The sequence below is a fragment of the Protopterus annectens genome, chromosome 1.part0 (genome assembly GCF_019279795.1).
Source record: "Protopterus annectens isolate FY-2018-M chromosome 1.part0, PAN1.0, whole genome shotgun sequence".
NCBI classification, from domain to species: Eukaryota; Metazoa; Chordata; order Ceratodontiformes; family Protopteridae; genus Protopterus; species Protopterus annectens.
In genome coordinates, this window is record NC_056725.1 from 796,474,275 (window position 1) to 796,546,363 (window position 72,089).

Sequence of the window (72,089 nt, forward strand, 5' to 3'; positions counted from 1 at the left end):
CCTGCCTCTGGGTAACCTGGGTGAATCTGTACAGCTGAAAGGTATGGCCACAGCAGGATATGGCCATTCTGTTAAGTCAATATATGTACAAGAAGGGAATCCTCAGACACCATACTACCAAGGTGCTGGACCATTTACACATCCCCATCAGCAAGTGTCTGTAGCTACCCCTCCAGAATGGCAGGAGTGTGCAAGAATGTGCAGGCCATGGACCACAATACTGGACTCAGCTTCATTCATCTTGTATTTCCCAGTAAATAACTGTGAGCAAATAATTACATCTGTCAATAGTTGATGACATAATACATCACAGGGTAAAACAGTACATATGTCTGAATATCTCTGCTAACATCAACCATGTAACACAAGCAGCACAGACAGCAATAGTTACAATATCCCCCTATCTGTCACCCATTGTGACTCCATATTTTCAACCTATCTACAGATATCCTGCAGAAACAGGTTGCTAACTATAGGTTGAGAACACCAAACCCTGGAGTGGAGTACAAGCCTACCTGAAATGGATTCACACACTCAATACAGAAGGTCATACTGGGCATGCTCCTACACTTAAATAAATGAAGCCCATGTCTGACAACACAGTGGACTATACATATCTGTCATTTGCAGATGTCTGTGTACACACATCAAATTGTACACCATTTATGCTTCACACACACATTGGATAGGAATACTCAGACGTGTGTGTGTGTGTGTGTGTGTGTGTGTGTGTGTGTGTGTGTGTGTGTGTGTGTGTGTGTGTGTGTGTGATGAATGATTTTGAGACCATTCACACTCACTACACCTCACATTCACCTACTTTAGCACACCTGCTGATGTCAGTCACCTTGAAATAACCCTTCAGCCAAGTCTCAGCCCTATAAGCTCCATGGTGTTTGCAATAACTGCATAATACTGTGCTAGTAACAAACTAGCTAGGTAGGAGTTCTAATCCTGGTCCTAGCAATTGTGATAATGTTTGTGAGAGTGTGTCTGTCTTTGTTGACACCTGATTTTGTGGTCATTCACACTTACTACACTTCTCTTACCCCCTTCTTTAGCTCGGCAGCTGATGTCACTCACATTCAAAGATACCTTTGTGCAGCTCTCCAACATATAAGTGGCACTTGCAATAATTGTGTAATACCATAGTGTAGCAAACTAGTTAGGTAGGAGTTCTAATCCTTATACTGGCAACTGTGGTAATGCGTGTGAGAGTGTCTGATTCTTTGTTAACACCTGATTTTGTGGCCATTCACACTTATTACTTCCCTTACCCCTCCTTTAGCTCTGCAGCTGATGTCATTCACCTTCAAAGATACCTTTGGAAAGCTCTCCAACATATAAGCTTCATGGTGCTTGTGATAACTGTGTAATACCATAGTGCAGCAAACTAGTTAAGTAGGAGCTCTAATCCTGGTCCTGGCAACTGTGATTTTGTGAGTGTGCATGTGTGTCTTTGTTGACACCTGATTTTGTGGTCATTCACGCTTACTACACTTCCCTTACACCTCATTTAGCTCTGCAGCTGATGTCACTAACCTTCAGAGATACCTTTGGACAGCTCTTCAACATATAAGCTCCATGGTGCTTGCTATAACTGCATAATACCATAGTGTAGCAAACTAGTTAGGTAGGAATTATAATCTGGGTCCTGGCAACTGTAAACATGTGTGTGAGACTTTGTTGACACCTGATTTTGTGGTCATTCTCACTTATTGCACTTCTCTTACCCCTCCTTTAGCACTGCAGCTGGTGTCACTCACCTTCAAAGATACCTTTTGACAACTCTCCAGTATATAAGCTCCGTGGTGCTCGTGATAACTGCATAACACTATAGTATCAATACATAGCTAGGTAGGGGTTTATAACTCAGTACTGGCAACTGTGTGTATGTCATCAGTATCCTTTGTGGGTGTTGGTGGGATTGTGTAAATGTCACATTACAAGGCCAACAGTTGTCAAACACCATAGAAGTTGTTGTAGACAATCCACAGCCATACATTTATATATAGGCAACCATTATAATACCCAGCAATGTCTCTCCACCCATGGATCATACACAAACACATTTGGCTATTTCTTCCTTTCTTTCTTTCCATTTATCTCTCTCTCTCTCTCCCCCTCTCTGGTAGATGTGGAAAAATGCATCTGTTTTGCATAGGCAGCAGCTTGACTTTGGTAGGTAATGCTCATGATCAGCTGATGGCCTGTGCATGAATTGGAGTCCTCCACTTGCTAATTGCATGTGGAACACCTGTGGTATCATTCCTATAGCCAATTGCATGGAAACACACTCCTATAAGTAAGCACTGCAAGTGGGTGTTGGCCCTTCTCCTTCACTGTGAGCAGGACTTCATGTGGGTGTGTGACAAACATCATCACAGAGGGTAGTTGGAAATATCTCTTACAACGAACACTGTGGAGACAGGCCAACAAACTGGAGGGGGATGTTACAGACATGGGGACAGAATGTAAGTATTGCTGTTCTACATTTGAAGTAATGTTGGCTTAACAGGGTTTGTCTAGATATGGCTGTTCTGCATGATTTAAAGGCTGACATGGCAGTGTTATGTGGTTGAGAAAACTGTCACCTGTAGGGCTATCTGCAGACTTGCCACAGTTTGGAGTCTTAGATTTGGTGTATTACTCAATGATTTTTGTCTTTATAAATGCAGTAGCATAATCTGATTATTGTACTCAGTAAATGGTAACATCCATGTGTGTTACTGACTTCATATCCCTCAGAAGAGATATGTCACAATGAACCCTGTTACACCATCAATGTTTTCAGTTTATAACTGCAATATGTCAATACTAGCCCTGTGTTTGTGCCTCTGTCCCCCAAGTCTGTCACCCTTTGTTCATATGTCATGCAGTAAGAGGTGGATATGTACAGTATACCATTATTTACTGACATAATTCCTGATATCAAGCCATTGATATATCAGACTGCCAGACATGTAATGTATAGGAGGCCTAATAGTTGAGGACAAAACCTTGACATTCTGTTGTAGTCTGTACAGTAGTAAGGTCTGTGTACTTATGGTGATTGTTGACAGAGTGTCTGTATTATGTAGCAGTGTATTGTGATCATGTTATCTGGCCTGTGTACAGACTGGGGTAGATGTCAGTGTTCTTGGACCTGTTCTATCTGATGTTGCATGCTGCTCCAGTTTCTTATACCCTATCAGCCTATATGTTTGTAGGGCCAGACTGAGACAAGTCCCATACCACAGTCAGGCATCAGACTACACTATAAATTGGGCCAGTATATGTAGGGTTAGTGTGTTAGTGGCAAACATGATGGTGTCTTTTGTTCACACAGACCATAGCCTGTACTATTACATAGGCTTACCATTATGTGACTGTGTTTGGATCAGTTGTGGGTATGCACTTTCACACTGGTGTCTGTTACTCAGTGTTGTTACATGCCTGTAGTGCCTGCTATATTTGCAATTATGTGTGTATTCCCCCATAGGTAAATTGGGTTAGTGTTGTGGCAGTCTGCCTGTAGTGTAGACAGTGCTTGGTGACATGCTTAGCAGCTCAAGTGTATTTACCCTAGTGTGATGTTATGTCCAAATATTTGTCAGATGTACTGTTGCCTGGCCACCATACGTGTTGTGTATTTCTGACCAAGCAGTGAGCTAGTGTGAAGATTTGTGTCACTAACTAGTGTGAAGTATGTGGCTTGGGATCTCTGCTCCTCTAGTTAATATGTGTTAGGACAGACAGGAGGGTGTGAATGCATCAACTGTGTGAGCTTATCTAGTCCAGTATTTCTGATATATCCCCATTTTCATGGCTTTAAACATCCCCTTTGTCAGGCTTGTTCCACATTTCTTGCACTAACACGTCCTGTGTATACCTCCTGACTGACCAGATTATTTCAGACTGTCCATGCGTATTGCTCATATTTCTTCTGTATTCCACAGGATCATTACTGTGATTTGTATAGTACTTCACTATGATGATTATATGATGTATGTCAGTAACTGATGGCATACATGTTAGATTCAGAAGAGCCTTCCTTCACAACATGTATGTTGACACAACCCCATGTCACTGTAGCAACAGTCTACATTTATAACTGCAATACATACATTACGTTCCCTTTCACTAAGAGGTTGAGAGTTATGGTGCTGAGGCATGACTTCACTACATGTCATGGGCATATGTCATGTGTTGTATATACCTGCTTAGATATATCCCACCATATTAATCTGATATGTCTATATTTACATATAAGAACATGACTGATTCAATACTATTTTCACTTACAAGTACTAAACAATTGTAGTAGTCAAAGCAGTTCACTACTATTCAGTATGTGTACTGAATGATATATTTGAAAAAAAAAACAGATATCTTCACAGCTGAGATGGATTAGTGGTTAACTGCTGTGACTGTCGTGTACAGGGTCCTGGGTTCAAGTCAGGAAAGCACTGTTTATTTTGTTGATAGGCAGAACAACAACTGTTGGATACAGAGTTGTTAATGCAGTTTTGAGCAGGTTTGCACAACAGTAAGTTATGCTAATGTACTGTTAAACAAAAAGGCACTTACACCATGTAGGCTTCACTTACCAGTGCACAAATCTGCATAGCATTTACATTTAAGCAATGCTTACACCTGCTAAGCATAGCTCAGCCCTGGTAACCAGTGATCACATTCCAGTATGATAAAATAGCAGAGTAATGACATCTTTAATTAGTGTATTTAATTCCATGTACATAACATGCTTCTATGTGCTGTCATTACAGTAGCAATGGGTGTGAGTATACTGTATGGGACACCTGAGTATACATGGGTAGTACCACACTCTTTTCGCTTTGTATGTATGTCATACGTGGGTAGTATCCCAGGTTATATGCAGTCACACATGCATGTATAGATCATTACATTACTACTTTTAACAGTGCTTTTCCAAGTAAGAGTAGATTGCAGATTGTAGTACTGGAGCCATATGCCTCTGCATGCAAAGCTAGACTCTGAGTACTGACTATCATGTTCTTGGACTGGGAACATTACTCAAGCCCAAACTTTCTAGCCCAAAGGTTCCTGGAGTTCATAAATTCAAATGCCATGGAGCAACTAGTCACCGTCCCCACAAGACTAGAAAATATACTAGATCTCATCATCACGAACATGGGGACAAAATGCTCCACAACGGAAGTATATCCCTCATTGGTGAGATCAGATCATAAACTAATCTCACTAGAAATCCACATACCGCCCCCACCCCAAACAAAAAAGACCACAGTGAAGAACTTCTCTAAAGCAAACTTCACACTACTCAAGACAGGTGTGGTATCCTTCAAGGCCCCCGAGCCAATGGAAACCACAACCCAAGCTGCGGAAGCCCTTACAAATGCCTTCTATGAACACCTTCAGGACTGCATGGATCAGGCAATCCCAAATAAAACCAAGACTCTTTCCACCAAGGGCAAACATCCAGTCTGGTGGACCCCAGCCATAAACAAACTTTACAATAAGAGGAGAAAGCTATTACATGATAGAGCAAAATCCCAAAGGAAGGCATCTTTTATCAGCACTAGCAAGAAACTACGATCCCTCATAAAATCATCCAAGGCCAACTTTGAGAGAAAAATTGCCATAGATTCAAAAGACAATCATAAGGCCTTCTTCATCTATGTCAGAAACCTGGGTGGAAACTCCCAGATATGCTCAGAATTAGTCCCAAATGATACAAAAATCACTGAACCCACAGACATTGCCAACATACTGACAGACAGGTTCAGCGCAAACTTCACCCCTCTCCCCCAAAAGGAGAGATAACTATCCCAACTGAGTAGCCTCCCAGACATCTCAAATGCACAGGTGAAAGCTGCTCTCTAAAGCTAAAAACACAGCATCAATGGGACCGGATGGGGTCCCCGGCTGTGTGCTACATGAACTCAATGAAGAACTAAACCCGCACATAAGGCAGCTGTTTAATATTAGCCTCACCACAGGATATGTGCCCAAGGAGTGGCTTACGGCAACTGTGGTCCCACTCCACAAAGGCGGTGCCTCTACGGACCCTGGTAATTACCACCCCATAAGCTTAACAAGCCTGGTCTGCAAAGCTATGGAGAGGATCATAATAGAACTCATAAACAAGGACATATGGGATTTGCAGACCTTGGACCCAACCCAGTTTGGCTTTGTCAAGGGCAGATCTTGCCTTCTGAACTTGGTCGACTTCTTCGAAACAGTCACCAAGGCCATTGATGAGGGAAAGGCAGTCCATACAGCCTACCTTGACCTTGCAAAAGCTTTCGACACAATACCCCACTCGGTATTATAGAAACTTACCAGCTTAAATGTAAACCCATATGTCACAAGATGGGTTGCAAACTGGCTAAAGGACAGAACCCACAGGGTTAGAGTTGCTGGAGCCATGTCAGACTCCAAGCCGGTTACAAGTGGAGTCCCAAAGAGCACAGTCATTGGCACACTATTGTTCGGCATCTACTTCTCAGAAGTACAGGCAAACATAGGAGGACTATGGTTGACAAAGTTTGCGGATGACTGCAAACTGGGTGCCATAGTGGATAGTACATCGGACACAGACATCCTTCAGAGGGGTCTCACGGAAACTGATAGCTGGTGCCAGAGCCATGGCCTGAAGTTAAACGCAAAAGTGTATAGTCATACCCTTCGGGAAAAACAAGCTAACCCCAAGCTACCATATAGGTGGCAACCCACTAAGCACAGAAGAGGTTATCAGGGACCTGGGGACCCAGGTTGACAGTGTCCTCTCGTTTGACGCTCACGTTGCTAAAGTGGTTGAAAGACCTTCTACATTGCCCACCTGATCATGAAGGATTCACATCCAGATCAAGTGAGGTCATTGTTCCCCTGTACTCTTCACTTATCAGACCAATGATCGAGTACAATGCCCCATTTGGGATGTATCTCACCCGACACCTGTAGCAATTGGAGAGACCCAAAAGTTCCTCACCAAAAGGATAAAGGGACTCCAAAACCTGTCATATGCTGCCAGACTGAAGAAACTCCAACTCTATTCAGTTGCATACCGTCTGCTCAGAGGTGACCTGTGCCTGACATACAAGGCCATGACCAACCCGGAATTAATGGACATGGTCCACCTCAAAAAATCCAAATCCACCAAAACCACTAGAGCAAGAGACTTAAACCTTAGCACGGATATAAATAGGACGTGCTGGAGGGATAGATTTATCACCCAGAGACTCCCCATGCTGTGGAATAAAATCCCAGTCCATGTGAGGCAGAGCACCTCACTGGCTCTGTTCAAGAGAAATCTTGACCGGTGGATGGGAGATCATAGGTTTACCCTGGGAATCATCTCTGTGTCACTACTGGACAGAGGCACAACAAACTAATGGGCACAGTATTTCTAACATAAATCCCACATAACTTTGGGCTAGGCTTATAAATGCCCTAGGGCAGTTAGCCTAGTATAAACCTATGAACCTATGAACCTATGGTGTTTGACCTGTATGTTTTTATGCATCTCCTATTAGATATTGATCTGATATGTTGATATTAACTGTAGACTACTATGTTTTTAGGACATGTCATTGAGGACTGCTGTCATGTAGTAATGGCATACCTATCAGTTTCAGACGTCTATCTGTCAAAACATTCATCCTAATGCATAACCTGTTGGCTAGTTACTTTCTGTTTGTCCTCTGTACAGATGTGCAGATGTCAGGTATTCATTTTGGCTGCTTACAGGCAATCTCTGACTGACGGACACGTACATGTTTGCCCAGCTGTCTTATGAATGCCACAGCTAGGAAACACCACTCTGTATGCACCACATGCCATGGATACCTCAACCAGACTACCACAGTCAACATAACATGTTTGGGTACAGGTCCCTAACCCAGACACTGGCCATGTTATGCAATATATGTTGCATACATGTCAATTGTAGCACATCACTGGCCTTCTTTAAGAGAAAACAAGATGAGTGGATGTTGAATTTAACTGTCACCCTGGGGATCACTCAAGTGGCATCAGTTGATAGATGGCCTGCTGACAAATGTCAGGTGGCATGAAACCAGTGTAATCAAATGCCCTGCACTTCTCATCTCTCCATGGACATTAGCCTGGCGCACACCTAGGAACACCTGCACCTATGGACCTCAGTACTGACAAATGTGTATGTGCATTATTGAGTATAACAGTGTCTGTATGTTTGTAAACTTGTAGCTGAAAATCCTCTGAGGGCCATCTCACCCATTACACCCCCCATTGCTATACTTACAAAAGGGATGCTGCTGTTATTCACGTTAAATGTACCTTGTGACACTCTTCCCCCTATGGGCTACCTGGAGTTTGCATTACCAGCATAACACTGTTCTACAAATGAGTAGATAGCCATGGGTTACCCTCTGAATCCTTGCAAATGTATGTGTGTGTGTGTGTGTGTGTGTGTGTGTGTGTGTGTGTGTGTGTGTGTGTGTGTGAGACAGCATTCTGAGGCCACATTCTCCAAATAAACTAAACCTTGCCATACATTATAAGGGATGGTGATGTTGCTGACATTAGGAGAACCATGACAAAACCTCACCCTACTATCCCTGTGGCATGTGCAATAAATGCATATCCCTGTAGTAGCACTGATTAGATCGACAAAGGTTTGTATTGCAGTCCTGATCAATGTGTGATTGTGAGTATGTCAGAGCATTAGTATGGGTTTCAGTGAGTACAATATCCAATGTGGGGTGTGGGTGCTGGGTATACTGTCTTTACACCATGGTACCCCCAGTACATGTCCCAAGGTCCACTGTATGAGTACCGCTGTCACATTCAACCATACAGGTAACTGATTACACTATCCATGTGCTTTGTGCAAAAACTCTGTAACAGTATGGACTCACTGACAAGGTAGTTAGCACTGCTAAACCCAAGTCTGTCAAATGTGTCTATGACTGTATGTGTTTGTCAATGTGTATATGACAGTATGTCATACTATGTATTGTTCATTAATACCCAGTACATCCCCCATTACCATACTGTACAAGGCCTGGTGATGTTCTTCACTTAACAGGAAACTCGGGACACACCTCACCCTAAAAGCTCTGTGGTGTGTGAAATTAAGGCCAAACACATTAGTAGCAATAAGTACCTAGGTAGAGGTTCTACTCTCGTGTTGCCAAGTAAGTGTGTATGTATGTGAAAAGATCTACTTCAATTTGCAGAAGATATATGTCCTATAAGATAATTTGTCTGAGAACTAACTGGCAAAGAGTAACATTTCAAAGCAATCATCTGGTGGAAATTCATTCCATCAAAACTAGTAGTGGATGTGTAAATGCCCTCTTCCCCACTGTACAGCTGTACAGTGATACTGAAGTTGGTATATACAGTTGGATGTGGTTGTTGTAGGCACAGCCACCCACATTGTGGTTATTGTTGTGTGTATCCCCCCACTTAGTGTGCTGTTATACTGTACAGTATATGCTAACAGGTTAAGTAGTTGTTAAGCACACTGTTTGTGGTTTTATGCCACACCACACCCTCCAAAGTGGGGGGCTGTCCACCCACTCCAGCACACCTATGTTTACCAACTCCAGGATTACACTACATTGGGGAAGAGGATATATACCCTGCCAGTACCATTGTCAATGACATTAAACTGGAGGACTGATTATTTACTGATGTGATGTTTTGGCAATTTGGTCTTTATGGAATTACATAGGCCAAAATGAGTTCACTGCAAAATAAAGTACATCCATGTGAACAGTATTCTATGTGTATTGCATCAACACCAAAGCCTCTGTGTGTGTGTTATTCACAAACATTTGGTGTGTGCCACCCAGTACACTTACCATTGTTCACTGTAGAAGAGCTGCTTACATCAGCCACCGTGGACTCACCTGTATATGCCCGTCAGACCTATCAGCCATGTGGCACATGCAGTAACTGTTATGCAGACCTGTTACTTGTGTTCAGCTGTACCCAAGATATGACACAGTCAATGTGTCACCACAGTGCCACACCCCTTGAAGGAAAAGAAAAGCAGACCAACATCCTGCTGACACATAGGCACCTAGAACACAAACAGAATACATTATGGAGACCACAATCAGTCAGCGTTAATGACAGCTATAATGCATTATGGCTGGACAGCTACATACCCTGACATGTAAGCTTTAATCATTCCAGCTGAAAACACGTTAAACAGCATTATATTACTAAACCTTAGTACATTCACCCTGTGCATCAGGACCATATTAGCATGTCCCTGCATCAATGGTATGGATGACAAGGATGTGGCACAGGTATCATCATATGCACAGGGTGTGTTGTGGGTTTGCCAGAGGCCTAGGCTAAGCCATTTGGTTGACATCATGTGTGTGGGTTAGGGGGTTCTTTATTAAATGGGCTGTGCAGACATGGTGTATGTAGGTATTGAGGTGCCCTAGCTGTGTTGGTAATGTGTGTGTGTGTGTGTGTATGTATGCACACATTTCTGCCATGTGGCTGCCCTATACAGGAGTTTGTTGGACAGCTGCAGACCATACATGGCATGGTGTACAGTTCACTGTGTACAGCCATGAACACGGGAACTGTGCCTGCCAGGGGTTGCACGGGCATTACCAAGTAGAACCCCAGATATGTTACTCTCCCCTGATGATGACAATTGTCCACTGGATCCGCGTTCCTGTTGGGGCTGGCCAGGACCATGTGCACATGGCCTGCTGAGTTGTTGTGTGGACAGCACCCCCCCTGCAGTGCTGGTGCTGGTACTGCCACTACTGGAGCAGCTGTGAGCTGTTGCATATCCATGTAGATCTCCTCCTGTTGGTGTTGCTGACCTATGTCCATGTGACCGATGCCCTACTCCCACCGCATGCTCTACCACAGACACCACACGGTCAAGGATTCCCACCATCTCACACAACCGTCTATCCATGACCTCTGCAAAATAACCGTGGGCACCTGCAAGATCACGAATGTTGTCATGTACAGCAGGAAGAGTAGCCCACTGGAACCTCAGACTATCTCTGGTGTAATGTTCCATATATGCTTGTGCCTCCATAATTGCCCAAAGCATGCGTCTGGTGGCACCTGCTGTGGCACTTCTGCCAGGAGCATGATGGCCAGCAGCCCTCCTATGAGCACACCTGTACATCTGCCTGTGTGATACCTCACTGGTCATCCAGCTATGGCTGCTGTGTACAGACACACTTGCCATAGTCACCACACTTTACTGTCCCATGCCACCACCCACCAACTGTCACTCATCTATGGCCATTGGTGATGGGGTATGTATGGACATTGTCACTGTGTGTGGGAATGGGGTGGATAAAAGTGGGATGTCAACCAATGGCACAGATTCAGCCCCTGACAACCCTGCCTGTGCCTCACTATGCCTATCATCATTGTCAGTGTCTGTATGGACACTAACATCAGTTTGCCTGCATGCGGGACCCAGACCCACCTCACCACCTGTGAGGGTCAGACAACAAATATAAATTAAGACTTGTACATTATGATTTACTTCTAGACACATACACACTTACAGGTGAGGTGGCATAAACGTATTACACAGACCTCAGTACCCAACAATTGACATGCATGACATATGGCACTCAATATCAGGCAGTGCAGCCATTCTAAATCCTGGTTACAAACAATATACATATGTGGGATGCATGAGTCATGTTAGTAGCTGATGGCCCTTCCCCTCGGACACACTGCCCCCATGTACACATTAATGCTGTGCCTGTACAGCACATTGGCATGCACTGCACACCATACCTCACAACTATACAAATTATGGCTGAATGTGTTAGATGTGTAGCAGTTATGTTTACTCTGTTCTTCACAACCCCTAAGTGTTTGTCTGACACATGACTGGGATGATATGAGGACAGATGTCACTAATGAATGACTGACATTTGATTCCCAGATCTCATCATCATCAGCTGATGTATGTGCAATAACATCTTTGTACACTAACGACCTTCCAAGCCTCATGTGGATTTCAAGAGTGTACACACCCCTGTTGACATGGCAGCCTCTTCTATGGTATGCAATGGGGCCACATTACTGCAGTCAAAAGATATTACACACACCTGATATGTGACATATGGCCTATGCAATCCAATCCTGAGTCAGATGACTTCAGTCATAAAGATGCTGACTAAGATGCACACCATATTGGGAGTGCATAACTGTGCACACCCTTAAACCAATGGTTTGTTGAAGCACCTGCTAACTGAAATACAGCAGTCACTATTCCTGGAAGGGGCACAGTAGCATGGCACATCCTTGTCTTTGTATAATTAGGTCTGTCTTCCCTACAAAGGTAATACAACTCTGCCAGATTGCAAGACCAACTTATGTGCACAGCCCATGGAAGTCACACAGGGACTTCAGTATTGCTGTGGAGTGTGTGTTATGTGTGTGCCAATTCATAACCTTGAATGTGTTAAGATACGGCCATTCTTAGCTAGCTTTGGATGTATGCTTCAGTTCACTGTTGTATTTGAAGATGACACCCCTCCCCATCCTCAGCCTTATTGCAGATGCCTGAAAACTTTGGCCCACACATGAGTGTTAGTTTGCAGTGTTCCACATTCACTCCTCCATGTCTACATGCTTACTTTTAGGTAATGAACAGCAACCATAAAGGTGTACACTGTCACCTGCAACCTTCAAGTTGGGGATGGTGACCCTGATGTGATGTGAGCTGCTGCTAGTGCACCACACATAACTTTAGGACTACTGGCTGTAGGTTTGAGCCTTGGTCTCATGATACCATTACACATTGCAACACATGCCTTTGGAAGACCTGGGGTCATGCTTTTACTACCTGTACAGAGACCTGGATGATGTTTCTTGTGGGATAAATTGCCCATCTGCTTACCCTAACCCATAGGGCACACCTATGCAGACTCCATGTGATTGTTGACACAGGTAATACACAGGCAGGACTTGCTAGACATTTGTGCAATTGCCTCAGTGTTGCTGCATGTATCTGGGTAGCCTCCCTGACCAGTTTGCACTATGCATTGTCATCTGTATTGGATGGCCATCTGTGTCTTGTCAACATCACTGTCGTCTCATATTTAATACACCTCTAGATGACTGTCTGCACTATTTGCCATGGAATATACAATGGTGAGATAATGCTATTTTACCCTACTCCTGACCACTTCCTTTCAGATATGGGATCCATGTCATGCCTTGGAAGATGTCTGCAAGCCATGACTGCCTGTGTTGCAGGCAGCTGGCCAGTTGTCATGGACATATTTCTTGTACAGCAGACCATTTCATGGCGTGACATAGAGGCCTGTGCTTGATGGCAGGTGTGTACTGTAGAAGAGTGAATGCTGTCAGTACATCACAAGCTGCCTCCACAATATGTTAAATGGAGTGTATGCACACATATATTTCCAGTTTAGTGTAAGGTTTGCAAACCCCATATTTGTTGTCCTAACATAGGATTCCATTTTATACATTAATTGCACATATTAGGTGCACATTACGGGTTGTAAAAGGTGTGGAATGTGTTATTGTGCTCTGTCATTGTATATATCAGGAACAGTTGACACCATCATAGGGGTGTATACGCTGTTGTATCGACTGTATGAGGGTTATGTTTAATACATGTTCCTACTGTAGGCCATTTGTCCCACCATTTAGCTTGCCTCTGTCCACACATCTTGCACTGATGAGTTGTGAGATATACTGCAGGACTCCTACCTACCCTTCACCATGGTGACCACTGTGATGCTGTGCAGTTAACACCAACAAAACTGAACATGTACATCATGCATTATAGGTAGGTGTGATAAATGTGTACATGGCATATAGCATGGCCTTAACATGACTGGTGTATTGGCAAACATGAACAAAATAACCCCATACTCACCAGCCAAAGGCTGCTGCCCCAGTTGTATACCTGAGGGACCTACATAGTTGTGGGAGAGAGGTAATTTCAGTAGCCACTCATGTCGCATTGCTACAGAATGGAAGCAGCATTTCAGAACATTAACAGAACAAATGGCAATACTACAGAATATGCAGCCCAACACCATAAATGTGCACATCTGTGCATTACTAAACTCCAGCTACAGACTATCTTCTCTGATATATGCATGCAAATTCTCTAGAGATAGAAATGTAGAATCAACACTTTTCTAGTTATGTGCACTGTGACCTTACCTGCATGCCCCTCAGACATTGGTTGGGTGACACCCACCTCAACAATGCTGGGTTCTGCTTCATGGTGAGTGTGCCAGGTGGGTGCACCAAGGCTGGCAAGGAGCTGTGCCATATGTGCCAGTGGGGGCTGGATGACTGCACCCCCACCTGTGGCTAGCCGCTCCCTTGCTACAGCAGCTGCTCGGTTCCATGCATGATGCAAAATGTTACTGGCATGATGATGGACCTGGTCATAATGCTGGTTTTGTTGTCCAGCATCATTCACCCTGTGGACCAGTTCTTCCCACAGGGATGTTCAGTCATGTAGGGTTTCTGTGCTATGTCCAAACAAGACACCATAGTGCTGTATGAGATACTGAATGATTACATCATTCTCCAATGAAGCAAAGGCTGGCAGCCTTCCTCATGGCATGGTAGCTGGAAGACATAAACAGGAGAAAAGGTTACACAACCTCATACAGTTGCCTACTTGCACATCAACACACAATATTACTTGACAATATTCCAAACTACAACCTAACCATATAATCAGCTGTCATTACACTCCTGACCCTGACCTATCTTATGTCACCCAATGTTACACAGTTAACTGCATAATCCCCTATTCTCCATTTATTTCTGTGTAAGGGATGACAGTGGCTATTGTCCATGTGGATGGTGTGTGGATGGTGGCAAGTCTGTGTTTGACTGTAGTGTGTGATGGAGCTGTGAGCACATGCCTTAGTTCAGGTAAGAGGCAGACAGTGATGTTCTCATGGCCCAGGGAGACTTGCTGTTGTTGCCTTCAGTAGGCATTATGTACATGTTCACCATTGATGAGGGGGGGTAGTGTATTTGATGTGCATATCCCACTATAGAATTTGTGTGGACAGGGTGGCACTGTTCCCACCATACCTGTGTGATGCATGTTGCCTATATCCATAGCATGTGTGTATGAGGTGTGCTTTACTCCCAGTACAGGTTGAATTGTGTTGTTGCCTCTGAGACTGACTACATATGTGGAGACACTCTGTTGCAATTGTCCTTGGTGATGTGGATATGTCTGATTTATAGTCATAATCAGCCTTACACAACGTCAGCTGTGAACATGCATGCTTGCTGAGATAGAGATGGACTTGTCTCCAAGTTGCTGACTGCACCTGTGTGTCCCTGTACAGCCAATATAGCGTCCTATTATGTGCTTTGTGTATCACTGCTGTCCACCAAGGGGGGTTACTTTCGCCTTGGTGGAGGCTACTTTTACAGGTCAGGTACTGCTGTTTGCATATAACTACAGTGGATATGAAGTGTACACACCCTGCTACAATTCCTGGTATTTGTGCAATTGGAACATGACACCACAAAAACTCATTTCAAATAAATTCACACCTATAATGTGACCTCTATCCTTTACAATTCGATGTAAAACATGACAACCAGGTCTGTGAAAACATATGTGAAATAATCAGTTCAATAAGCCAGTTGAATGAGTGCACACACCCTTAAAGTGATATGTTGTGTGAACACTTGTTGAGATAACTACAGCATACATTTGTCTTGGTTTGCACACTCAATAGAATTGTACAGGTTATGGGTCACATTTGGGGTGTGGAACATTTTTGAAAGATTATCTGTGGTCTAAGTGTCATACAACACATAAACCTGGCATTCCAAAAGGGGTGCATATGCTTTTGATATCCACTGTATATAGTTGTTGCTTTAGCTGTTAGTGTTAGGCATGGGCAATGGGTTATAACACAGATGAACACTTCACTTATTACTACATGATAATCATGCCGACTGTAGTACCCATATCAGTGTCAGGGCAATGCAGCAAGCAGTAGCTGTACACATTTATTTCTGTTGTATGCACTGACACTAATATTACACACGTGTAACTGAGTAGGTATATATATATATATATATATATATATATATATATATATATATCTTTATATTTATATATGTGTGTGTATATATCTTATTTGAATGTTTACTGCTTCCACAATACGCATTCCTTATAGTACAGTGATTGTCCTGCAGGATATGTTCAGGAAATCATCCTGCACTCTTAGGGCTTAATGGCTACATGCTGTGACTATGGTGTACAGGTTGCTGGGTTCAAAACTGGCAAAGACTGTTTATTTATTTGCTGGGTAGAACAAGGGCTCATGGAGAGAGGGTGATTAAGGCACTTTAAAGCGGCTTTAAGCGGGTTTGCACAGGTTTGCTTGAAGCTAAGCAGAGCTAACACATGGTTAAATGTACTAGCGTTTAAACTTTGTGGGCTTGTCTTAGCGGCACTTACCAATGTGCAAATCTGGTTAGGTGTGATAACTACTGTTTACCTATTCTGTGTTTGAGCATATGTCAACTGGTTTGCCTGCCGCTTAGTGGTGGTAATACATGGTTAAACGTATAGGTGATCTATTGAATATTATGTTTGACTAAACAAGCATAGACTATACAGGTCAGGTGATGTAGTGATATGGTCTCTGACTCCAGTGTACAGGGTCCTGGGTTCAAGACCTGTGGCTGTTAGCTTTTTCATTAATGTTAAATGACCAGACTGCATGATGTTAGGCAAAGCAAGAGCAGCTTGTCGAATTCAGATGGTGCAGTGGTATGGTTGCTCACTGTAGTGTGAAGGGTTCTGGGTTCGAGCCTTGGCAGGGCTGATTAATTTTGTTGCTGACCAGAACAATGGTTGATGGTGAGAGGGTGATTAAGGCACTTTAAAGTGGCTTTAAGTGGGTTTGTGTGGGTTTGCATGAAGCTAAGCATTGCTAAAATACAGTTACTCCATTTTAGCTTCACTTAGCGGCGCTTACTCCCACTAACTTAGCGTTAATTTCTTTGAAATAAAAGAAAAAGGGGTGATAGGAAAATGGTGAAAAATAGGGGCACACAGAGGGAAAAACAAGGTGAAAGATGGATAGGGATGTGCAGGACGGGAGTAGGGAAGGTCCATAGCTGTCCATTTCTCCTACAGCAACAGCTGTGCATATGTATTGAATTTGGAGGTGAATTTGGATAGTCATGCCCCTGAGAGAGGGGTGAGGACAACAGTAATGTGTTGTTTAGGCAATTGGACAATATTACATGTGTCCAGTGGACACATCTGCAAAATGGACAGCTATGTATAGGGCATAATTTTTTTGTGGGAACAGATTGCCATTTTTTTAAGGTGAGAGTGGGTTGTTGGGGAAGGATAGCAGGTATATGTGGGGAGGGAGGTTGCATAGGAAAACAGACAAGACAGCAGACAGGTGCGGGGTATGGCACATGTGGGGGGTGAACACCTTCATGGGGATGGTGGTTGGGAATCAGAGACACATGAGCCCACAAATGGATACAGTGAGACTGAGGTCCCCACCCATGGGCAGTCACCACTGCACATTCACGGCCCCAAAAGTGGCTGTGCTGGGGGCTGAGCAGGAGGAGCAGGCTGGCCATCAAGATGCACCATGTGGCCCTCAAGCTGGCGTAGCTGAGCTGCAAACTCCTTTTGCATCTCCCTATGCACCAGAACCCAGACCTGACATTGGGTGATGGGCTCCTGTCCACACCTGCTCCCAAGGGAAGGGATGAGCCCCATTCCCTGAAGCAGCTCCACCCATGGGTGGTGCAGGACCAGTGGGTGAGGAAGATCCGGGGTGGGTCCCAAACATGCTGGGGTCCAGTGCCATGGTCAGATAAAGCAAGACAGGTGGATCTGCCGGGATCATCCTTCCCAGATGAGCTAGGGTGTGTTTACAACATATGTTGGTTAGTTATGAACAATACAATGCCAGGATTATTTATAACAACATACATGGGTTTTCCAATAGACACCATAACACAATTTTCAATCAGCTGCATAGCAAACAGAACACATGCAGATATAGAACCACAGTGGATATTACAGCAGCATGCAGCTTACATTGATAGCAACAGGTCACCAATGATTTCATTTCAACAGGGAACAGCAATAAATAGACATTGAAATATTGGTATAACAATGTGGAACATGTCCCAACAGTAAGTTTGTTAAAAACATTATTATTGTTGCATATAGGGTGGGGGTGAGACAGAGAAATGAACAACTATTTGTTATTACATTGCTCACAACTGTTCTGTTCATTATAGTCTACTCAGTACTCTCCAGATATGACCTGAAATTACAGCTACCTATGTGCTTGGGGTTGGCTAGTGGGTGTTGTACACAGTTATCAGTTCAAACTTCGTACACCTAATATAGAGCTGTACTTACCTGTCGGACCTGTGGAAAAAATTGGGTTAGCACTACCTGACTGTTTCTGCACATTAACAGGGTTCGGCTTTGATATGTGCAATCATACTGCATGTGTGTGTGCTAATGTCATAGTCCACCTTCATTTTTGTACAGCACCATGGGTGCTGGGGACAGTGACCAATAGCTGTGATGGCATGACACTTGAGGGACATTTTGTGGGAAAACTAAGTGGTGTATGTACTTCTCTTGCTGTCATCTCCAGCCTTGGGGCTGGCCAGTGTGTGTTCTACACAGTGTATAAAATACACATCCTGTGGTTAATATCCAGCCTGCCTTACCTGCCGAAGCTGTGGGCAAATGTGTGTTTACACTACCTGAGTGTTTGTAGCAATACTCACATATTCTTGTGTGAAAATATACAGAGCGCTTAGTACCACTCCCAGGATTCAAACCCTGCCAGTTTGTTCAAAATGTAGTCACAATGCTGATGTTTAGCAGAACAAGCTATCAAGGAATTGCTATTTTTTTGGGTGATTGTTTTCTACCTATTAGTCTGAGATTTGGCCAATCTGACCTTGTACTTCTGACATTCCTGCATGGCAGACAGTTGTTCTACTATGTACTCACACTTTCAGATATTACATTACAAGAAACAAGGGTTAGCAAGCATTTTTAATATTCAGCTATCAGATCATAATGCAGTGGAACTTAGTTATGCTTAATCTGTTGTACAAGACTTGACTGTTTGCCACATGAACCTCAGATACATAATGCTATCAGAGCCATATTTGCTGTGCAAAAGCTATACACATTTCCATTTCCTATTAACACATTGCAAATAAAACACAACAGTCCAGAGTTGCATAGTTTTATTGACAGGTTATCACTGTTTTATGTATATCACTAGCATTATCTGTGGTAATTTCAGTTTTATTCAGTCCAAACAATATACAGATTACAGCATTGACAGGTGATATTCTACTACTTTCGATTATACTACCAGCAAGATCAGTACTAACCAGCCTCGCGGCGCAGCCTTTACAACCTGCTTCCATGTGTTTCCATGTTCGACGCCATCTCAGCTGCAGCTGTACAGGAGACAGAGAAACATTTATGACTACCTATCCATCACATACACAAACTGGACTATCTTAAACAGCAATTGATACTGATACTTACACACTACTGGGGCATTCTCTGCCCGAGCCTCTTGTTCCCGCTGGTTCAGAAGGTCCCTCTTTCTCCACTTGAGATCAGCATAGTGATGCCAAATCTGCTCACTAGTCCGAGGGATCCCAGTAGCACTGATGAGTTCATTGGTGAGACAGTCTCAGGCCACCGCTTTATATTCTGAACCCTGGCACTGGCCCTGCAGCAGTCTCAAATCATGGTTTTCAGCAAGGAGTCCATTCATGACCCTGGAATCCAGAATGTCCCAGCATTGCACACGAAAGTGAACACTTTCTCCTACTCCAGCCATGGTGCCTGCAGTGATGAGCTCCAACTGGTTATGGGCTGTATTCCTGCCTAAAGGGTTTAAATAGGGCTGATTTCCCCTCACTTTGCCGCGATTAGTTACTTTTGAAAATGCTGAGCTCAACTAAGCTACGGGAAAACCTGTTTAGCCAAGGTTGGCAGTGCTTAAAGGGGCAGGTACAGCATTGCTTATCACTGGGCAAATCCGCTTAGCCGGGCTATTCATTGCTTAGTATTCATATGTACACAGTGCTTACACCCGGTCAACATAGGTGTGCAATGCTTAGCATTACTTATGTTTTATTATATTGGTCTACCGCCTGTATGGGATTGATTCACCATTCATTACATAATATAGATTTATTTACCTTCCCTGACATCCCGCAATGTACTGTGATTAATTTATTCTTGTGTGACTATACTGTTTGGGGTACTTGTGTTTATATGGGGGTTTCAATACTTTATTAAACTGACACCTCACATCTGGGCCTAATACACTACTCTGGTTGAGAAAAATCTGTTACTTCTTACATAAATATACAAAAAACTGAAATTTTAATGTTTATACATACAAAATGGAAATGGCTTTGGTGAGGCTCGAACTGTGAATGACTACATACAAGGAGTATGCTGCAGCCACTACACTATTGCACTTATGCTTATACTGGATTTCTATTGTTTTTTTAACTTATTGTGCCATTTCATCTGGGCTAAGCGTAGCTAAGCAACAGGCCATCCACGCAGTTACGCTTAAACTTTATTGCATATATAAAAAAAAATAATTTGTTGTGTTTTTTTATTTGTACCCTTCAGAATGTCCATGCTACTGCTGAGCCTGTTATTCTATCAACCTTCTGCTTTGTAGGGACAATTGTCCCTTATGGCTTTGTCCACATTCCTTACTCTGACGGGTTGGGAGGGGTGCCCTATGTGCTTATGCTAAATCTGTTATTCTATCAACTTTTGGCTTGGTTGGGATGATTGTCCCTTATTGCTTTGCCCAGATTTCTTACCCTGACGGGTTGGGGGTGTTACGAATGTTCTCACTCATTTTAAATTGCCAAACGGCAATTCTGGAGTGCAGGGGGCATGTGTATTGTGAAACCTCTGCTCTCAGACACATCCCCTGCGCTTGTACACATTTCCATGTACATATTACAGCACAGAAGTGCACCTTCATGCATATGCATGACATACTGCCGTGCTGAGCAGGAACGGTCCCTGCCATGCAGGAATAACTTATTCCTGCCTGCTTGCTGAATCCAGGGGAGCATCTATTTTTATTTTTTTTTTTATTATTAATTTCTAGATTTGAAAGATACACATCTTGACTGAAAGCTGTGTTGCTTTAACTTATTTGCATAGCTACAATGGTGACAATTTAATGGTAGCATCTGTTCATATACATGCAAGCATCAAGCTTCTTAATTCCCTGATAAGAAAAAAAGGTTAACAGACATTCAAATGATGTCACAGCAGCAGAAACTGCTTCATTAGTTAAAAGGAAGAAAATCTGCCGTGACTGTATAAAAGTAGAAGTGCAAATCATTACTTGTGCTTGTATCAGATATTTCAGTTACATGGCAAATTATTGCTTTCATCATGTCCTTTACCTGGCCACTGGATCTTTTTACCCTGAAGCAAATTTCGAGGTTCATATGTTAAAAGGTAAATATTAGGTCATCTGCCTTGTGGGCCATTTTAAGCATAGCCAAGTTCCCTTTTTTGCTGGAATTAACCTATCTCATTTGGTTAGATATTAGCCTTATCTATCCCATGACTGGTAATTATATATTATCCCTAATGAGAATAACTGGGATTATGCCATAAATAACGTGAGGGGACCCATACATGGGATAAAGCATTAGTAGTACAGGGGGTAGTCCTGGTGTAAATTTTCTTTTTCCCATTTATAGATCTAAGTTGTGTATGAATATGGAAAGAATAAGTTTTGTTTTACATGGATGGAAAGTCTGTTCCAGAGCAGCAGCATCCTCTATGAGATATAGTTGTCCCTCCAAACCATTCTGCTGATGTTGCAGAAGAGGTTTAGATCCATAGACAGTGTATTTCCAATGTTATTTAACTTACTGATGTGCAGTAAATCCATTAGCATTGGGTAAGAGGATGCTATGTATGCCAGAAATGTCACCTCTTAGCTGTCTGTATGATACTGAATATAATGACAGGGTTTTGAGTCAGTCCATGTTGCACATATTGTTTAGGTTGTGTATCATTTTAGTAAGGTACCTCAGTGAACATTCCAGTTGTTGCATATGTCTGAACAGATATATGACAAACAGGGCATTTTACTCAATGACTGACCTAATGAGGGCTGAGTAAAGGGGGTCAATAACATCCCTAGATATAGACACTAAGCTGTGCAATAGAAGGACTTTCTTACAACAATTGACACATACTGGTCAAAAGATAGATCACTGCCCACATAAATTTCCAAATCCCAGACAATTGGGTTAACTCTTAGAGGCCTATTTTCAATGTGGTAGTTCCCTGGGGTAAATTACTTCACAAATGATAGAGTAATGTGTTTTTGGCATTTAGTTTCCATTCATGATTTTGGGCACCAGTTATTTATTTGAGACAAACCTTCATGCAGGACAACTAAGTCATTTGGGGATTCAATGACTGTTCCTAGCTCGCAGTCATCTGTAAACTTAGTCAGCCAGAGACATTTGTTATCAGCTTTTACTTCAGAAAATTAGATACCAAACAGAAGATGTCCCAGCACAGAACTCTGGGGACTCCACTTGCGACTGGTCTCTGTGGACATAACTTCCCCTACTTTTATTTCCCGAGTCCTGTCAGTGAGACAGTTACAATTATGTAACCAAGACAGGTGGCCTTTTCAACCCTAAACAGCATACAGACCAAATGATACAGGCCATGAAGCATGAGCAATAGTTTTCCATTATAAATCAAATATACACCATGGGAATTCAGTCTTTTTATATTACTTAAGCACATTGATCCCATTGTTCAGCTATGGTGAACTCAAACAATATGATGGTCCTTATTTTTTTTTCAAATATGGTTTCAGGTAATTGGAAAAACATATATGCTTGCTCTGGAGGAATTGCTGGTAATTTTCCAACAGTACATGTGTCGTTGCTGCAGACGTATTCTATGGCAAGGTTAAATTGAAATAAAGTCTCACAGTATCTTCTAAACTCATGTTAATAAAAGAACCAATGAAATACAATGCTGTTATGGGAATTGTTCCTTAAAGTATTATAGTGAATTCATACAGCCTATATGACAATTTTAGAATGTACACAATCATTTATGATTGCACAAGTTAGTCACATTTGTACAACATTTGATTCATTTACTTAGAGCTGCTCAATGCATGGTGCTCATGCCAATGGCTATACATTAATCTGGTCACACTATAAGCCTAAAAAACTTCTGATAATTGTATATTGCATTTATTTTGTATTTATTCTGCATTGTTAAAGTATAAACCTGTGAAATCTGCACATATTATTTGGCTTTTTTGTGATCTATATTTGGGAAAGCTTTAGTTTTACACTCTAGTTGGAGTAGTGAAAAACCAAGAAATTTCTGAGCTTTTGATTTCCAAAAGAACATGACGGTGTGCTCTTCTGCTATTGGCCTGAAGGCTATTTGAATATTTTTGAATTTCTCTGCCTGTATAAGCCAGTCGTGCTTGTGTGATGCTGCTCACCATGCAATGGCATTTAAATTGACACTGTATATATGCAGGGACATAGAGTTTTAGCTTTCCTATTCAACCTTTTCCATTAATTCCTAATGTTCAAAAATAGCCCATAATTGTGTAGAGAGCTGTTTTGCACTGAGAGACAGGTTTTGCACGTGTTAACTTATTAGTTTTAGAGAGGTAGAGCTCTAGAAAATCAGCTGTAACCCCAACAATGCCACTTCCTGTACAGCTCACAGTAGTAAACTTGTGGAAACATGTATCTATACTTTCCAACTGTCTGTGCAGCCAGCTTGGTTGAAATAATGCAGCAATCGTCTCATGGTTACTGCCAACTACCTAATACTTAAACAAACTGACACAATGTGTGAGAGATATAATTGTACAATGTTATCAGAGAGCTCTTACATACAGCCACTACAAACAGCAAACAATTTGTCAGTAACACATAGCACCACACTGGACCTATTTCAAAAGACTCTGGATTGTAATACTCCTACAGAACCTTTCTTAGTCCTCAATTAGGTAAACCCCTTATTTTATGAGTTATGTTGGGTTAACAGGTCTGTAGATACTTCTAAATAGTGTATTTGGTCCTGTAGTTTTACCACTCACTTGTTATCAAGACTGTACTACTTTGACTAAGATTAAAAACATGTTCAGTACTGAATATAAAATGAATGATTTTAATAACTGGCTTAAATTCTGGTGTCAGTCCAGGGGTGATAAAATATCTGTCAGCATGAGTGGACATGGTCAGTAGACCATATTGCTTTGTCAAGCTGGATTGTACCTGCCCCCCAGGCTTTCAGATATTGGCTAAAATTTTATACACTTCTTATAACATTTTAGGCAATACCAAAAAGACAAAATACCAACATAGTGAAAAAGTCACCATGCAACCTTAAAGTGTCACTGCTCAGTGCGAGGAACCTAAACAAGAAAAATCCACACTCTTCAAGCTTTTCTCATTCTAGGGAATGTAGACATCTGTGCTATGACTGAGACTTGTTTTAAAGCCATAGAAAGTGCGCTGGCAGTGCAAGACTACAGTGCCATATACAGGCACTCACCATCTAACCAAACACTCTCTTCATGGGTGACGTTAACTACCCCTCCCTGATCTAGAAAATTACACTGCCTTAAACTCACAGGCACAACACTTACTGGCCTTTATCAACACAAACACCCTTAAACAGATGCTGCACACTCCAAACAGAGGATAAAAATACTGAATCTGGTACTTGCCAACATGGGAAAGCATTGTCCACCCCCCATCCAACATCCTCACTAGTGAGGCTAGATCACAAAGCCACAAAGTTTTCTCCTTTGAAGCAAAAATCAACCCTAAAAACTTAGCTAAACTAGTAGCAGTTAGGATCTATTCTAAAGCAAACTGTATCCTATTAAGTGACAGTTTGTCAAAATTCAAGGCTCCCCCTAACTCCAAGACTACAACTACATATACAGAATTATTCACAGAGTCCCTATACAAACATTTGAATGGCTACATAGAGGCTGCTGTACCTACCAGAAGTAAACCCAAAACAAACAGAACACCAAAAGCAACCTTACTGGCAGAATTCCCACCTAAACAGGGTATACAATAAAAGAAAAAAAATCATGGCAAAAATCAGGAAGGGAAACTCACTTAAAGACAAATGCTCTTTTGTACCAACTAAACAAGAAACTAATTAATTCCAACAAGTGCAATCTTGAAGGCCATCCTTGAGGTCAAGGTATTATTGCAGCTTAAGGACAATCACAAGGCCTTCTTCCCCTATATCAGAAACCTTAAAGATAACTCACAGTAGTCTGCTAAACTGGTGGTGAATGGTACCACCTTCACCAATCAGGGTGACACAGGAAATCTACTGCTTGATAAATTTAGCTCAAACTTCACCCCCCCAACTCTCATCCAGCTCTTTCAGGTGAAATCCCCTCCAACACTCTTCCTCAACTGTTAGCAGGGACCAGGTGCTGTCAACACTTACTAAAGCCAAGAACATCGCCACTATGGGTCCTGACAACCTCCCCAGTTGCCTCCTGAACAGTCTAAAACATGACCTATTAGGACAGTTTGAGGTACTCTTCAACTACATCCTTGAAAAAGGCTATGTTCCAAGCGAAAGGAGGACCACAACAGTCATTCCCCTTCACATGGCTGGACCACCAATCAACCCAGGGAACTACAGACCCATTATTCTAATGAGCCTAATATGCAAAACCATGCAACAAATTATCATGGAAATGATGATAAAGGACATCGGCAACATACAGACAATGTACCCATTCCTACTTAACCTGATAGACTTCTTTGAATGGCTCACCAAGGCAATCAATGAAGGTAAAACAGAGTATACTGCCTACCTTGACCAAGGCATTTAATACAGTTTTCCACTCAGGCATTGCTGACAAGTTCTCTGAGCTAGGCTAAATCCCTACATAACTTACTGGATTGCTGGCTGGCTCACAGACAGGACCCAAGAATTCAGGATTGGTGAGACCACCTCCATCGAGAGACCAGTCACAAGTGGAGTACCCCAGGGCACTGTGCTGGGCCCACTCCTGTTTGGCATCTCTTTCTTGGAAGTCAAGGCTAACATTCAAGGCCTCTGGCTCACCAACTTTGCAAATGACTGTAAATTGGGAGTTACAGATAGCCCAAGACACCAACATCTTGCAAGAGGGTTTAACACAGACAAATGACTGGTGCCAAAGTCGTGGCTTAAAACTCAATGCTAAAAATGCATTATAATGCTCTTTAAGAAACTGTCAAGCTAAGTTAATTTCTCCATTGATAAAAAACCCTAAGAGTTCACCCAGTAGTAAGGGATCTGGAAACATATGTAGACAGCAAGCTAGCCTTTGACCAACAAGTACTGAAGACAGTAAGAAAATCATTCTATGTCACCCAACTTATAGGTAAGGGGATGGCATCCGGGTCCAATAACATTATAGTATCACTCTGCTCAGCCCTTATTAGACCCATGATTGAGTACAATGTCTTGACATGTCCCTAACTAGACACTTGCAACAGTTGGAACACTCACAAATATTTCTCATCAGGAGAATTCAGGGCATGAACACCCTGTCCTACACAGATCGCCCAAGGCTCGGTCTCTTTATTTAGTCTCCTACAAGCTGCTGAGAGGGTATCCTTGCCTGGGATACTTGGCTTCCTCAGACCAAACTCTGACAGACCTAATGCATATGCACAAAAACAAACACCAGCAGAAATACTAGATCCAGAGATCTGAATAGGCCCCCAATCCATGTAAAACAGAGTTCATCCCTGACCCAATTTAAACAGGACCTTGACAATTGAATGGGAAATTGTAAATTTACCCCTGGTCTGGCTCCTATGCCCCTAATGGTCAGAGGTTATAAATAAGAAAATTATTATCCTAACACCCTCCCTACAAATCCCTTATTTATCTCCCTTCTAACATGCCCCCTCATATAAATACCTATGATATTCAGGATCCAAATAAGTTTGGGGTGTGCAGCTAGGTTTGTAAGGGCCCTACTGGTTGTTAGCCTTGTAACAACCTATAAACTATGACCTTCCTTACTTCATGTTACAGTTATTAATAAATAAATATGTACCATACACAGTCAACATAAATTTTTGAAAGACATGCATGCCTAAATGGGCATGCCTTCGTTGAAGGTTGGGCGTTGAGCTAGCACCTCGGCGTTTCAAAAAAATCTACTGCCAATCATTAGCAGACCAGAGTTCTGCTGTGGCAACCCCTTACTGGTAAAAAGCTGAAAGACAAACAACAACACAGTGAACATAAATATTTCTAAAACAATTAACAGATCTGGTGATAGTAAGTAATTTGCACCTTTTAATCAGCATTTTCTTTTATTCCAAGTAATCAAACTGTACCAGCAGCATAGCATGGACCTCTCAACTATCCATAATTTGGAGGAACATTCCTGTTTTCTGTCTTGATTTATCCTTACACATGATGTACCTTCTTTGGAGGAATCCCCCTATTTTCAGACATGATTTACCCCTTCACACATGTTTCTGAATCCCCTCTGATCATACATGATTTTTGAAGTAGTTTAATACACAGAAAACCACATTACATCACCAACATGCTAGTGCTACCATTAATTTAAAGAAAGATGATGCGCAACTCACATCTCATTTTGCAGAAGCAGAAATAAATTACCTTGTGTGGTAGAATTTTGCAATAATGTTCATTAAAGCCTACAGATGTCATCTTGTTTCTTTGATAATAATGTACTTATATTTTGCCATCATTTTTGTCAATTTCATTTTTTTAATATGTACTTCTCAGAGTATTCCCCATGCCTACTGGAAGCAGGAAGAGATATGTGCTATTTGGTAATCAAATTTTATGGTAATTAGATGTCCAGATTTTTGATTGGATGTAATTACTATTCGGGGGCTTTTATATCCATTTTCAGTGTCTGCAGGTTGAGAGGTAGGTCATGAAAACAATCTAGCTTCATTGTGATGGCATACATAGTATTTTAAAGGGTCAGTCTATTGCATACATCTGCACACTAGCTTTTTTGAAGTGGCACTATTTTGACATTAAGAAAGTAGCTGTTAAATGCTTAAAATCTAATTCCAACGAAGAACATTTTTATGTCAGATAATAGTACCCTTTAATGTACAATATTATTATAATGTAAAGCTACATCATCGTCATCATCATCATCAGCCCCCCCCTTTTCCCAGTTTTTCTACGTGGGGTTGGGGTATCGTGTAAACTGTTGCCAACTCTCTCTATTTAATGACACACTCCTGACTTCTTCAACACTCATGCCTGACTGTCGCAGATCTTTTCTCACACAATCCATCCACCTCTTTGCTGGATACTCTCATTTCCTCTTGCCTTCTTCCTGCCTAACCCAAATCTTCCTCACCAGATTGTCTTCTGCTTTTCTCCACATGTGCCCAAACCACTGTACTCTGTTTTCTGTGATCTTTTCTGTAGTCGGAGCTACTTTGGCTTATGTCCTCAATTCTTCATCTGTCCTACAGTGCACATCCTACCATCTACCTCAGGCACTTCGTCTCCATTGCCTCAAACATCCTCATCTTCTCTTCTTGGAGTGCTAGAGCCCTGAGTAACTCCTTGAACTGTTGTGCTTTCTCTCTAGTCAACTTCATGGCCTCCAGCCTTGTCTCTGTTGACCTTAGAGCCTTCTCTGAGCACTGCCTGCAGTTGATTGTGGAAACCAGTGGTTTATGCTGTGGGCCAACTGTTTCACTGGGAATGACTTCTCAATCATTGATTCTAACCCAGTGCCCTTTCCTTACTAGCAAGACGTTTACTTGAGTTGCATGTTGGCCACTCTTGTATGTGATCCTGTGACCGTCTGTCTTGTTGAACCTTATGCTGGCTATCGAGTCATTTGTCAGACAGAAGATGCGTAAGACATTAGAGCTATAAGAGCAGCAGTGATGCCTAATACAAACCTATTAATGAGAAACAATGCTGTCATTCTGACTCTCACTGTCATTACTTTTCTCTGCTCTGCAAATAATATGCTTCCTCTCATCTTCTCTCTTATAGCCTTTTGACAGTGGAAGACCATTACAGCAAGTCTTATTTGCATTTAAATTGAGAGCAACATTTGGCTCAATAGACAGGTTTATACACAGTCCACGAGAAATATGCATTCTGTCAAAATCATATTATAAGACGTTAAATTATTTCTCAAAGTGTTTGTCATTATTCGGTATTAAGTTGTACAGTTGCAATATTAAAACAGCTGCTGGGATCATTTTTCTTTGTATATCTAGCTGTTAGCTCTACTCCTCATAGAAATATTATTACGCTTGTGTAGGGAATCTAACTTGTCACCCCTTAATATCACATTCCTAACTGCATGCCACCCAACAAATACAGAAAGGAGTAAGTTGTATTATGTTTGAACTATCAGCAAAGGAACCAAGACTAAAATTGTTAGTCATGAAGTCAGTGTGTTGTGTGAGACCAATGCCATATGTCCCTAACCTCCTTTCACTGTTGAGGCCCTGTAATTCAGCAGTGATCAGATTTATGACATCATTCCTCAGGGTAAATGTTTTACCTTGACAAGGGGACTGTGTGGCTGTAGTACCTCCAGCCAATAGCAGCAGTTCAACCTGCAGTAGCTTATCATTTCCCATGGAAGAAGCCATTAGGCCTAGAGTATTTAGCCTTCCGTAATCTAAGTGTTCTCCTCAAACCTAGGCAGTTGTTTGACCTTGGGCTGCTAGCATCACAAAGTCTTCTTTACACTAACAGCACAGCACTTGTGGAACTTATGAAATCTTTCAGTCTGCCAGAGAAACTACTTCTTGCATTTATTTTGAGGAAAGCAGTAGTCAAGATCATTATGAATAAATATCCGCATCGCATGATTAATTTCAAAATGCTCAGAAACAATACTTTTGGGCTGGGCTTGCCAGATTAAACACTGAATCACAGTTTTGGTGATTTATATTTTAGTTCCAAATGTCTGTCACTCTTTGGCATTCAGGTTGCATGGCAAAGATAGAAAGATGAGGAGACAGTCATCAGAAACCATCCGTAACAGATGCCAGCAACACCCTGCTTACCAGATATCAAAGGCAAATGAAAGGAACATTTCCAGCAGCTTCTGACTTTAAAAAAAGTACATAGAAGCTGTATTGCCCATGTAGAGCCTATGATGACAGAGGAAGAAGAGGTCGAAGAGCGCACCCTAGAAGAAGTAGGAACAGCACTACAACAAATGAAGTCAGGGAGAGCAGCAGCCTCTGATGAGGTCATGGCAGGTATGAGTTAGGGGACTAATGGCTTTTGAGGGGACTTATAGCAGTATGGGAGAAGATTGTATCATAGATGACTAGAAAATAAGCACTTATAGCAGTATGGGAGAAGATTGTATCATAGATGACTAGAAAATAAGCATTCCAGCGCCAGTGTGCAAGAACAAAAGGGACTTCATGAAATGCTGTTACAGCCTACTCTCTAATGTTTCTATGTGTGTGTGGCCGGGATACTTTGAGACATCCGGTTGAGGGTGTAAGCTTTCCTTTCTCCACTTGCACCTTTTACAGCATTACCAGAAATAATAGTTTCAGATTCATAGGGCATATCTATTCCCCTACTATACCTATTCCCCTTGCAATAGTTTCCAAGGAAAAACGGGGATTGTAGGAAAATTGGTATGTCCATATTATTTGTAGTTATCCTCTAAAAGATAGAATAAGAGACCATCTTCACTTCAAAGATGTATTCTGTCAGTTTTACAGTCTACTTCACTCTTATTTTCCGTTTCATAAACAGACAGCAATCTGCATACCTCTGTCCTTAAAAGTAGCCACCAAACCTAAACCTGCAGACACCATCTGTAAATGAAATCACTAATACCGATGTACCCTTTTCATTTTCATACCAGTAGAATACAATAGACAGAAGGCAACAAAGTGGGCATTTTCAAATGGATGCATACATACTGATGAACTGTTAAGAATGTTTTATATACAGGCTGTCTCCACTATAACCAGACATACAACTATAATGAAAAAAGCAATACATCAGCATTTAAACTAACTGCAAGACAGGTTCGATAATCCATGCAAAATATAATGCATACAATAAATATTCAATAAATGCAACATATACAATTATGTGTCTTAAGGAAAAGTTGAGTTAGATTAAAAAGAAGGTGGAAAAGATAAGACAGAAAGAAAGTATAAGAAAGAAACGGAGATTTTATGGGTAGAAAAACAAAGAATAGCATAAGAAAATGAGAACCTAAAGAGAGTGGAATGGGTTTACATTATGTTACTTATTGTGTAGCACTTACTAGATGTTTCATCTTTATAAGATTATTTTTGTTTTTTAGGTTGATTTTGAATACTTACTGGGAAGGAATGTTCCCATTTTTATGATAACTGTATTTCCTCATTAACAAATTTCACCTGCCATATGTCCACCTTGTAATTCTTTATGAAAAAGCTCTCACCTTTTACTAACAGAATTCAGAACAAAGAGAAAAATAAGTAAGGAAAAGGCCCCAAATTAGGGACACACTTTAAATGTAGGCACTATTGTCTTAGAAATTCTCAAAATAATATCCATTTTTAGGAAGAATGGAACAAAACTTGACAAACATTGGGGTGTACCTACAAAATAGGGACAGTCAAGAGGTCTCACACATTTATATCTTTCTTTGTGTCTTCTGCAACCTCCATCCTGCAGTGTAGCCTACAGAAGTATTTTCTCTGTTTTTACTTCACCTGCTCTGTGAAGAAGTACAAGGAGATGACCCTGCAAAAAAATTCAAAGGCCAATTAAACTACACATGTCTTGGAGTTAATTTATTTGGCATGCTTATGGATTTCAGTTTATTTGCAAATTTTTTTCTAAATTTCCCCTTTGCAATCTAACACTTTTTTTCCCTTTTTACCTATTATTGTACTTTAACATATCCACAGATGTCCTGAGCTATTGCCACAACCATGTCAATGTAAACACTATTGAAATACCTTTAACATCTGTTGACAATCCACTTTATTATTCTTTTGCATAATTAAAGATTATCCAGGTTGTATACTTGGCCTCATGTGTATTGCTGTGCCTATGTGAACTAAGTAAGAAAACAATAAAATTATTTAAACACCCACTGAGCATCACTTGGTCATGCACCTATAAACATAATTTTGATTCTGAAATGTTATCTCTAGAAAATTCTTTCTAGTGTATCAGAATAGATGTAACGCTGATTCTGTGCCTGAATCTGGTATCAAAGTCATCTTCTCTGCTTGGAAACCTGGCCAACTGCCTGTTAGAAACAGGTATAGATAAACAAAATATCCTTTTTTTCTCTTGAAATCCCTGCTCCCCTCATATGGAAACAACAGGTTATTAATTACTGTGAATTTTCCTCCCACATTCAGCATGGGTTTTCCCAGATGATATGCTGACATCCCAGCTGCTTGAGTTGGGGGTAGCTCAGGTGGATGTAAAACCTCATAGGGCACCTAAAAGAAGAGGAAGATTCCCAATGCCCTGACCAAATGTCCCCTAGTAGTATAAATACCACCTCAGTTCTCCTCTGAAAAGGGACCAGTATCTTAGTGAGACTACCCTAGTCTACAAAGGGTAAATAAAATGAAAATATGAACTGCTGATGCCTTCTGTTGCTTTAGCTTCCTTGACCGCATTTCTCTTAGTACCACTGCCACCTCTTTTGCCTGAGTCTTATTACCTAGTTGGTATATTCACCTATTTTACCTAAATGGAGCCTTAAATCCTACCATGAAGTCTTTTCCTAAGAGCCCACTTGCTTATTTAGTTGATCACTGCATGAGCCATTGTGATATCCTTGCTAGCTTGGCAGGTATCAGCATCTTCAATTTTTCTGCGTCTGTTAGCAAGTAAGCAGTATAGCCATTACATGTTCACTGGTTAATGGCCTGTCGTGAGTTATTCACTCAAGACAGAATTAACACTGCTCAAAACTGTGGCATCACTGGTTAGAATGATAATACAATACCGAAAACTATTTCTGATTCTGTGATGACAACTAATATACCCCTTTATTACCCCTCTTGGCTCACAAAAAAAAGCAATATCTGTGTTATTAACCAACTCTACCTAAGTCAATGATGCTTGATAACAAGAGCTTTAACTACTCATATATAGGATTGTGCTCCACTGACAAATCACTCTTTTGTAGCTCTAAGGCTAACACCACTGCAGGTAAAGCACTATTCTCCCATAAAGTAGCTAAATCCTGGAATAACCTTCTCCCTGTTTTATCTTCTGCCTCCACAAGTACGCTGTTCAAAAACTCACTTAAATTACACTTAATGAATTCCTGGCTATGTCCATGCATTACCTAACCTTTAATGTTTCTACCACCTCACATAGCATCATATCCAATTATACCTACTGTAATTTTTCTACAGTATCAGAAATTTTATTTTCTGCTCAAGTTTCTAATAGTTATAGTAGCTCATGCTAAACTTACACTAATTAATTTCTATAAATAGTCTCTGTCTGTCTCTATAGTCAGTTATAATGCTTATCTAGTCCCAATTTCTGTTTCTGTATCGAAGGTTGTATTTTTTATCTAGTGTCAGATTTTGTTTTCGTATTGCAAATTGTATTTTTATCTATTGTCAAATTTTTGCTTCTGTATAGATGATCCTATTGTTATCATATTGTTCAACTATTTGTTTTACTGTACTAAATGTGGAGCTTTTCTCCCTGCGCCTCCACTGTAAATGGACATGTGTCCAGTCGGAATATCCCAGTAAACAAATGAAAAATAAAATAAATAAATAAATACATTTAGCTATATCAGGCAGAGATGCTCAAGTGTGCATTTCCTTGTTCATTTGTGGTCAATATGTATTGCATCATTGTGTTTTCTTTGCAGTTGTATACCTCATTCAGTTTTCAAGGCTGAGATAACTTGATGGAGAAGGAAAACGTTTTCATCATTTTTGTGGCTTATGCTGTAACTCAAAGTCAGAGTGACCTTAGAGTAACAGTAATAAAGTAAGGTGGGATGTAGGAAACCTTGTCAAATACATACAAAGCAAAACAGGGAAAGGGGGTTAATGGAGACAGAAAGATAAGATTTTGCATAGGAGTTATTACAGAGGATGACATTTAGATATAATGGAGATTGGCGCTAGTTATTGATGGTGTAGTAGGTGGAATACGACAGGACAGTTAGAGATAGTGGACGAATGTGTGGTTAGACTGAAGAGTTAATGTACAGGAATGGTAGATGCATTTCAGCTTAGGAAGCAAATGGAAGGATAGATTGGGAGAGCAGTATGAGATGAAAATGAGAGATGTTTCACACAAGTGAGGACCACAAGCATAACCGGGGCTGGATGAGATGTTGTGTAAGCAATGGCTTCAAAATTGGATAGTTGTTTAATGTTTTTTTTTTTAGTTTTGTGGTAATGATATTCCAGAGTTTACAGAATGTGAGTATATTAAGTCCCTGGCTGAGTTCTTAGATTTATTTATAATATGAAAGAACTTTTTCTTTGCACTTAGGACCTCAGGAGGAGAGTATGTCTTTAGGGTAGAGTAGGTCTGTAGGGTATCTTTTGGTGCTAAACAATTGCTGGAGAATGAATACAATTATATGTGGGAAGTAGTTGTCTGTAAGTTGGATAGTCAGTTCAAGTCAGTTTAGTTATTTTAGAATTAAGAGGTTCTGTTGACTTTTAACTGCTTGCTGCCTGTTAGACAGGTAACTAAGGAAACAAGAAAGGAGGAGTGAGTGAGAGGCCTACCAAAGATTGATCCTACAGAAGATATTGATGAGATACAGTGTCAAAAGCTTTAGTTAAGTCTAAGAAATACTTGAAACTGTGTTAGTTGACTTAACTGGTAACGTTGAGAACAGTTGCTGTAATACAGTAGACTCTTTCAGTGTTGGGAGAGAAGATTATTTGAGCTGAGGTACTGTGTAAGTTATTTTTGAAAAGGGGGTGGGATTGCAATATGTCTGCAGTTATTAAACTCTGTAGATGTGCCTCCTTTGTGTAATGGTATAATATAAGATTTTATGCAAAGTAAAGGAATATGCTTTTCAGATATGGACCTGTTCATCAAAATGGACACTGGGATTGCTTAAGTGTCAGTAGACATTTACAGGTAGTCAGCTGGGAGTTGAGCAGTGGCCAAGGATGTTGGATTTAACTTATGTAGGAGTTATTTTATCATTATTCTAGTTATTATTATTATTATTATTATTATTGCAGCAGAAACTGACACAGGAATAAAACTGAATGCTTCTGACAAGACAGGGCAGGTTAAGGGAAGAGAGAAAGAGGAGAGATGCTATGCTCTCAAAGACTGTGGAGTGAGCTGTTGGAAAAGAAGGAATTGTGGTGGCAAGTTTCCCTGAATGCATATACATTTCCTAGACTGAATGATATGATATATTTGGCATATTTTTAAAATTGCAATCTAGTTTTTATAATGTTTGTATTTTTATATGTGAATTATTGAATGAGTATTTATTGTATTTAGGATTACTTTAAAGTGATTAATCCATTTTTTTAGAAGATTCCATTTTTTTTTCTCAAAAATCTTTTTATTGATTTAAAGTAAAGTATGACATAACAAAACAAAACATCAAAACATTATAAATCTTATCATATATGAGTTGATTGAATTTATACACCTTGTAATAATGCATTTCAACTCATGAAGGTGAGAGCAAAACAATATCTAACAATATATACAATATATACAATTGATAACCAAGAATCAAAATATGAAATGAGACTATAGCCAATATGAGAAAGTGAAGTATGAGAGTAAATAAATCCACATAATGTATTGTGACAATGAATATGATAACTATTAATCACTATTAATAATGAAGAGGACCTTCTCTAAAACTTTATTATTTAAAACCCTTTTCTTAGGACTCTTCCAAATAGTTTTGTGTGCATAAATATACAAATATGCCATTGTTCTAAAAGCATTCCAATTTAATTTAGTGTGATCAAGCCAGTTTTTGGTAATGTACAGTTTAATAAGAGAACAAATTAATACCAGCACATGAGTATCCAATTTAGAGAGATGAATCATAGGAATGTGTAAGATTGCAATTTCCCATGATAAAGTGGATTTATGGTACCCCATTTTCTGTAACCTTACTTTCAAGGAAGTCCAAAGTTTATGTGAAAAGTGGCAATACCAAAAAATGTGTAAAAGGTCGGCTTTGGGAAAAGAGCAACAAGGGCATGATGGAGACTTGTTCACGTCATATTTGTTAAGTTTGGAAGGAGTATAATAAGCATTGTTATTAATCATCAGTTGGGTATAAACCAAATTCTTAAAAGGAGAGTATTCCAGAGTATTTCTAATGTCCAAAAGTTTTTGGTTGTCTGTTAAATGAGGGTTATGAATAACCCAAAAGTTCGAGAAAAGACATGATGAATCTTGTATTAATTTAGTTAATAAATTATAAGATTTTGACAACATTTTCTCAGGTAGTAATAATGTTTTAATTATCAATTCCAAATTACTGAGATTTTGTTCTCTTGGCATCATAAGATTGCGATTATTCATAACCACATCCCTTATTTGGCGTAGTATTGTAGTATAAGTACAGTTGACATTCAGAATCTTACGTAGTTCAGCCAGGGACATGTCTTTATATTTCAGAAATGTCCAAACCTTAATATTTTTTTATAAGGGGATAATTTGAAAGGTTAAATGATGTATTATCCAGCTTAAAATTTGGGTTCAGGTGAATTGGTTGAAAGATTCCATTTTTTTATTGGCTATAATGTACTATGTGACTCTGGATGTGTTTTTAAATATGTTGTATTGACGGGGGATGTTTTTGAGTTCTGATGCAGTTCCTGTTTTTTGTGATGAAAGCACTAACTTTTATATGTATTAAAGAGTTATTTTGGCCAGATCATGTTTGCTGCTGGAGTGTATTTTTGGTTCCTAGTCGGTTTTTCACCCTGTGACTTTCTTTTTGTTGTTGTCATCTTTACAGGAGACTTCCCTATACTCCTGAATGAGTATAATCATCATTGTTTTCAACATCTAATTTCTGAATCCCTAGTAAAGGTACATACATAAAGGTACATACGTGAACTAAGGCAGCAAGGTAGCATCTGGAAGATGACGTGATTTCTAAGCATGACAGTGAAATGGCCAGTATGGGATGTTCAGAAGTGTTGCTTTTAAGGAGTGTTTACAAAATGTTATGAAAAAATGTGATATTCCATGTTTACATTAATAATGCAAAAAGTGTGATATTGTGATGTTGGGGGTAGTGTGGTTGTTAGTAAAAAGAAATTAAAACATGATTGGTAACATGAACACATTATGAGATATAAATGCTCTTTTGGTAAATCAGTTATGAATATTACCTATATTTTCCTTAACTGCATTAATTTCATAAAAGCTGTGTGCCATACAGATGAACAAATACTGACATCTTATACAAAAATTTAACACACGCACAATCTTGTCATTGACACTTTCCACCCAACACAAATGATCTTGTAGATTAATACTATTTTGAAATATTGTGAAATTATTATATACATAATTTACATAGATTCAGCAATGTCACAAAACAGCATATGCCACCCCATTTTGTCATGCATTACTGGAAGGCTAATGAACAGGTGAACAATTCCCTTACTGATATATTGAATCTAGCTTTCACACTAACAGAGCTAAAACCTTTTGCTTGACACCATCATTAGTATTTCATGGCTAAAAATGCAGTTTTTCTTTCATAGGTCTGCAATATAAAACCAGCATCTACAGACAGACCTTTGATGCAAACATTAGTATATAGCCCATTGTCTACCAAAAAGATAACACATTTTGCATTTTTTGAAATGCATGCTAGTTATCAGATATTATAAATCTAATGACATGTACTTTCAATAATGGATTTTAGAGAAAGCTCTCAGGATGCAAGTGGTTTCTTGGATTGGAAAATCTCAGGAAGTAAAGGTGTTAATTAGATTCCTGTTCAGAAATAAATAAATTAATATCCTCTGCTCAATGCAATGTCAGTGTTGCTGTATCCTCTGTTTAGCTTCCTAACATGCCCTGTGACAATAACTAAAAATTCCCATTGTAGTAATGTGTCCTCCTCTGGACTGTCTTCTACAAAATTGTCAGGATGAATCAATAACAGCACCATACATTGTAACACTCACAGTAAGTCTAATTAATATTTAACACTTTTTTAAGCACTTCTATTCAATTATCACATAATGCATATGCAAACATGTATTAATATAAAGGAAAAGAAACCAGGGGCATGGCTTGGATGGCAAGCTGAAAGCAGCAGAGTTCTTGAGCTCTGCAGTCTTTATTTTTTCCTTATGGGATTTTTTTTATTTAATTTCACCAACAAAGACCTGAAATCAGTAAAACCAGATTCTGGAAATGGTAAGCTACAAGTTGTTGTAATTTTTAAGGTAAAATGTTTATATTTTCCTGTCAAACATTCAAACAGAAGGGACATTGAAACCACATTCAAAAAGGAAGATGAGCAGCTCCATGTTTTCTCAGAAAGAAACTCCAATGAAGAAAGAAACACTGGCAATCCTTACTACAGTTCAAGACTTGGTGGGTAAAATAGACAAATTAAACTTAAAAGTTGACAATATAAAAGAAGATACCACCAAACAAATAACCTTATTTAATGAAGTCCTTAAACAACAAACTGCCCAGATTGCTGCTTTGGAAGATTCTGTAACAGATATAGACAACAGGTTAACAGAAAGAGAGAAAAACATTCTCCTTCAAGAATACACCAGACTCATTGAAAACAGGTGACATTGAGAATAGAACCAGGAAAAACAACATAAGAATCTATGGCATCCCAGAGCAGACAGAGAGGGACAATAGGATTCATTTCCTGACTTCCTGGATTCTTAAAATCCTAAACCTGCCTGAAGCACTATCCTTTAGGATAGAAAGGACGCACAGGTCTTTAACTACAACTTCTGTATACAGTAAAAACAGCTGTCCAAGATTTATTATTGTAAGATTTATCTCCACTCAAGACAAAGAACTTTTTTTAAGAACTACCTGGTCCCTTGCTCCATTAAAAATTGGTGACCAAACTATCAGGTTTGACAATGACTTTTCACCCCTTGCAATGTCCAACAGAAGAGCATGTGTCCCTCATAAAATCATTACAAAAGGAAGGAATCAAAGCGCAACTCATATTCCCAGCAAGAATAAGACTAACCCTGCCAGAAGGAAAGAAACATTTTGACTCTCTCGAAGAAGCATCCACATTTGTCCAAAAAAAGAACTGTTTAAATTAACCTGAACCCATGGATTCTTCAAGGAACTTAAAAAGACAAGCTTCAAAAAATGAGTGGCTATTAAAGAAAAATAGAAACCCATAGACAAATGATTATACATAACTTCACATTTCATGCAAGTTTGTTTTCTCCCTTCTAAATAATGTGGAATCATACACAGAAGGTAATGTAACTTCTTTCTCTCCTATTATCTTTCCTACAACAATTCTAACTTTATAAATGATATATGTTACTCAAAATTCAAGTAAATTAAAATCATATCCAACTGCAAACTATTATTTTATACTTTTATCTCTTTATATACATGGCATAGCACTAGTGAAATGGTATAAAATCACTTATTCATTTCATATATGTATATACATTTCTTTTATATCCTATACTTATTTCTTCATGTATGTGCCTTACCTTTCTGTCTTAGTCCTAGTATCATATAGCAATAACCCACGCCTGGGTGTGGGTAATGCTAAATTTACCCACGGACAGAGTCAACCGTGGGTAAATTTAGCATTACCCACACCCAGAAGTGGGTTATTGCTATTATACCATGACATTATTTAAGAAAAGAAACTGTTACTTTTCTTAAATAATGGCATAGTATAATGCCTGTTTACTGCCCTTCCGCAGATGTCTGGCATCGCGGCAGTTCTGATGTACTGCGCCTGCGCAGTACATCAGAGTTGAGCAAAAGCAACGGAGAAAGCAAGATCTCCGTTGTTTTTATGTCTCGCTATGTTAAATGAGTTTAACATAGCGAGACAGTTTTAAAATAAGCAACGGACATCTCCGTTGCTTATTTTAAACTGTCTCGCTATGTTAAACTCATTTAACATAGCGAGACAGTGTTTTAAAAGCAGCGGAGAAAGCAAGATCTCCGTTGCTTTTTTAAAATCTCGCTATGTTAAATGAGTTTAACATAGCGAGACAGTTTTAAAATAAGCAACAGAGATGTCCGTTGCTTATTTTAAAACTGTCTCGCTATGTTAAACTCATTTAACATAGCGAGAAAAAAAAGCAACGGAGATCTTGCTTTCTCCGTGCTTTTTAAACTATCGCTATGTTAAATGGGTATAACATAGCGAGACAGCTTTAAAATAAGCAGCGGAGATCTCCGTTGCTTATTTTAAAGCTGTCTCGCTATGTTAAACCCATTTAACATAGCGAGACAGTGTTTTAAAAAATCGAGTTATACTAATGGAAAAAAGTCCGGGCGACCGGACCTTTTTCCATTAGTATAACTCGATTTACAACGGGCACGCTGGCCAATCAGCGTGCACGTTTTGGGGGGATCATGGTATAATAGTATTTAATCACTGCAGGGGAGAGAAATGCTTACTGTGTTACTGTTAAGTAATTAAAAAGAAAGTGGTCACATTTTATTATTATATATACATTTACTATCTAACTGAACTCCTGTAATATGCTCCATTTAGCTAATATATCTTGTAGCTGTGTATGGTTGATAATCTGGAGACTGTATTTTAAATAATCATCATTTTACAAGTTATGCTTAAAAGCTTCACCTCACTAGAAAATTCCTGCCTACTTAGTTTTTTGATGGAATTTTGATAACTTTCGTGAAAGCTCAGCATTCTAAAGGCTTCAGTTAGCTCGAAGACGCATGAGAAACAATCTGTGCTGCTGTCTTCTAGGAAGTAGCTGTGACTTCTGAACCTGTTTCTTTTCACTGAAGTCAGATTCAAGAATGATCGTTCGAACTGTGTTTTCATTCATTTAGCAATTATTTTTTTTAACTAAAAAGCCTTATAAGCGTATGTTTTACTGTAAATAGTCATTTATTTAATCTGAATTACATTTATATTTAAATAAGAATTACAAATATGTTTCTGACAGTGATAGTTTTAAATGCATCTTTTTTTTCTGCCTGCTTTAATGACATTACAGTCCTGTATTTATTCATAGGAACAAATAATTATTAGGACTAATCAATTTATCTTAGTTTGTCTGTTTAGATAAAAAGAATTTTAAGAAATTGTATACAGTTTCATGTTCTTAACTCATGCATGCATAGTATATTAAACTGAATTTTTCCTTTTGTATTTTTTAATGTACCTGCAGTAGCTAGGGATTCCTACTAGATGTCAGAAGAGGGTTATTTTGTGGCATACTTCTCAAGCTCTTGCAGTTGCGGTGGTACGGCGGTAGCGCTGTTACCTCACATCAAGAGGTTCTCCCATTCGATTCTCGGCTGGGCTTGGGAGTGCCTTCTGTGTGGAGTCTGCATGTCCTCCCCACGGTTGGGTAGCGTTTGAAAGATATGTGTGCGTAAATGGGCTTGCCTTCATTGAAGGTTGGGCATCGAGCTGGCACCTCGGCGTTTCATAAAAATCTACTGCCAATCATTAGCGGACCGGAGTTCCGCTGTGGTGACCCTATACCGGGAAAAGCCAAAAGACAAACAACAACAACAGCAACAACTTCTCAAGCTCTTAGAGCAAGAAATCTGGACAAAGGCATAAATAAAATTAGGGCAAAGAATAAAGATCCAAACATAGAGACAATTTTTAAATATTGCTCTTACAAACTTAGAAAGTTGAGAGAATAACATATTTTGCATTAGCTTGAATTTTCTAAAGGGTACTCAAATGTCTGTCATTGTTTTCTAACTTCAATCTTTAATTTGACCACCATGTTGCTTCTGTTGTACGGAAAGCCTTCTACATGGCCCACTTCATAAGTAAGGATATCTCATCCTGGGACAAGGAGGTCATAACATCCCTGTATTCTTCCCTTATAAGGCACATTATTGAGTACAATGCCCCTTTCGGCATGTACCTCGCAAAGCACATGCAGCAGCTGGAGAGACCATAGAGATTCCTCACCAAGAGAATCCAGGGCCTCAAACATCTACCATACACAGGATAAAAGCCCTATCTCCCTATTCAGTTTCATACAGACTCATCAGAGGTGACCTCTGTCTGGCATAGAAGGCAATCACGGACCCCACCTTCATGGGACTGTTGCATATCTGCAAGTCAAGCTCTACTTGAGTAACCCACATGCGTTGCCTCAACCTTGTCTGTAATATCAACAAGACTTCTTGACAGGACAGATTTGTGTCCCAGAGACTCCTTCATCTATGGAATAGACTCCCTCTCCACATCAAGCAGAGTACCTCTTTACCCCTTTTTAAGCACAACCTGGATTACTAGATGGGAAACAGAAAATATAACCCTGGGATTCCACCCAGGTCTCTGCTGGCCAGGGAAATCAGATGCTGATTTGTCTAAACATGCTCTAAACTCTTGGCTAGGCTTATAAGGGCCTCAGGGTCAATAGCCTAGTAACCTCCTATGATCCTATGATCCTATAATTATTTGCCATTAATATGCCAGAAAAACTGCAATTTTATGAAAAACGGACCAAGAATATGAGGCAAAAATCTGGACATTCTGTGAAAATCTGTACAATTGAGAGGTATGCATAATAGTGCCAAAATTAAATTTAAACCAATGCATAGAAGATTAATAACAGACTACATGAAAGCAAAACAGTCACTATGTAAATCAAATTGGAGTGATGCATTCAGTGGAAAGACAGTGGAAGGAATGTGACAGATTCTGAAAGGGAAACTGTTTGAATGCAAAAGAAGATCACAAAAATACATTAGGATCTAAGCATACAAGACCAGGAGGATATAGTTTCTTAACTTCAATATACTTAATTAAAATGAGAGATACAAATATAAGAAATGGAAGCAATGTCAAACTATAACTTTGAAGACTGAAATAAATAAACTGGACTGACAAATTAAAAACAGTCAGAGAAAAATGAAGACAGTTCATAGTTCAGTACTAGGCTACCTGCCCTTGAGGGCTACTTTAAGCCTAGCCATTTACTCCATGTCAGACTCAAACCCCGCACCTTATGTCTGTAAAGTAAGCACCTTAGCTATTAAGCCAACCACCCTCCTTATTGTTGTGGAGAGGGAGTCTATTCCATAGTTAAAGGAGTCTCTGGGACACAAATCTGTCCTGCCAAGAAGTCTTGTTGATGTTACAGACCAGGTTGAGTCCAAGCATATATTAAACATAACAGGAAGCAATTTTATATATATATATAAGATGTGGCAGGAGTAAAGACATGCAAATTTGTAAACTGTGCACAGATTCTAAATTTTATTTTCAAACAGATTGTAGATATATAAATAAAAAAAAAACCCAGCTCCAGGAAATCTTAAGCCTTTAATAGACCAGACACACGAAACAACAGTGTATAAAAGCAACGAAAACAATATAAAGTACTTGTAACTAAGTGCTTTCACCCATAGTAGCAATTGGGCATCATCAGAGTAACAAAACCTGTCTAAAGTTTCAGCTTTTAAAATATCTCAAGAAACGCACGCCCCCTAGTTGGAACCAATTGCAACTCAAACACAGTAATAAGTAAATGAATAAATTGTTGTTTTTGTGAATTAGTTGTTGTGTCAAAAGTAAGTAAGTGTTGTGTTAGAGGTGCTATATATACATACTTAAATAAATCCTTGTTATAACATATGTGCAAATGTGTACTAGTGTATATCTATTAATAACAGCTAAAAAAGTTGTGACGTTTTTCAGTTTATTGGTGGAGATTGTAGATATATATTTGAAAAGTCTCATGCAAGACAATTTGGCTACACAAAGGGTTAGACAATTCATGCTAGTAGCATCCACATAACTTCAGATGCTGAAATTAAATTAGATTATATTACATTGAAAAATGCACTGGGAGAAGACATAATTAGTAATAATGACATTAAAACACTTTAGCATGAACTTACTTTACCATTATATCTGTTTTCCACTTTGTCATTTAAGTTTGGGGAGATTCCTCAAGATTGGAGACATACACTTGTGAAATATATCTTTAAGGGAAAGAGGAATAGGTTTGTTGAGATTCAAATAGACCCATAAGTTTCCTTTAGTGCTGTTGAAAAATAATGCTGAAGGTTATTTTGAATAAATTACTGTCAGAACTGGAAATGTTTGTACATATAACTGCATATCAGCATAATTGTGTTGAAATTACATACATAACTCCCTATAACAGGATGTTCTGTAGTAATAGAATATCAGTTATAAATGAAAAACTGTACTGTGATGTTATTTATAAAGACTTATATTCAGCATTTGATAGGGCCATGCATATAACACCGATCAAGAAATTAGAATAACTATGTACTAATGTAATTTTGATAAGATGTTTAGCTGAATGGCTTACAAAGAGGACATGACAAGTGTCATACAGTAAGTATGACACATGGAATTCTAGGCTACAGATGAAATTCTAGGCTACAGTCAGGAAGTTACACAGGGCTTTGTCCTAGATCCTTACTTGTTTATGTTGCATCTTTCAAACCTATCATTTCCATCTGAAGTGTTCTGCAGTCTGTATGTGGATTACTTGAAAATGGGTAAACTGATTACATCAGTTACAGATATGAAACAGCTGCAAAAGATCTTGATTAAATTGACCATTGTGGGCACAATAGAACAATAAGCTGGTAAGTAAATCAAAAACTAAGCATATGAAATTTGAAAGACATAGATTGAAGGATGACTATTTAATAAAGGATACAGTGAGTGAAACTAAGGATTTGTTAAAGAACATGGTTATATGGGTAGACCCAGTTTCGCATTTTTTTACCATAGGAACCACAATGCTAATGACTGCAACTCCAACCTCAAACAACAACTTTGATAGTATAGGAACCCAACTTAATAAATACTTTACAGAAACTATCCTAGCCCTGGCTAACTATCAAAACATCTCCAACAACTCTGGCCCTATGGTATTCTAGAACAGCAACTCCTTCCAAAATAGCACCAAGCAATTTACATTACAGCCAATGTCAGTAGATACCATAAAAAAGTACTGTGAAAACTAAAACCTACCTCCCTGGTTGCAGACTGCCTCCCAGCTGACTTTCTGCAAAATGCTGAAGGTATAGCATACCCAGGAGCTATAATCATTAACAGATCTGAGGCCATAGTACCTACTACCTGGAAGATATCCCATATTATACCTTTACACAAAGGAGGGAATTCCACCAGATGTACTAATTATCATTCTATTGCCATCTTATCTCCTTTATCAAAAATCCTAGAGGGCGTCATTTACACCCAACTCATGGACTACCTTCACACTCATATACTACTTTCAAACACACAGCATTGTTTTCACTCATAGCACAGCACCACCACAGCCCTAATGTCCTTTACTAATATAGTGAACCACTATAGAAATCAAGGACAATTCATAGCTACCATATTTTTAGACTTGTCCAAAGCCTTTGACATGGTAAATCATAAAAACTCATAAATGTCCTTTCCTCCTTAAACCTGACTAACTCCTCTATCAACTGGCTCCAAAGCTACCTGTCAGGATGTCAGCAAGCTGTACTGTGGCAACAACACATCTCCCCTCTTCTCCCAGTTGCCTTAGGGGTTCCGCAAGGCTGCATCCTTGGACCTCTATTTTTCTCTATCTTTACAAACCAACTCCACATCTCCACTCCTCATGCCTCTGTGATATAATATGCAGATGACTTGACTCTGATATGTGCAGCCTCCTCCCTACCAGATCTCCACACCATAACCCAGGACTCATTTCTATCTGTTGAAACATGGCTCATCAATTCCCAACTAATTGTAAGTCCTAATAAAACTAAACTCCTTCTCGTCTGTCCCTCAAGGTTTGCCACTTTTCACCTTGCTTTTAATATTGAGTCCATAAATAAAACCATTATCACCCCAATAACAGACACCAGATTGCTAGGTGTAGAAATTGGCAATAATCTGAGACTTGGCATTTATATTGCTCAAACCATTAAGAAAGTCCACATGAAACTAGGTCTACTTTACAGAAACAAGCAATTTTTAACTAGAACCACTAAAGTTATCGTCGCCTGTACACACCTCCTGTCAACACTTCTATATACCTCCCCAATACTAATTAACCTCTGTAAAACTGACCTTACCAAGCTAGAATCCTGTTACAATAAAATTGCTAAATTTGCAACTGAAGCCACATACAGGTCATATCACTGTACTGCTCTTAAACAACTAAAATGGCTACATCTTCCTCAACTATTACACTATAAACAACTAACCTTTGCCCACAAAATTTTGCATCAACCTGATAAAATCCCTGCTCTCCAAAACCTTATACAACAATGCACCACTTCTAGAACCATCTGTTCTAATAATAAACTCCTTTTACAAACTACCAAAGCTAAAAACTTAGCTGGGGAATCTCTCTTCTCAAATGTCATTCCTAAAATATGGAATAATCTTCCAACCACTATCACCTCATACTGCTCCATAGTACAGTTTAAAAAGCTTCTATCTTCTCATTAGTAGACACCTGGCTCTGTTCTCGCAACTCTCCTGGATAACTCTAACCTCAGTATATTAACCGTTTCTTGTTCACTGAGTACTATTTTTCTCAAATCTACACACTCCATTTGTATGTAACTTGCTCATCCTCATTATTTAAAACATTTATACTTCTGTGACTATTAAAGACCCGTATTGCTGACCATTGTTTTACTATTGAATGAATTGTTACTGAAACATTTTGTGTATTGTAACTTTTGCACTAATTGTAGGCTACTGGAATTCCTTGTGTATTGTAACTCTTACACTGTTAGTATTTCTATTGCTGGAGCTTTTCTCCTTGGGCCTCCACTGAAAAAGGACCTATGTCCAGTCAGACTTTCGTGGTAAACAAATGTAAAATAAATAAATAATTGCTGAAACAATTTAGGCTGTATAAAAATATGTATATAGTATACAATATGAGAAATTATAAATAATGAATCATTATTCTTAAGGTATATTAGACCCGCGCTAAAGTATGAAATAATAATATAGAAATCTTGTTAGAAAACTATCATGAGTAAATTGGAAAGGGTACATTAGAAATATACTAAGGTCAGCCATGTATATGAAAATTTAAGTTATCGTGAAAGATTAAAATATCTGAACTCCAAGCTCTTGAATTGTGAACCACTGACTGAGTCAATACTAGGTGTAAGTTTTCTTGAAAATATAGACTTCAGTGAACTTACTGCACTGACAATTGCTGCTCATGTCAGATTAATAACTTTGGGTTACTTAGAACAGTAATCCCCACATATCTAATGCTAGGCTTCTTTAAAATGAAACAAATCCATACCATCACTGACTCATGGTATATCAGATACTGCACACATTAATTTATTTTCTTTGGATTGCTATTATGACATTAAATATCAATATTGCAGTTTTCTATTTAGGAAATATCCACTGTAATCTAGGGGGTGTCTTATATAGTCATTATGAATTTTCTTTGCAATACTTTATGGTATGGCTTTCATTATTATATGTTGTCATTGATAACATTCATAGAATTTCTCATATTTATACTCTGTTGTTAACAAATATTTTTTTATGTGGACATATCTATTTTATACATGTATTAATTATTTCAAGCCATATGAAACTAGTCTGTTTTCTTAATGCATCACATACTTCTAGAGAAATCTGACTTTGCTCTAGATGCAACACAACAGGCTTACTGTCATTATAATAAGTCAGTATAGTTTCTTAAATGTTTCAAAATACTTCACTGTTCTTTGTTAATTCCAAAGCTTCATCCTGTTCTAGCCACTTTTTAATAGGCATAGCCACCTCCAACATACTGGATGCAAGCTTTGAAAGCCTAGACAATAAAAAGAATAACACAGCTCACAAACAACATCCAGTGTCTTTCTGATAGCATTTCACATCTCATAGTAACATGAGTCTTAGATCCTGTGAAAAATTCTATGAAGGTTGATGAGTAACCTCTTGGAGGAAAAAGAGTCCATATTTATTTTAGACTACTACTGAACTCCAAATAACCAGTCCTTCCTACTAAATCTATATAAGTTCTATTTCTGCAGGTTTTCAACAAAAGCAGCAAATAAACCCTAATGTGGATTTTTCTATATACAGCTTTATCTGCCAGAATTGCTGGTTTGCATCTAATATAAAAAATAACTCACTATTTCACACACCATTACTGTTGGTAAAATTGCTCTAGATATACGTTGCAATGCTCCCCTCCTTCTCCCCTTCAAGAAAATGCTGCAGTACCAAGTAACACTCTTAGCCTATTCTCTCTCTCTCTCTCTCTCTTCTAACCATTTTGATTAATATCTATGCCTGCTCTCCTTTATTACTTCCCCCTCCAGTACTTACTATTTCAAAATCACCTCTGTTCTTCTAGCCTATTATCTCTCTCTCTCTCTTATTCATATCCTCTTCCTCCACAGACAATCACAGTTCCTTCTTTTCTTCCCAGTATTTCTACCTGCTCTCTCTGCAAGTTTTTTCTCCCCATTTTTGTCTTTCCTTTTTCAGTCTCAAGCTTTCTAATTACTATATATGATGATATTTATTATACCATGACCCCCCCCATTAATATTCCAAAACGTGCACGCTGATTGGCCAGCGTGCACGTTGTAAATCGACTTATACTAATGGAAAAAGGTCCGGTCACCCGGACTTTTTCCATTAGTATAAGTCTTTTTTTAAAACACTGTCTCGCTATGTTAAAAGAGTTTGACATAGCGACACAGGTTTAAAAAAAGCAACGGAGATTGTTATGAAGGTTGTTATGTGCATATGTCTATGTAGGTTGTAGTGTGTGGCAAACAAGACAGCATACAGTGCTGGTATATGATATGTGGTGGTTAAACGCTGTGGGTATGATTTGTCAGGTTTGCAGTGTTGCAGCCAATGAGGCCTGCTAAAGCTACATGGGCTGAGAACACCTTCAATGCATTCCACACAAGACTGTGCAATATTATTACATAACTGTATTTAGTACAGGCAAAGGCGGAGGGACTGTGGCTAACTAAGTCCACAGATGACTGTAAATTGGGTGCAATAATTGACTCTCCAGCTGACACAGACATCCTGAAAAAGGGTCTCACAGAGACAAACACCTGGTGTCAAAGTCATGGCCTCAAGCTAAATGCCAAAAAATGCATAGTAATCCCATTTGGGAAAAACAAAGTAGCTACAAACTATCACATAGATGGGAATCCACTAAGTACAGAAGAAGTAATTAGGGACCTGGGTACCCAAATAGATAGCATGCTCTCCTTTGATAACCACATAGTCAAAACGGTCAGGAAATCCTTCTATGTGGCACACCTGATCACAAAGGGCTTCTCATCCAGATCCAAGGAGGTGATTGTGCCCCTTTACTCCTCACTCATTAGGCCCATAATAGAGTACAATGCCTCATTTGGGATGTACCTCACTAGACACCTGCAACAACTAGAAAGACCACAGAAGAACCTCACTAAGAAGATTAATGGCCTTAAACAATTACCCTATGAAGCACGACTAAAAAAGCTCCAGCTCTTCTCAGTCGCTTACCATCTGCTCAGGGGTGACCTATGCCTAGGTGACCTATAGGGCCATGTCAAACCCTGAACTAATTGACATGCTTCACCTCAAAAAAAAGAGATCACTCAGAACCACTCATTCTAGCTACTTGAACCTGTGTACAACAATAAACAGGACATGCTGGAGGGATAGATTCCTGTCCCACCGACTCCCCTCACTCTGGAATAGAATCCCAATCCATATTCGACAGAGCTCCTCTCAGACCCTCTTCAAGAGAAATCTTGATGAGTGGATGGGTAATCATAAGTTCTACCCTGGGATCACTTCAGGAGCCCTGTTGACAGAGGCCCAGGTAATTAATCTAAAGGGGAGGCAAAAGCCAGAACTCTGTGGCTAGGCTTATAAATACCCATGGGCAGATAGCCTAGTACTTACCTATGAACCTATGAACCTATGTATACCTCACAACCTTCGCATAATTGATATTCCCACCATGAAAGGTGGACTGTATATGTGCCCATATGTATACCTATATGTACACCAATGTATGTGTGTGTATATTTATATATATATATATAGAGAGAGAGAGAAAGAGAGAGAGAGAGACAGGGTCATCGTTACTGTGACAGATGCCTGGTGACACAGCCATGGACTCAAGCTCAATGTTGAAACTGCATTGGCATCCCTTCTGGCAAAAACTCTGTACCCATGAACTACCACATAGGTGGTAGTGTACCTAACACCGAAAGCGTGATAAGAGACCATGGGACACAGGTGGACAGTAGTCTCCCCTGTGATAATCACAGTGCCACACTAGTCATGTGATCTGTCTATGTGGCACACCTCATCACATAAGGTGTGTCACGCAGGGAAATATAGGTCAGTGTTCCCCTCTACTCATCACTCATAAAACCCATTATAGTGTACAATGCCCCATTTGGTACGTACCTCACAAGACATCTACAGCAACTGAAAAGGCCACAGACATACCACACAAAGAGTAATACAGCCTCAAACAGATGCCCTATGCAGACAGTCCCAAAAAAACACAGCTAGACTGTGTTGCATACCGCCTACCCAGAGGTAACCTCTGCCTAACATACAAAGCTATGTCAAACCCAGAGCTGTTGGGCATACTCCACGTAAACAGATCACAATCCCTATGAGCTACATGCTCTAGGGACCTAACCTTGTCACCTCAATAAACAGAACATGCTGGAGGGATAGATTCCTATCTCAGAGACATCCCATACTCTGGAACAAGCCACCTATCAACAGAAAACAAAGCTCCTCATTAGCAGTCATCATGAATAATCCTGATGATTGGATGGGAGATAGGAAATACATCACGGGAATCACCTCTGTGGATCTGCTTGACAGGGGCACGTGAAATTAAATTACATGTGTGTCAAAGGCCAGGGTAGCGTATGGCTAGGCTTCTATAGGCCCTAGGGCCAATAGCCTATCACCTACCTATGAACCGATACACACCCACATGTACTTGTTGCAATAATTGCTATGTGAGGTTGACTGAGTGTGATGGTGAATTTGTTGGTGAATGTGTCAAGGTTCTGTATATGTGTGATAGCTTAGTGGGAAATTGTTTCTGTCATGGTATTTTGTGTCCTAGCTCTGATCCCAGCAAAAGATATGCATGCTATTGCTAGGCAGAAAAAGCTGTATGGCATACTGTCTGACGAAGGCCCTTGGTGTCGACTGGGGTGTGCCATTGTAGGCTAAAGCAGTACATGTATGCTTATTGATTGGTACTGCTGGTGAATCCAAATCCCGAATGAACTGTAGTACTACCTGAAGCTGTAGGCCTAAACAGTACAGTACAGTATGGTGTATGTCCACATTGCTTGTAACCACTGTTTTGTGTGTTCCCTGCAGTCCTCACAGATTACATACCTCAGGCATAAGGTTTTGTAAGTACTGACACACAGTACTGTATGGTACACAGGTAAAGCTCATCTGGGTTGCCATACCTTTGTGTCTTGTATGTATGTATGATGTGTGTGTGGGTATGCCTGTAACATGCCCTCGGTCATATGTGTGTCACAGGATATAAGTGCGTATCTAGCAACATGTATAGTCTAGTACAGCAGTATGCCACCTATATCAGCGAACGTGCACATATGTTAGGCAGGAGTTTGACATCAACAACTAGTGTGGTATACTGGTAATACTGTAACTGGACTTTACAATCATTGCAATGGATGACATATTTCTTTATGCATTAGCTTGATATATACCGCCTGTATCTAGGCGGCGCATTGTGTCACATACAGTGTGCCATGTACTGTTGTATAGTCTTACATACTGGTTTCTCTTTGTTGCTGTGCAGAACATGGTTTGATATATAGAGCGTGCCAGGCACTGTCAGGCAGTTGTGGGTTGAGTACTGATATGTGGTATAGAAAGTGTGTATCCTCTGACAGCCAATAGGTTGCTATATATGTCAGTTCAGTGATATCTGTACTTTAGAATGTTAAGTGTGCCACATGACTTGCTCACACATATTGTTTCATTGTCTTCCAGGGTCATGGCTTACCATCGCAACCCTACCTATAGCCAAGCAAAGGATGAAGTGATAACAACCAGCCTGGTTCAGCACTACACCCTGCTGTTCTCAAGAACCAGCCAGGACCAGCATGAGTGGACTGCACTGTGGCAAGATGTTGTCCATAGGGTAAATAACATAGGCATGCATAACCGGACCTATGAGCAGGTAAGACATCACTGCAGTGATTTACTTAGATATGTCCGGCAGCGTGCATCTGATGTCCGTAGACAACACCTTGCCACAGGTGGTGGGGTAGCCATCCATCCCCCCCTCACCAGGAGCTGCTCCTGAGCCTGGTGACTCCTGGCCAACAACAACAACAGCAAACATGCATCATCATGGAGGCCGGAGCCACCCAGTGAGTTGATACGGAGCGTGCAGGTAACATGGCATATCTGTAAACTACTGTTACCTCTACTGGTAGATCATGCATATGTGAGATGTGTACTGTGTATTTAGAAGATGTGGAGCCTGGTGTTGTGCAATACTGATAATTTGTAACATAATCTGTAGGCCTGTGACTGTCAACCATTGTACTACTGTAAGATTGCAAACCCACAGTAGCAATGCCACAGTTATTGCCACTGACAAACTGTTTCATATCCTTGTAGGTCCCTCTGGTGTGACAGCAAGGCAGCAGACCCATGCTGGTGAGTGTGTTCTACATTTAATATTGCAAATTAAATGTGCATGTCATAGGTGAGGTGTAGGCCATGTACACGTAGCACACCTACGCATAATGTATGCTGTGCATGTTTGCTGTAAGAATATGCACATCTCAGTAACGTGAGTAGCTGCCTGAAACACATGCAGTACACAGAGCATCCCACACAATTGTGGCAACACTGTAGTGGACATTGGATAGGCAGAGTTGATACACATGCACACAACATACACAACTTTGTCATACGCAGTACACGTTAATATGCTACACATGGCGTATTCAGACACCTGCTGTAAGGTCACACTCCAGTATCCCAAATGTCATCCACACAGCACACATAATATACCTGAGGGGTAGAGGCCTATCATGGGGCTGTGCGACACTCTTCAACACATAACACATTCATGTTAGGCAATGCTCCCTATTGGGCACATTGCAAACCCATGTAACAACTGGCTGTGAAATGGTGAATGTAGCCATGGTACTGCAGTTCAGGTACAGCATGCTAGGTGCCAGTCTGGCACACATTAGTAGCCTTGAGTGACCACATGATGCTGCATGATGATGGCTCATGGTGCTACACCCCACCCAGTTACAGTAACCACAGTACTACACATAGCATTCATTGCTATGCACCTCAATGTTGTGTGTGTGTGTGCAAACATATGCACCTATACACAATATGCATAGCAATCACCATTTGTACAAAGTGACACATATATGTCTTGTAATGCTATTGAGTGTATAGGTCACATGACACACATTGGAGTATGTGTGATGTTTAATGCTGCAGTTGTGTTGTAGCATGTCATGTCATGGCTGGCACTGGCATGTCCACAATATGTCCTACACTCACCATAACCACTGTACAATGGCTATGTTGAGTAATGGTATTCCATCAGGTGTACATGCACCACTCATCCAGTGTGTATACATAGCATGCATGTGCTAAACCTGTGTCCACAATTATCTGCTAAAGACACAGATGCTCTAATCAGAAATGGATATCTATGTGACACACAGATACACATCCAGCCATGTTATGTATACCTGTGAGTGATGGTGCACAGGACATTGCAGAGCTTTTAATACTTGCACAGCAATGTTTTGTCTATGTACACATTGCGATCCAGGGTGAGGACAATCACTGAACAACAACACACATGCATCAAAGCCATGTATACTGTTATTAGCAAGGGCTGTCTACACTCGCACTGCATGCTGTTGAGCAACACACGTCCTGCATGCTGACATGTGTAATATGACTGTTTGGCTTGTGATACTGTACCCCACCATCAACCGCTGTTGAGTATGTTCTGGATTGCTGGTGGTGTGTGTGTGTGTGTGTGTGTGTGTGTGTGTGTCTGCTTTAGTGAGGAGTGTATTTGTGTGCATGTGTGCATGTGTGCATGTGTGCATGTGTTCATGTGTGCATGTGTGCATGTCTTCATGTGTTCATGTGTGCATGTGTGCGTGTGCATGTGTGCATGTGTACATGTGCTCATGTGTGCATGTGTGCATGTGTTCATGTGTTCATGTGTGCATGTGTGCATGTGTGCATGTGTGCGTGTGTGCATGTGTGCATGTGTGCATGCGTTCCGACATCATGTACAGGTCGTAAAGTTTGTTTCCTGTCTTCCTGTCACAGATGCTGAGGTTGGGCTGGTTCACTGCAGCAGGGAACCCGATGTCACTGAGCCAAATAGTGATAATGAGGATAGGTGTGTTGAGGCACAGGCATGTTTGCCAGGGTCTGAAGTTGGGCCACCAATCGACAGTACAGAAGTGTCCACCCCATCCATGCACACAGTCATACTGCCAATACATCCATCACCAATGCCCTTAGCTGAGGGACAGTGTACAGTCGGCATTGGCCAGGACAGTGTGGTATCTATGGCACATGCATCCCGACACAGCAACCATACCCAGATGTCTGGAACGGTACCACATAGGCAGATGTCCAGGTGTTCTTGTCGGAGCACAGCTGCTCATCATGCCCCTGGCAGACGTGCTACAGACCTTAGAACCTCACGCATGTTCCAGGCTGTCATGCAGGCACAGGCATGTATATAACGGTACACCAGACAGGGACTAAGGGCAGAGAGGGCACATAACACCGCTGTAATTGACAGTATCCGTGACCTAGCAAATGCCATCCATAATTACACTTAGGTCACTGATAGACGTTGGGGTGAGACATTAGATGTCCTCCACAATGTCATGTCCATGTGTCAGGACAGTGCGGGATGGTTGAGATGTCGACTTGGATGTATGCCAGTAACATCAGCAGCTGGCAGTTGCCGCAGACGTCCCTCAAGTCACAGCTGCTCCCGTAGTGCCAGTACCAACCCCAGCAATGTTGGGGGTGGGCTGTCCATAGACCATCCTAGAAGACCATGTGCACGTGGCTCTGGACAGTCCCAGCTGGGACCTGGGTCCAATGTACATCTGTCCACCTCTGAGGATAGTACCCAGTCTGGCTTAGTACCTGATACTGTCAGTAGCACACCTGCCAGGCACAGGTACCGTATCCGTGGCCAGAGATGGTGATCTGTAAAGCTTGGCATGTACTGTCTGTGGCTGTCCCACAAATTCCCATATATGGCAGCCACATGGTGGAACTGTGTGCATGCAGACACACACACACAGAAACCAGACACCTAGGGCTAACGCATACCCGCACACATTACATCAACATTGGCCCATAGCAGTACTCTTGGCCCTCACACACACACACACACATACATGTCGATTGCATGTCTCAATGTAGTGCTCTGGCAAACCAACAACACACCCTGTGCATATGATGAAACCTGTGCCACCTCCTGTCATCTGCAACATTAATGCAGGAATAGGCTACCATGGTGCTGATGCACAGGGTGACTTTAGAGCAGTATAGCAATGTTAGCATGTTGTCAGCAGTAAAGTGTAATGATATCCTTGAAGGTGTAGCTGAGCAGGCATGATGCATTAAAACTATGATTGTCAATGTAGTATTGTTTACACCAGTGTCAGTTCCAATAGTGTATTGTCCACCCACGTGCCACTTGGCTGATGTGTGTAGTATTGGCAGCATGTGTTAGAGAGTGGACAGTACGTGTGGGATGTGTGTAGCACAGATTTGCAGGTATACATTTGTGAACATGGTGGAGGTGCATTGTCTGCATGTACGTGCATAGCGGACACATGGGCAGGGTGACATGCCCTGTATTACACATCAACACTCCATAGTTCCTATTGGTGGCCAGTATGCATTGTACTACACACATTGTGGAACTTGAGTACATGTGTGTATGACATGGTTTGACACTGTGCTGTGGGTGATACTGTTACTATCTGTCATTGTTTTGCATTCTGGTAGTATACATAACCTCAACAGCCTGACCATAAACAATTGTTAGATGATGTCTTGACAACTGACACACAGATGTAGGACACACAGTAACATTTGGATCCTTCAGATACTATACTATGCCAGTAACCAGAGGTATTCAACTGCACCCATTCCTGAGACCACTCCTGTTTGGCATATAGCTCTCTTAGGTACAAGCAATCACAGTAGGGATATGTACGTCCACGTCTGGAAATGCATACTGTGGCCTATAATGCATTCTCCAGATGACACACACATCCTCCACAAGGGTATCATACAGACAGATACCTGTTGTCAAACCCGTGCTGTGTAAAGCTATAAGCCAACTAAAGCATAGTGATCCACCTTTACAAAACATAGTATCCCCACAGTACCACATAGGTAGTAGCCACCAACATGTTGAACAGGTACCGATGTGTACATGCAGCCAAGTGTTATGTCATCTCTCCTTTGGTAATCACAGTTCCAAATGTATTTTGAAATCCCTCGGTGGATCACATAAGCAATAAGGGGTCTGCATGCATATCCACAAAGGTTGTTCTACACCTATAATGAATAGCCATCATTGACAGACTTTGCTGCATTTGAACAGGTCTGAAATATACCTCAGCTATAAACCCTCACTCACACTATGCAATAGAAACTGTAATGAGTGTGTGTGACACGGATGACCTAGGCCAGGGATCACTGCAGTGGCTGGGCTTGTCACAAGCATACAGATGTGACCTAAGGTCTGGAAAGTGGCAGCACACACTGGCAAAGATGACAGATGTGTTCATGGAGAAAGCAGGGTTCCCACCTATGAAACAATTGAGGTCACATGTACATATATGTATTTGCCACACAGCTACCTGACATGCGCAATGCACATACTGTTGTCATACTGATATGTTATACAGTAGTAAAAGCAAAACCCACAACACATTGACCAACAGTGCCACACACACACACACACACACACACACACACACACACACACACACACACACACACACACTCACCAAGTGCAGGATTCAAACCCCTACCTAACTACTGTATGATAATAGAGCAGTACACATTACCATGACATGCTATACACATTACTGGAAGTTTTCCTTTCCACAGGTTTATTTGTAGGATGGTGACATCATCATACTTGACAAAGATAAGTATACAACTTTTAAGGTGTTTTACTACTCTTCAAAAAGGTTGCTCCTCTCCAAGGAGATCACACACACACACACACACACACACACACACACACACACACACACACACACACACACGCACACACACACACACACACACACACACACACACACACACACACACACACACACACACACACACACACACACACAGTTGTCAAGTGCAGGATTCAATCCCCTACCTAACTACTTTATGATACTAGAGGAGTATGCATTTACACAATGCACTATACATATTACTGTGAGTTCTCCTTTCCACAGGTATATTTGTAGGATGGTGACATCATCAGACTAGACAAAGTGGGTTACTTTAGGTGACATTAGGTGGGTTACATAGAAGGAATTTCTAAACACTTTGGCCATGTGATCATCAAAGGAGAGTTTACTATCTCCCTGGGTCCCCAGGGCCATAATTACTTTCTCCGTACATACTGGATTACCATCCATGTGGTAATTTGTGTGCACTTTGTTTTATCCAAAGGGGATGACCATGCATTCTTTGGCATTCAGCTTGAGGGCATTGTTTTGACACCGGGTATCTGTCTCTGTAAGACCCTTCTGGAGGATGTCTGTGTCAGCCGTAGAGTCGATTATGGACCACAGTTAGCAGTCATCTGCAAACCTGTTCAGCCATACTCCTCCCGTGCTTGCCTATGCCTCTGAGCAGTATCTACTGAACAGGTGGTGTCCCAGGACCAAGACCTGTGGGATGCCATTTGTGACTGGTTTATAGTCGGACATGGCACCCGCAACTCTGAACATGTGTGTTTGATCTATGAGCCAGTTCCCCACCCATCCTGTGACATAGCTGTTAATGTTCAAGCTGGTAAGCTTGTCCATGATGACAGAGTGGGGAATGGTGTCAAAAGTCCTTAGTGAGGTCCAGGTAGGCTGTGTGGACTATTTTTACCTCCATCTGTGTCCTTGGTAACTGTTTCAAATGAGTCAACTTGGTTTAGGAGGCAGGATCTGCCTTTAACAAAGTCAAGTTTGGTAGAGTCTAGTGTCTGCAGGTCCCCAATGTCTCTGTTTATGGGTTCCATGATAATTTGCTCCATAGCTTTGCAGACCAGGCTGAGTAGACCTATAGGGCAATGGTTTCCAGGTTCTGTTGTGGCACCCCCTTTGTGGAGCTGGATGACTGTTGGTGTATGCCATTCTTTGGGTACATAGCCTGTGGTAAGGTTGAGTCTGGACAGTGAATGTAGGTGAGGGTGTAGTTCCTTTTGGGGCTGGTGCAAGATGCAGCCTGGACCACCATCCTGACCCATTGATGCTGTGTTCTTAGCTTTGGAGAGGGCTGTCTTTACCTGCATGTCCATGACGTCTGGGGCTCTGCATTCTTCTGGGATGGACACAGGCCCTTTTGGGGGTGATGGTGGTGGAGTTTGCACTGAACCTGTCCCCCAGGATGTGGCCAATGTAAGTTGGTTCAGTGTATTTCTTGCCATTTGTCAGTAGCTGACAGCATATTTGGAAGTTGCCACCTAAATGTTTGGTATAGCTAACAAAGGATTTGTGGTTGTTATTCTCACATTTCTTGGCAATCTGTCTTTAGAAACTGGCCTTGGATTCTTTCATGAGCGATCATTGCGTCTTCCTAATAATGATCAGTGATGCCTTTCCTTTTGTGAAGTTTACTCTATCATGTGTTCATTTCCTCCTTCTGTTGTATAGCTTTTTTATGGGCGACGACTACCAGATTGGTTTCTTGTTTTTGGAGGAGTGCATCTTGGTTTTATTTGGAATGTCTTGATCCCTGCATCCCTGTAGATGCTCATAGAATGCACTTGTAAATGATTCGGCAGATTGTATAGCATTATCCTATAGCAAGGGGGCTTTGGAACTTTCCACTTTGGTCTTAGGAAGTGTGCAGTTTGCTTTTGAAAATGTCTTCACAGTGGTTTCCTTGACTGGGGGGGGGGGGTGCGGGATGTGGATGTTCACTGTGATCACTTTATGATCTGATATTACCAGCGAGGGGTTTATCTCTGCTGTGGAACACTGATACCCCATGTTGGTGATGATCAGGTCCAGTATGTTGTCACCTCTAGTGGGCATGGTGACCAGCTGTTCCAGGGCGTTTGGGTTTTAACCTCTAGGAAACATTGGGCAAAGGATGTTGTACACAAGTAATTCTCCCACTCAATGTTTGGGTAGTTGTAATTTCCTCATATAATGGTGTTTGATAGGACCTTTATATTTTCCACTGTTCTCAGGAATACTGAATGAGGTTCCTGAGACAAGGTAGGTAATCTGTAGCAGGCTACAATCTGATAAGCAGCTTTGCCCAATGTTAGTTGCACTTGCATGGTCTCCAAGGCCTCATGCTGTGCCACTAACCTGATGGTGTGGGTATCCATAAGATAAATGGATACACCCCTTCCTTTTGTATTTCATTCATGGTTTTGGGTCCAAAGATCAGAGGATTTGTGAGTGTTTTACGTGGAGCATGTCCAACAGCTCTGTGTTTGACATAGCTTTGTATGTTAGGCAGAGATCACCTCTGAGTAGGCAATATGCGAGAGAGTACAGCTGGAGCATTTTGAGATGGTCTGTGTATGGCATATATTTCAGGCCGCTAATGCTCTTTGTGAGGTATTGCTGCAGGCTTTCCAGTTGTTGTACATGTCTTGTGAGGTACATAGCAAAAGGGGTTGTTGTACTCCATTATGGATCTAGTGAGTGATGAGTAGAGGGGAACAATGTCTTCTTCTATTCTGCATGAGACACCTTTTGTGATGAGGTGTGCCACAAAGAAGGATTTCCTGACTACTGTGGGGATGTGATTATCACAGGTGTGTCCACTGTCCACCTGTGACCCAAGGTCTTTTATCACACTTTCAGTGTTAAGTATACTACCGCCTATGTTATAGTTCATGGCTACAGAGTTTTCACCAAAGGGGATGACAATGTACGTTTTGGCATTGAGCTTGAGCCCATGGCTTTGACACCAGCCATCTGTCTCAGTGAGGCCCTTTTGTAGGATATCCACATCTTTAGTATTTACAATTATGACTCCTAGTTTGCAGTCATCTGGAAACTTCATTAGCCACAGACCTTCCATGTTAAAGTTTACTTCAGGGAAGTAGATACAAAACAGGACAGGACTCAGGACTAGGCCCCGTGGTACTGCACTTGTCACTGGTCCAAAGTCATACTTGGAGTCTGCTACTTTCACAGTGTGTGTTCTGTCAGTAAGCCAGTTGGCAACCCATCTTGTGACATAGCAATTTATACCTAGTTTAGTGGGTTTATCTATAATTCTAGAGTGTGGGATGGTGTTGAAAGCCGTGGCAGGATCTACATAGGCTGTGCAAAACACCTTACCCTTGTCTACGGTTCTGGTGACTGCTTCAATGTCATCTATCAGGTGTAGGAGACATGATCTGCATTTTACAGACCCAACATGGTTGTGGTCCAGAGTTTGGGGATTACCAATGTCTTTTTTTATAAGTTGTATGATTATACAGTCCATGGCCTTGCAGAGCAGGCTCATCAGGCTAATGGGGTGCTAGTTCCTGGGGTCCGTGGTGTCTCCATCCTTGTCTAGTGGGATAACCATCGCTGTGCACCATTCAACAGGCACAAAGCCTGAGGTGAGGCTATGAGTGAACATGGTACGTCGGTGTGATGCCTGTTCATTCTGTAGTTTGTGCAGAACACAGCCTGGAAAGTTATCTGGTCCCATGGATGCTGTGATACTGGCTTTGGAGAGTGCTTTTTACCTGTGCAGCTGTGATGACAGCAACTTTGTAGTCTTCCATTATAGAGATGTGCTCTTTCATGGGTGAGAGGGGGTAAGGTTAACACTGATCCTATCTGCCAGGATGTTGGCAATATCAGTTGGGTCTGTATATTTAGTGCCATTGAGCTGTAACTCAGAACAGATTGGAGTGTTGCCATGACATGGACCTGTCTGTTGGGCAGAGATCTCCTGAGTAGACAGTATGCAACGGAGTACAGACTGAGTTAAATTTAGTCTTGTTGCATGGGTCAACTGTTTGAGGCCAGTAATCCTCCTGTTGAGGTACTTCATTGGTCTTTCCAGCTGCTGAAGGTGCCTAGTCAGATTCATTGCAGGTGTGTTGTGGTACTCTCTGACGGGTCTGATGACTGATGAGTAGAGGGAACCTCCATTGACCTACATGCAAAGACCTTGGCAGTTTGTGGGAACACATAGCATGATTTTCTGACCACTTTGTGAATGTTTTTCTGGAAGTACAAATGACTATCCACATTTGTCCATAGATCCCTTATTATCACCTCCATATTTAGGGTGTTGGCCTCCATGTGATATTTGTATGACTGTATCTCGAGGACATACTTTTGATACCACATCTGTCTGACTGAGACCCTTTTTAAGGATGTCTCTGTTGTCCCAAACATAGATTATGACAACTTTTTGGCAGTCATCCATGAACTATGCTAAACATAGCCCCCATGTGTTTGACTGTATTTCTGAAAAGTATACACCAGACAGGAGGGGTCCCAGGACTGAGCCATGGGGGACAGCTGTTGTTACCAGCTTGTACAGGAGACCATGATTCTTACCTTGTGTGATCTATCTGTGCCCCAGTTGGCAATCCATCAGATGATATTTATGCACAGGTTGTTGATTTTGTGGATACGACATGTGTCTGGGATGTTGGCAAAGGGCTTTTCAAGGTCTATGTGGGACATGTGTATCTCATTTCATTGATGTATGTCCTGGGTGACTGCCTTGTAAACAGTCTTGCAGGTTTGGGAACCATGATCTGCCCATGACCAAACCAAAATTGGTAGGGTTGGGTGTTTGTAGGCTCCCAATAGCTCTGTTTATGAGTTCCATCATGATGGACTCCATGGCCTTGCAGATCAGGCTTAGTAGGCTTATAAGACAATAGTTCCCATGTTCTGTTGTGCACCAGCACTTGTGGAGTGTGTCAAACGTTGCTGTAACACATTCAACAGTTTCATATCCTGTACAGAGGGTGAGTCTCAACAGACTGTTCAGGTGCAGGCTCTGTTTGTTCTGGAGTTCACTTATGACACAGCTAGGGAAACAATGTAATCCCGTAGATGCTATGTTTTCAGGTTTGGAAGGAGCTGTTTAACCATTCTATATGTGATATCTGTGCTTTCACAATCTCCAGGTATGATGATAGGGCCTTTTGTCAGTGAGAGGGTGGTATGTATGTATGGGCCTGTCTGACAGGATGTTGGCAATGCAAGTCATTTACAGTTTGCAATGACTCAGGACATAAATGAGTGTACATTGCTATTTATGATATAGCGGAAGGAAGCGTCATGGTTCTCTATGGACTCCTTCACAGATTCTTTTGCCAGAACATGGACTGGATAATATTTGGAGTGCACATTGTTTGTTGATGATACTGATTGCAGGTTTATTGATCTTCTTTGATTTTTCACATTCTGTGAACAACTTAAGTACTTGTGGTACATAGTTTGATTGTGATAGGGTTCCAATATATTATATGTGCCTGTTTTCATATAACTGTGTGCAAAAGGCAGAATTGGTGAATAGTGACAGGTTCCTGGGGTGAAACATGCAACTGCCAGATATGTGTGGCCCACCGCTGTACTCAGACATGGCCTAAGTGTGTGAGCATGCCCACTATGACCTTTCAATATGTTGTTGCCTGACATTTGCTTTGTTTATTGAAGTGTGTGAGCATGCCCAGTATGACCTTTCAGTGTGTTGCTGAATGAAATGCACTACATTTGTTGAAGTGTGTGAGCACACCCGGTATACACATTTATACTGTATGTGTGTGGAAAATCAAGTTGTATTTTTACTGCAGGGCTCACCTTTGTGTCATAACTCAAAAGGGATCATGCTATGCCTGCAGGGCTTCCATGAAACACTTTGCATGTACTTATCAACATTTCTACATACAGGGGGGACAGCTATTCTTTGTACATTTCTACCCAGGGCCACACCTGATTGTTACTGTGGGTGTACATAGGATGAGGGGTTCACCTGACACTTATACACATTTGCTAGGCCTGCACTGCTATGTAAGGTACACCATTTCAGTCTGTACTGTTGCCTATATTACTGGCTTGAGGCATACTACTGTACTACAGATCTTAGCATCCAATGTCACATATATTAGATTGTGAATTCATAGCCTACCCAACCCACATCACACCACCTGGCCTGCTGATCTCTGTCTGCATAGGCCTGTGGGGGAGGTTACCCATATGCCTCTTTAGGGGCATGACACAGCATTTCTTTGTGTTTGCATTAGTGTACAATTGTCCTGCTGTGTCTGTGCCAGTGTAATGCTGTCATGGCTTAGTGGTTCAGTGCTGTGACTATAGTGCACAGTATCCTGAGTTCGAGCTCTGTAACTGCTTTTTATTTTCATGCTGGGCAGACCAGACTGTTTAAGGAACAGTAAAGCAAATATGAGCATGTTTACCTGACTTTGCTCAACTTTACCCAACTTTGCCCGACCTTGCCCAACATTGCTCAATGATGCCCGACGTTGCGCTAGTAAGCGCGGGCAATTTTGTTCACATATACTAAATAGTGGTAAAAGCTGCTTAGCACTGATTTATATTGCTTAAAACATGGCAATCATGCCTCAGGTGGTGCTGCAGGGCTGCCTGTGTCGGATGCACATAGTACACTCCCTATACATGTTTGAAAACAGGTAGTGTCACGTTAGGCATCCCTTTTATTTTATGTGCGCGTCAGAAAGAGGTATCATTTCCAAGGTTCCTACTGAACCAGTGTATGCACTATGCTTTGCCTCTTTGCCAAGGTCAAGGCATACTGGGCATGCCTCCTTCTGCCTACTGGGGCAGGCTCAGGTTGTTCCTCCTCCGGGTCACGCTGTGCCTGTGCAGGCCTTGGCAATGGTAAGGGGCTGTTTGGCCCTGCCCCATGCTGTTCCTGCTGCAGCTGTTTTCGCAGGATCATATTGTGTAGCATGGCACATACCATGACAATTTGGGTACATGTAGTTGGTGAGTACTGCAAAGCTCCACCAGATGTGTCCAGGCACCGGAACCATGACTTGAGCATCCCAAACACATGCTCAATTACATTTTGTGTTTGTGCGTGTGCCTCATTATGGTGTTCTTGTTCAGGTGTGTGTGCATTTCTGATGGGTGTCATCAGCCACGGCTCCAGTGCATATCCAGCATTCCCCACTAGGTGACCATCAGGGATGCCCCCATTGGCAAATGTCTGGCACAGCTGTGTCAGATGCCAGATATGGGAATCATGGTAGCTTCCAGGGCAGCCAGCACACACATTCAGTATTATGCCCTGGGCATCGCACATGACCTGGCAGTTGATGGAGTGGAAGCCCTTGTGACTGATGTAGGCCCTACCGCACTCACCGGCTGGTGCTTTGATGTTTATGTGCATGCAGTCAATTGCACCCACTACCTCAGGGTATTCCGTTGTTTGCTGGAATAGACGCATATTGCTGGCCAATGCCTCACGGGAATTGGGGAAATATACATGATCATCGACATGTGCTGACATGACATTCAAGAACTGGTGCAGTACCCTGGATGCTGATGCCTGTGAAATCCCCATCATATCGCCAGTTGGTCTCTGGAAGGTACCTGTTGCTAGTATTCTTAGGCCAACACATACCTTGGTTTCCACTGGGATGAGTTCCCCTCTGTTGGTTCTGTGTGTGAGGCGTGGCCTGCACAGCTCAAAAATTTGCTGCAGGAAGTCTCTGTCCACTCTATAGCACTCCACTATCTCCAGCTCATGTAGCCCCTGGTGGGTTACCCTGGGTCTGTACACTCTTCTCCGCCTTCTCACTGTGGGTTGCTCAGCAGCATTCGCAATGGCACCACCCTCAGCATCTTACACATGTTGCCTTATAATAGCAATCGCAGCCCCTAACGTTTTTTTGTCTCAGTTAAGCTTTTTAAGTTTTCACATCTCTTTGTATACTGCAGTGTTGCAGTGCTTCTGAGTAAAACATGGGGGGATGTTGTTTGTAGTGTTTTAAGTGCTGGGCTGGGCTGGTCTAGTGTACTGCCTGTGTAATTGGCTGATTCTGATTGATTTCACCTGGCAGCTCTGCTAGTTCTCCTTGGTTAACTTCCTGCTACTTCTTTTCATTCCTTTTCCCTTTCTGTTTCCACAGGGGGCAGCACCACACAAACAAGCGCAAACATGCACACACGAGTGCACACGCACACACACAGGCTTACACAGGCTTACACAGGCTGAGGTGGGTGCACATCCGTGCACACAGGCTTAGCCAGCCTTACATAGGCTTACACGGGTGCACACACGCACACACAGGCTTAGACGGGTTTACAGGCGTGTACACATGCGCGCACAGTGTAAGCATCTTTGCAAGAAACTTTAGTGATATCCACGGTGTACACCTTCGGTTTCTGGGTTTCAGTTAAGACAACTGTAGACACACCTTTTCCAGTCCTAAGTAACTCACAGCAAACACACGCCACTCTGCTCCAATAAGCTTACAGTCTTTCATACATGCCCCCTCATGATGTCACCTATCTTCTACTCTACTACTCCCCTAATCCTACACTTACACTGTAGGGACATGGTTTACATGGCAGGGAAATTGGGATTCACTATCCTTATCCTCATTTGCATAGGATTGCCTACTAATGCTTGGTTACATCTCTCAAACTGAGCTTTCCCCCTTAGCAACCACTACTCAGTAGCCATGTTGTCTTCAGCCTGCCATTCACCTGCATGGCAGAAGAATATTTTTAATAAACTGCCTATTTTTGGCTTTTTTTTTTTTTTATTTTCTAGTTTTTATAGCGCCGCACATTTGCGCGGCGCTGCACTATGCTTAAACATCGGAGATCGGGGGGAAAATATTTTTATTATTTTTCAACAGATATAAATACCAATGGCCTTATATTTGGCCATTGGCATGCTTCCTCAACTGGATGCAGCCTTTATTTGGAGCTGTCATAGCTCCGTTTTGCTATTTGCAGAATGGTACTCCGTTACTAACGGAGTACATTTCTGCAAATAACTCTACTTTTCCACGGACCAGGTTAGTGTTTCCTGGATCGCAAAATTACCTCATTTGCATAGCTTTCAGCAGCAAATGAGGTAATTTGCATAACATGATGCTGTCCGTGCAAGAGTAGTTTTAGGAGCTCTCATGCACGCCCCTGCCAGCTGTTGCTGGATCGCTCGGCAGACATATTGGCTGTCTGCCGGCTTACTCTGCTCTTAGACTCCGTGCAAGCCTTCGTGAATCCGGACCATAGTTCATAGGTAAATACATGTTCAGTGTATAAACCATAGTAAATAGGTAAATAAATGTTCAGTGTATAAGCCATAGTTAATAGGTAAATAAAAGTTCAGTGTATAAACCATTGTTAATAGGTAAATAGATGTTCAGTGTATAAGCCATAGTTAATAGGTAAATAAATGTTCAGTGTATAAGCCATAGTTAATAGGTAAATAGATGTTCGGTGTATAAGCCATAGTTAATAGGTAAATAAATGTTCAGTGTATAAGCCATAGTTAATAGGTAAATAGATGTTCAGTGTATAAGCCATAGTTAATAGGTAAACAGATGTTCAGTGTATAAGCCATAGTTAATATGTAAATAGGTGTTCAGTGTATAAGCCATAGTTCATTTCTTAAGACATATTCAGATGGTTTTGGAAGTTTCAGGTATAAATGGGTTGGAGGGGAGCTTAACTGGTTTTAGACATCAGTTTGTTAAACTAGACAGTTACTCATGGAAGATGGTATAATGTCACTTTTTCCTCGATTTGTTGAGTATGCTAGTGATTACTTCATCCAGGTTCATATCTTCATAGCTAAACACTAGACTAGCTGCCCTTGTAGGTCATTATAAGCCTAGCCAATTTCCGATTTGGTATAGACTGGCTTTACCAATCCCATGGTCGATAATTATATATTACCACTAATAAGAATTACTGAGATCATACCCTAGATAATTAGAGGGGATACATACATGGGAAAAGGCATTTAGGAGGTGCTTCTGCTCATTAATAGCACAGCAGTCAGTGCTGGTGTAAATTTTCTGTTTCCCATCCATAGATCTAAGTTGCTGTTGAATATGGGCAAGGATGAACTTTATTTTATGTGGATGGGGAGTATGTTCTACAGTAGTGGTATCCTCTGTGAGATATACCCATCCTTCCAAATCATTTTGTTGATGCTATAGAAGAGGTTTAGATCCCTAGACTGAGTATTTCTGATGCCATTTGACTGGCTAATGTGAAGTAAATCCATCAGTAATGAGTCAGAGGATGCCTTGTATGCCAGGCAGATAGTTCTATCTTGGACAGAATTTTTAGCTATTGATGTACTTGGTGTAGCACCTTTGTTTACAATTGATAAAAGGCTTAGGTGTCTTTTTACCTGTCCCTTCAGAAGACTGAACTAGTTTCTGTTAGCACCACTAGAGTGCAGAATAAGCATTAACCACACTAAAAGTAGAGTTTTTTGGCACTTTATACATGTCGTCACAGTGGCTGAGTAGAAGATACGTTTTATCTTATATAAGTAAGACAATTTAAACAATGATGTAACTGTATGCCACCAGGTGTAAATCAGTACTGTGAATGTGCTGTAATCTGGTAACATGAAGATGTTTTAAGGGTTACGTAAATGAGTTGTATATAAGTCAGCTGTTAAGTTGTGCTGAGGCTGTTGAGAACAATAAGGATCAGTTTGGCTATAATTAAAAATGTTAAAATAATAAAAAGAATATGAAGGTTACAAAATGTAAGATATTTGTAGGATTGCTACTGAGCTTAGATGTTTACTCAGAAATTAAATGGGACTAACTTAAGGAAGGGTGTTATTGAATTATTTTTTATGAAAAAGATATTAGAGTTGTTTGGATGGAGTAGTGCTTTGGTGGCTGAAAATAAACAGGAAATTATGTTGATGGCCATTGCCTAAGTTAGGGCAAGTTAGGGAAAATTAATGGTTTAAGAGATGAAATTTGATTGATTGTCTGGCTAAGGGCTATTGCACATGTGTGTGATGTGGCTGTGGTTAGAGGATAACAGGAAGTGATGTTAAGGTTAGTGACCTGAGGGTGAGTCAAGGAAAACTATTGGTTAAGGAAATTACATTGGATTGGATGTTTGGGAAACTAGTGTGTTTTGGGATTGGTTAATGAATATGATGGAAATTGTTAACAAATGTATCAATAGGAAATAGTAAATTCTTTCTGGATGAAAGATAACTATTGAATTTATAACCAGGTGTCATTATTTTGTATTTCTCCTCTTCAAGAAAATTTAAAACATTCAATATCTTTATGGCCTTCTCTGTGGTGACATGCAGGAATGAATGCATCACAATGAATCTTTTCAAACTTCTCTGCTCATCCACTTTCTTTGAAAAAGAAGTAATCAAATGCATTGATTCAACGTTTCTATTTTTCAATTAAATATTCTTGTAATGAAATTAATTCAGGAAGGTACAGCTGTGTTATATTTCCAATGAAAATGATTTTGTGTATTTCCAAACATAGGAATTCATAACAACAAATAGATGTTTTCCCTTATGTAGCTATATTGTTCAGTTCTAGCACATATTTCAGCACTCACTAATGCTAAGTCATACCGTGAAGGTTAATAAATAGCACACATAGATCAGAGATGTGATCTTATTTCTATAAGGCCAATATTCCAACTGATTTTTGGAAAAACAAGGATGTGTACTATATGCCATATCAATGAATGTAATGAGGCCATCAGACTTAAAGCTATATGCTAATATATTATAAGCAAGAAGCAATTAATTAATTTAAAATTTTATCTAGGAAAAAGTATAAATCGACAAAATAGCATCAATAAGTGCAAATATAGGAATTTCGGAATTGTGAGCCTAGAAAAAGAAATGCCATTTATTCATCATCCATTCCTTACAAAAAGGCTTAATAAAAATTGTAAATGCTTAGCTAAAGATTTAAGTCAAAGACTGTGTAACTGAAAAGGTGCAAACTCATTACAAAGAAAGAGGGAGAATAGCTTATGGAATAGAAAATGATCCAGTAAGGGCAAGCATTTAAGAGGAACACACTTTGCCTAATCAAAATCTGTCCAGGTGTGTAAAGAGAGTGAAATTACAAATGTACAGTGAAAGGAATTGAGTATATGATGGTATACAAGATAAAATGTGAGTCAATAAAGTAAAACTGAAGTATAATTTACATGTTACTGAGTCAAAACAAGAACAATACTTGTGCACATTACTATAACTGAGTGTGCTATAGCAAAATAGCCTGACTGATGGCAAAATACATTCAGAGTTAATAAACAAAATGGTGAATTTAAGTTAGATGCAGGCACAGCATGTAATATTTGGTCAGATACTGAGGAGCAACAAAAGAAAAGTAGTGTGCACATAAATGACATATTCAGGGCACCAAGTATAGTAATAGGATCAAAAGTTGCTTAAATGTGACTATGCAAATCAAATGCACACATAGTCTTCTTTCAAATGATAACACTGGATTAGAAAGATAACTCACCAATGTCTTGGGATGTGTGGTTGAGAAAGTTGTGAATGACAAAATATATTCACACTGCATTAGCACAGAGAAGATGTGTATAGAAAAGTTACACAGTCACAGAACCATTATGAGTACTGTGTGTACTCAGAATAAGGATATCTTGCCTGACTAGACAGTTTTATTTACTTTTTTATTTGTTTGTTTGCTTAGGTTTTGTCCAGGCTAATAGACTGATATCTAAGGATCCATTTCAGCCTCAGTCTACATATATGTAACATAAAGTGATTCAGTAATGATTGCAGATTATATTGAATCACATTGTAGAAAACTTAGATCATACAAATTACTCATTAATACACAACTTCAGCTGTATTATAATGAATAATAGCAGACTAATAATCAACAGTTTTAAATGTTAGAACATCAGTTAATAGCATGCATACAGGAACATGAGAGTGATCCTGAAAATAATTAAAATGCTTCAAATTTGATTCATTTTAAGTGATGAATTGTTGAATTAAAATGACTCAAATTTATAACCTGTTTGTAGTATAAATACAGAAACAGGAACCAACTTTTGAAAATAAAATAAAGATACTAAAAGTAGATGTAAGAAGATGGAAAGTAGTAGTAGCAGGCATTCTTCGATCCCAAAGGATTTTGGGTGTGCACCCCTGTTGGACTGATTTGATCAGAGTCTTCCATGGCTGTGAAATCCAATCCAGGATTGGCAGTCCTTTCTGCATTCTGAGCAGCAGTAGATGGATGTCAGTCTGGTATCATGGGCACAGGCCTCCATGAGGGCTCTCTTATCGTCTGCTCTCCTTGTCAAGGTGGTTTCATTCATAGTGAGAGCTTTGTTTACTTCACATTTTCAGACATACTTGTCTGATTTGAAAGTATACTAGGTGTTTGCTGATGGAGAGACCACTGAGGTCACATTTGCTTATGTCCTTGTAGAGGAATTTGGGTCACCCTTTTGGCCTATTTCCAGACTCTAGTTCTCCAAAAAGGAGGTCTTCCAGTATTCAGCCTTTCATCATGCATGAGACATGACCTAACCAACACATACACCTCTGTTTCTGGAGAGTGAACATGGAGGTGGTGTCATCCTCTCAAGCACTGTGCTGCTGGAGATCTTGTCCTGCCATGAGATACCAAGAATACGACTAAGGTAGCACATATGGAATACATTGAGCCAACGTTCCGGTTTTGAGAGCAGAGTCCATGTTTCACTAGCATACAGTAATGTGCTCAAAACATAGGCTGTGTAAACCTGCACCTTGGTGTGTACAGTGAGCTTATTATTAGCCCATAATCTCTTCATCATCATGGAAAACATTGTGGTGGCTTTTCCAGTGCACTTGTTGACCTCCCTATCAAGTGACAAGTTATCTGAGGTTATAGACCATAGGCACATGAACACATGGACAACCTCCAGCTCATAGTCACTCACCATGATTGATGGCTCACTGTCCACATTTTGTACCATCACCTAGGTCTTCTTTAAGCTGATCGTGAGGCCAACTTCTATACATGCATCTGCAAAGCAAGTCATGAATGGCTGAAGTTCCTGGTGTGTGTGAGCAGCAATAGCTGCATCATCAGCAAACAGGAACTCCATTAGAGTATTTGTAAGCACCTTGGTCTTTGAACTAAGCCTCAACAGTTTGAAGAGGTTTCCTTCTATTCTGGTTCAGAGAAAGATACCCTCTGTGGCAGTTCCAGAAGCAAATTTCAACATAAAAGAAAAGAAGATACCAAACAATTTTGGATCCAGTACACAACCCTGCTTCACTCCACTGAGAATATGAAAGGTTCAGATGTGGATCCATTATACTTGATGGTCCTCTTCATGCCTTCATAGCAGGCCATGATAATGCTAAGCAGTGTTGGAGGACAGACAATCTTTGCCAGAATTGTTAACAGACATTTCCTACTGAAGAAGTTGAATGCCTTGGTCAGATAAATGAAGGCAATATACAGAGGTTTGTTCTGCTGCTTGCACTTTTCTTATATTTGCCTAACAGAGAAAACCA